This window comes from Copadichromis virginalis, linkage group LG10 (assembly GCF_057382275.1).
Source record: "Copadichromis virginalis isolate Kocher_CV1m ecotype Utaka linkage group LG10, C_Virginalis_male_GT1.1, whole genome shotgun sequence".
NCBI classification, from domain to species: domain Eukaryota; kingdom Metazoa; phylum Chordata; class Actinopteri; order Cichliformes; family Cichlidae; genus Copadichromis; species Copadichromis virginalis.
Window position 1 is genome coordinate 14,945,292 of NC_140627.1, and position 59,838 is coordinate 15,005,129.

General features: G+C 38.7%; 1 protein-coding gene across 1 annotated transcript; it reads left to right on the top strand.

Moving 5' to 3' along the window:
• Window positions 1–2,045: 2,045 nt before the first annotated feature.
• Window positions 2,046–26,644, top strand: LOC146700062 (GDNF family receptor alpha-4-like). The gene is made up of 8 exons (XM_085470097.1): window positions 2,046–2,520; window positions 12,342–12,608; window positions 12,693–12,785; window positions 12,895–13,264; window positions 16,219–16,328; window positions 16,840–16,974; window positions 20,644–20,780; window positions 24,120–26,644. The coding sequence occupies exons 1-8, from the start codon at window positions 2,466–2,468 to the stop codon at window positions 24,318–24,320; spliced, it is 1,368 nt and encodes a 455-aa protein (XP_085326223.1). The 5' UTR covers window positions 2,046–2,465; the 3' UTR covers window positions 24,321–26,644.
• Window positions 26,645–59,838: the final 33,194 nt, after the last annotated feature.

The window sequence follows — 59,838 nt, forward strand, 5'->3', positions numbered from 1 at the left end:
CATACCGTGAGGTTCATCTATCAAGGACCTTAAAGATGCGTAATCCCTACAATTATTAACGGCATATTACCTGTTATGAAACAACTCTGGCACAGCCTGTACTCATTTTCAGTGTTACGTGTGACTCTATTAACATAGGTTTCGCATTCTAGTTTTGCCCTGATCTGCATATTTACACTAAACGGTTAAATCACTGCACCAGCCTGCAGATAATTCTTCACGTACTACGCAGAGTCAGCTAGGATGATATTCGATGCTTGTTCATTTCTGCACCTGCACTGCTGGTACCACAACTACCCTCTGAAAGCCACCTTTAGGTGTGTGTGAGTCACCATTGTGACAATGCTGCAAATAGATATTTAATCTATCTAGTAGACTTAAGCACATATGTACACCAGAGGGCGGCAGAAGACTTGGCCTCAGTTTTATGTGTCTATCTATCTATCTATCTATCTATCTATCTATCTATCTATCTTAATGGCTTTTCTGCTTGTCTGACTATTTATAAAAGCCATTGACTTTCTTTCAAACCACAGATCATCGAATAATATACTTGTTGACTTTGTTTTATTGATTTTTTGACATTATTATGTAAAACCATAACATCACTAACACTCAACATATATTTTTAACTGTATTTGAGCATTTGGATCTGCGAGCTGCACGTTTCTTGGCTCATGCGCAGTGTTGACCACAGGGAGGTGCTGCTGTCATGCCATGTACAGCAGTCAGTGTCTAGCCATCTCTAAGAAATCCTACCACAGACCAGCTTCTGAAGGTGAAAGGGCTAACAGCGTATTAAATGAACCCCCTTGGTACTGCTGTGAGAAAATATTTGCCTATTCAAAATTTAAAAGCACCCTGGAAAAATGTTTAGTTTTTTCTCAAAATCTTGCGTTGCCCTCTGATATTTACAGTTCCTTATGAAATGCCCTGTGTGGTTGGTCTTGTTTGTCTGCATGTGCATTTTAACGCCAGTCACTGTCCACTTGTATTTCTTGCTGCCACTTGAGAATACATTTCAACAGGATGTGTAAATTAATCCATTAATCCCTCTGCTTTTAATTACAGTGAGGACAGCAGGTCAATTGCACGCACTTTGCAATTTCAAATTGCTTTTGTTCGCCTTTATTGAGAGGCAGCTGTGGGTGTATTTAATCATGTTTTTTGAGTGGAGCATTTTTTAAAAAACATATAGGCTTGTGAACTCCACGAAACCACAAACAAACACCTTAAAGTAAAAAGAAGAAGAAGAAAGCAATTTATTAAAAAAGTGGATGCTATACTTGAAAGCTTTTCAACGATGCTACAAATCTTTGTAAAATACTGAAAGTGAGAGAAGTTGAGGAAATAATGAAAGACGGAATCGTGCAATAACAAACACAAGGGAGTGAAATCACCTTAGCGTTACAGGTGAGCAGTCTTATTTTAGTATTTCTGAATTCATTCCTCTGTGGATAACCACATTCCCCCCACAGATCAGCCACAGCACTGGAACAAATTAAGATCTCACAGTTCCACTCCTGCTATAAACTGATATGAATGGGAAAAGCCTGAACTGCAGACCAGTCTCGATGGAAAGGATGAGAGCTGTTTAATTTAAGGCAGCTGTGGAGGAAACAAAAAACCCAAAACGATTTATAACCGTGGACATATAGTCCAAACGGAAACAAAGGTTCGTCTTCCTCAGATTTCCTCTGAATGCAGCCTGGCATGGCACAAAAGCCTATTATAAGCGTCAAGGTCGAAAGCATTCATGTTCATTCACTGGAGCTATGCTTTGAACACAACCGACCATCAAAAACTAAACACAACACGTGAAGAGTTGAGTAGATTCACAGTAATGGTGCTAACTTTTTCCCCCCCGTGTAACCTCAATAACAGATGCACGTTGTCCATAAAGTTGATGCCCATATTTTCCTTCTGGGACCCAGCTGTTCTCCCACTGGAAACATTTTCACGTCCCTTTGGCCACAATCGCTCGTTGCATTGGGCCAATCACATTGCGCCTTTAACAAGAGTTGCACCGTGCAGTCTCAGTCTGCTCTCAACTCTGGCTGGACAACTGTGGAGCTGCCAGGGAAGCAGAAGCGCAAACGCCACACAGCTCGCGCTCGGGAGGTTACGGTACGGTGTGTGACTGATGGGAGCTTTGTCGCGATCAGCTGCAGAGAAACTTTCTTCTCTCTCTCTTTCTTCTTTTGTGGATAAATGATTTTGGAATTGGCGTCCGACAGAGATCAATATAACCGGGATCCGAAAAATAAATGGAACAACAAAAATCGCGAGAACTTGAATCGCTCCTGTTCAGTTTTTGCCAACTTTGTATAGGCTGCTAGACCATCCGATCAGCCTCAGTCAGTCAGTCCGTGAGGGCGCAGCGGCAGGGGAGGCTGGATGTGGCAGGAGACGGGTCACTGAGCTGCAGTGAGCCGGGTGCGAGTTTCCTAATCCCTAACTATCCAATGTCACCGGGCAGGATGATAATCGTTGGACTTCTGCTCAATGTTTTCTCTCATGGTAAGCATCACCTTTCTGATTTTGAAGTGAGATTTTAATCACCCGTTTAGACTGCCATATCGCGGTGTATAATGCAAAGCTGGGATCTTTTGGAAGAGATATTTTCTGACAGTACCGGCAACTTTAATAAGAAAGTGCATGTGTGTGCGGGTACGTGCGTGCGTGTTTTTCATGCAAATGTATGAACGAATAGCAGCATATTAGAGAGTATGAAGCCCCAAGCCGAGATACACACGAAGACACCCGAGCTAAATTTGTTTTGCTGATGTTCTGTTATTATTTTTGTATATTGCCTACATCTGTGTGACCCGAGCGGTAGCTGGCTTGATATTGAAATTCATAAAGGGAGAAAGACTTTTTGTCCACGCATGAGAAGGAGAATAAACGTTGGCTGGACGCAGGTTCATAAATAGTCTTGCATTGTATTCCAGGTTTAAGAGAAACTTTTGGGACAGCCTTCAGAATAAAACTACACAGGTCCACGAAATAATACAAAATCTAGCAGAAGTTCAGATATTACATGTGGATGATGTGTTCAGGTCTGAGACAATAGACCTTTCTTCCTTTATTTCATAAAATGTGCAATGGAAGTGAATTTGCTGTAGGATTAAATCTGACATTCACAACTTAATAGAAGTAACAAAAGAGAGCATTTAGTGTCACAGCACGAGCAGTCATTGTCTTTTGTGAAGATCAACTCAAGAGAGACCTCTCAGCAATATCTGACATTTCAGCAGGCTCCGTGAATTTGCAGTGTGAACACACATTAAGCTTCTGCCAAGTGCCTTTATATTGTCTAAAGTCAATAATGTGGTCGGACATCTCAGTGGAGCGTAAAGCTTGTTGGTCTGTGGTTGCTGGTTTAGAGATATATCCATTTTGATCTTTCTTTTGAAAAATGTGACATGTACATCAGAGCTTGTGGCTCTTTACATGTCATGTATCTTGATCTATTGTTCTTGATCTAATGTAACACAGACCGCAGGACACACAGCCACCGCCCACCCTCTGCTTTTCACTGCACAAATGCATGCAAATAGTGTAATTGTTGGATTATGCTCCAAGTACAGGAGGTTCATCCTTCTCGGCATCCGGGAATGTTCAGATAACATCAGGTGAGGCTGCCAATTAGAGATTTGTATCATTAGATGATGAATGCTTTCTCGTGAATGTCAGAGCCTTCAGACACGCAGAACATCATAGTGTTTCAAGCCCACCTGCCACGCACTTAGGTGGAATCACACCAAGAAAAGCAGCTATTTTCAAGTGCTAATTAATCGAGATACGAATCATTACACATGCAAATTAGTCTGCACTGGTGTTCACTTCTGACATTATACCTGATTGCAAGAGAAATTATTGGATTTTAATTTTGTTAATCAACGTCATTAAAAAAAAAAGTGTAATCGGTGCAGAATCTGGTCTCGGTGTTAATGTCGTTTTGGTCAAATCTGTTGTGGAGCTACTTTGTTTCAAAACGGCTGTTTGGCCAGACTTGCTGTTTAAATAGTCTGGCCCCTACGAACTGTATTCCATTTCATGCAATGTTATTTTTACCTTGGAATATATCCGACTTTGTGCAACTCGGTGGCCTCAACAATGGCAGCGCCAACAAGATGATGACAGTGGCCTTCTCAAAAGGTTTGTCACCAAGACTGAAGAGGAGAAAAACATCTATAGGTATAGATTAAGAATTTTCACGCCTTTGAACAAAAGTCCCGACTTTTAAAAGCTAACTTTAAAATCTATCATCTGTTGGGTCAAAGATATGATCTGATTCTCATTCTCTGGGTTATTTTTTGTATATGTTGTTGAATCCACGGTTCTTTCCTCAAATGAATAGTGCAATGGAAAGAAAGCCCACAAATAATGCATGCAATCACTTTGAATGTGGAAACACTGCATGTTTGCCAGCTATATAAACTGAAAGCTGGCTATTGTTGAGTGACATTTAACCCGACTTTGACCCTTTGCTGCCAGGCCCCTGAGGATTATCGCTAAAGTCCCAGTAGAGGCTGCAACTGCTGATTGAGCACTGCTATTTTGGTAGTTCATTTAGTGGATGTGATTGAGCCATAACACGGTTGTCACAAATTTATTAGGGCTTATTTTCAGGCTGTGTAAAGTTACCCACTTCTTAGGTGGACTAGTCTCCCTGGAGTTTCTATTTGGCTATTTGACTTCACCTCATGCACGCAGGTTTATCCAATTCTCAGCCTCTTTATCCTTCTCTCCGTGCCATAGGCATTTCTTTGTCTTCCCCTCTGAATGCTCAGGCATTGTCTTGATGTTCCCTGTGCCTGTAATTCTGTTTTGTTTAGGACGACAGCACACAAAAATTAAACTGGCAAGAAGCCCATTGAATATTCCTTAGATAAAAAATATGAAATTCCTCTGAATATGCATCTATTTGACATTTTGCATTAAAGGAGTCATTTTAATTAAAAGGATCACATCAAGGATAGCAATTAAATGTAGGTCTGAATGACACCTGGTTTCTCACTGTCAAGCTAAAAGCATAAAAAAGCCCCACTTTCTTAAACGTTAAATTGTGTCACTTATGTATGACTGGCTGTAATAGTCAATTTGTTCACGTGTGCACTGCATCTTGATTGCCGCTCGCACACACTTGATGGCACAAACAAAAAATCCACAGCCCGATGGAAACTGTCAGTGCTCGTGTGTGTGTCTGGCCAAGAAATGTCTTGGCACGTTGGAATTTAGAATTACATCAGGCAGCAGAAGGCAGAAGCCTGAAATATTCACACAGATCCAGACACCCTAGCTGGCTGATGCAGCACCTGATGCGTTTTACCTGGTGTACAGCGGAGGGATGCTGCCTGCGTGATGTGGCTGCACAATCCGCTGGCACGGCTCATTAAGTGAGACATTATCCATGTACTAGATGCACTGGGTAGCTGTTGATATCGAACATGAAATGATTATTCTTGTCCTCACCAGCAGAACTGTCGCCTCTGGATTCAGACAGCTTTACCTGCTGCTCAACAACTCACTGTCGAGCAGCTAATACTGCTTTGCTTACTCCTGACTCACTTACAGTGGGGCAAAAAAGTATTTAGTCAGCCACCGATTGTGCAAGTCCCCCCACCTAAAATGATGACAGAGGTCAGTAATTTGCACCAGAGGTACACTTCAACTGTGAGAGACAGAATGTGAAAAAAAAACCATGAATTCACATGGTAGGATTTGTAAAGAATTTATTCGTAAATCAGGGTGGAAAATAAGTATTTGGTCAATAACAAAAATACAACTCAATACTTTGTAACATAACCTTTGTTGGCAATAACAGAGGTCAAACGTTTACTATAGGTCTTTACCAGGTTTGCACACACAGTAGCTGGTATTTTGGCCCATTCCTCCATGCAGATCTTCTCGAGAGCAGTGATGTTTTGGGGCTGTCGCCGAGCAACACGGACTTTCAACTCCCGCCACAGATTTTCTATGGGGTTGAGGTCTGGAGACTGGCTAGGCCACTCCAGGACTTTCAAATGCTTCTTACGGAGCCACTCCTTTGTTGCCCGGGCGGTGTGTTTTGGATCATTGTCATGTTGGAAGACCCAGCCTCGTTTCATCTTCAAAGTTCTCACTGATGGAAGGAGGTTTTGGCTCAAAATCTCACGATACATGGCCCCATTCATTCTGTCCTTAACACGGATCAGTCGTCCTGTCCCCTTGGCAGAAAAACAGCCCCATAGCATGATGTTTCCACCCCCATGCTTCACAGTAGGTATGGTGTTCTTGGGATGCAACTCAATATTCTTCTTCCTCCAAACACGACGAGTTGAGTTTATACCAAAAAGTTCTACTTTGGTTTCATCTGACCACATGACATTCTCCCAATCCTCTGCTGTATCATCCATGTGCTCTCTGGCAAACTTCAGACGGGCCTGGACATGCACTGGCTTCAGCAGCGGAACACGTCTGGCACTGCGGGATTTGATTCCCTGCCGTTGTAGTGTGTTACTGATGGTGACCTTTGTTACTTTGGTCCCAGCTCTCTGCAGGTCATTCACCAGGTCCCCCCGTGTGGTTCTGGGATCTTTGCTCACCGTTCTCATGATCATTTTGACCCCACGGGATGAGATCTTGCGTGGAGCCCCAGATCGAGGGAGATTATCAGTGGTCTTGTATGTCTTCCATTTTCTGATGATTGCTCCCACAGTTGATTTTTTCACACCAAGCTGCTTGCCTATTGTAGATTCACTCTTCCCAGTCTGGTGCAGGTCTACAATACTTTTCCTGGTGTCCTTCGAAAGCTCTTTGGTCTTGGCCATGGCGGAGTTTGGAGTCTGACTGTTTGAGGCTGTGGACAGGTGTCTTTTATACAGATGATGAGTTCAAACAGGTGCCATTCATACAGGTAACGAGTGGGGGACAGAAAAGCTTCTTACAGAAGACGTTACAGGTCTGTGAGAGCCAGAGATTTTCCTTGTTTGAGGTGACCAAATACTTATTTTCCACCCTGATTTACGAATAAATTCTTTACAAATCCTACCATGTGAATTCATGGATTTTTTTTTCACATTCTGTCTCTCACAGTTGAAGTGTACCTCTGGTGCAAATTACTGACCTCTGTCATCATTTTAAGTGGGGGAACTTGCACAATCGGTGGCTGACTAAATACTTTTTTGCCCCACTGTACTGAGGGCCCCCCAGGCCTGGAGTCTTTCTTTGGGTTGGTACATCAAAAGTGGTTAAGCAAGTGGCTCCGTATGGAAGTTTTCAGCACTAGTGTTGTTATGTTGCACAAACTGAGGCAAAATGAAAGGTGAGGTGTTTGCCCATACATGCGAGGTAATTTAAACAAGGTGTGTTTTTTATTTAAGGAGGTGTGAAGAGTTGTTCCACAAACAGCTTTTTGAAAAGAAGTTGGCAAATGATCAGATTTTTTGAAGACTGCACTTTTTTTTTTTTTTTAAAGTCAATGTAACATGTTACTAAACCAATCAGTGTTGTCCTCATGTGGCCACAGCTGTGAGAGCTGCTGGAAAAAAGATGGGGCTTGTACACTTTAGGTGTGGAAAAATTTGATGACTTGATAGGTTGTAGAGAATAAATAAATGCAGCAGGTAGAACTGCATGAAGTGACTGAAGGGGAAGAAGCTACAATGCAGAACAGAGAGGCCACAAAAGCATGTAAGCACAATGACGAGGGAGAAAAAGATAACGCAGTGTACTGTGGTTGCTTGGCTAATGTATGGTTGTTGTTGTGTTTCCTTGATAAATAATAACTTTGTTTTCAGCTTCTTTTGAAATGTTTTTCTTTGAGCACTAATAAGTCCCAAATACCCAGCGACATCTAAAGGAAATGCATATGCTTTGAAATAGCATGTTAAATAAGAGTCATCTCAGCACGAGTTCACATACTAAATAAGTCAGCTTTCCATTACAGACAAAGAAAACCAACTTTTGCCATTTCTTTAAGAGGAACTGCTCGACCGAGGCTGCCCAGGGCAGTAGCGAAACTTTGCTCGTAACAAAGAGAATATGTGCAAACTGTTAAGCATATGTTTAATGTTAAAAGAAGGCTTAATGTTAGAGGAGGCTGAGCCGATTGTTTGAATTTGCATAATTCTCAGTGGAAACGATTGTGTCAATAAGGAGCCACTGAAGCCTTAATCAGCACTGATCAACCATCTGTGTCCTTCCTGAGGAAGCAGCTCTGACCACACTGCACAGGGAACAGTGTTCAAATTACACATCATGATTTGAGCATAATGTTCTGCGGGGTATCCGCTCCCATTTATTAGTCCCATGTTTTGTTTTGTTTTTAGCATGGCGTCTTGTGGTCAGTTGATGAGTTAATTTCATAGAAATACAATATCCCAGCATGGTTGTGGGTCAGCCCTAGCATGCCAACACTGTCGTCCTTTTAATGTGCCGCTAATGAACAAAACAGGGCTATAGAGATATTGAACATTAGCCTCATCGTTGTCATTGCAGCTATAAAACCACGGTTGAATATGTGGTTTAACTGCTACTAATAATTACCTAAACACAAGCTGACATCTTCAAGCTGCTATTTTTTTGTTTGTTTAAAGTCCAATCCTAATCTATATTTATTTAATGTACTCACTAGAAGGTCAAGAAGAGCAGTAAGTGTTTGTGTTTTTATGGTGGAATAAGTGCATTTTAATTATAGCTCTACTTTCCCTGACACAAAACTGTAGCTGCTGATTGTCAACAATTCTAGTTACAACAAGTAAAATCTTTTACGTGCACGCAGAAATGCATGAACAGGTCAGACAGGAATCCCACTGGTGTGCTTGTGAATGAGTGCACGTAGTAACACTTTGTGGCAGCCGTGAGCGTGTTTCTCCTTTTTCTCCATCTTGTTGCTGTGCTTCCATTTGCTCCTTGAGTCTGTGACTTCCTTCCAAGAAGTCCCTTCTGTCACAATCTCTGAGCAGATTTCACATCAGAGTCGCACTCTCCCGCCACGGTCTCCTCTCAAGTCAAATTACTGCCCAACAATCTGGACGCTCTACAGCCCATCCCATGTGTTTGAAAGGACGGAAGAGAAAATTGCCAACCCAGTTGGTCCCTCTGTGAATGTCGGTATGTGGTGTATGGTTTGACGTTTATGGCTTCAACCTTCATCAGCTCACAAATTCTATTAATCAGCCCAGTGAGAAATCAATAGAGTGCATTATGGCTCCCATATCGCAGTAATTAATCTCCCGCTTACTTTTCTTTCTATTTTTCTTTTTTCCTGAAAAACATAAACCCCGTGCTTACACCAACAATTCCCTTAATGCAGAAGTTTACTGTAGCAATTTGTCGTCCCAAAAAAACCCCCCATAATGTGAGCCTAGTGCTTCTTTATCAGCATAGCGTTAAATAATGCTAAAAATGAACTTCTGACCTGCACGCTGGACGAGGCATAAAAGAGCTGGTCTGGACTCCATAGAGGTTTTTGTTATCTCTGATGTATATGTGTGTTGGTATGCGCATGTGTGAGCTTACACCATGAAAGGTTCTCACAAAGTAAAACTGCTGATAGTCTGTCTTTATCGAATGTAAGCCTGAAGGAGCAAACACTGAGAAAGAATAATGAATAAACTGGAGATTATACAAAGCCTGCTAAAATTGCAGCTAAAAGTGCTGGGATGTAATACTTTGGTAGGATTATCGAGACGTCACGATACACAGATAGACAGGTAATCATCACCTTTGCTGTAACCGTGAATATGACTGATTGGCCTGTGTGTTACTATCCACCACCCCCACCTCACCCTATGGAGTCCCAGCAGTCGCTTTGGAAGTTTTCCTGCTGTGGCGATGAAGCATAGCTTCTGTTTATGATATGTCTCATGCCAAAGTGAGACGTGGACCTCATGTGGCGCCTGAGATTGCAAAACATGCAGCAGCAGAATTGGATTGCAGCCGCGCTTTGGGCCGCCAGTCAGCAGGAGCTTAATCGTAGTGTGTGACCAATCTAACACAATGCCGCGTGTGTTTGCATACGAGCTTATGTGATGTAAATGTTAATGTACTGAATCACAAGTATACGTGTGTATGAAATGGGTACAGATATTTGTTAGCAGGCATGCATTAAGTTTTAAACATGATGATTTACTCTATGTGCAACCCAGTTTTATATATCTGCCAGCCTATTCATTACATGCACTTACAAAGTGACAGGATATAGAAAATTAATGAGCTAAAGTGGGAAAAGTGAGTGCATATTGCCTATCCAAGCTATTTTCCTTATAAGTCTCGAATGACTGTATATCAAGTGTAATTTGTGGGGACAATAATGTGTCACATTTGAGAAAATTAATTTCCTGAAATGCTCCTTCAGATACATTTTTTTGAAGACTGCTTTTTCTTTTCTTTTTTTTAAACAAATGTTTTTACTCTCTCTCGCCTCACTCGGCCTGCCTCTGGCCTTCCTGCATTGTGTTTTTTTTTTTACTGAGCAGCAATCAGCATTATGAAATGATTTGTAGTTTATCACTCGCAGTCATTCGAGGCAGAACATTGCCAATCAAAATATGCTTCATGCCTAATCACAATGGAGCCACGTGTTTTTTGTTCTGACATGTAGAGGAAATGTGGTTGGTGATATTCAGCATGTTTCTACAAATACATATACAGCTGATGCAAATCTTTAGCGTCCTTAAGTAGCATGTTTTGCAGGAGCAGCTGTATGAATGCGCACATAAGCTGGGGGAATATCCTGATAGTGGATGTTTCAATTCACTCAGTGTCTGAGTGTGATATCCAGATTGAGTCTCAGTGTGAAGGTAAAACTGGAAGTGACGTGCTGCATAGTGCTGAATAAATTGGTTTTGTCTCTGGCATTACATGTGGAGACGGTGTCTGGCATCAGTAAAAGCTTGTTCCAAATGGAAGGAACTCTGCTGCAAAAGGATTTGCCCTAAGCTGTTTAAGTGTCTTATAATAATAACAACAGCAGCGCAAGACATTCACAAGTACACATATCTGAACATAGCCTAATAAATACCAGTGTGACACATGTAAGAGGATGATAGTCAGGTTTGTATAATCTTTTATGTAATTTAAACTTATACATTTTTACACTGCTTTCACTGCCTCTCATAAACTTTTTTTTAATGATATTTCTATGCATGCTTGTTTATAGAAAGCTACTTTCACTTTTTGGCCAATTACTGTCACATAGGAGGGGCCAATTCCGGAAATACTCTCTTGGTGGTGGTTCAAGTATTTGCAGAGCAAAAACGCATCCAAGACTTGAGGGCTGGCTGTTGAATGGCATCCCTTCTGATCCAGGAAACTAGCAGATTTTTTTTTCTCACCACATGCCCGGTTGTCTTTTAGAGTTTCTTCCTAGTGTCTGAATGCAATGCAGTTAGGAAGCTGACTCCCAAACCCTCAAAGAAGCACTTGAACAGAAAAGTGTGGACAGATTTCTAAACGGACAATAACATTGATTTGACCCCCAAAATAAAAGAGACAAAACTTTAACTGTGTGAACATCCGGCGAAATCAGAAACCAAGGTGGGGAATCAATCTTGAAATTACGCTTCGGAAAGTTGTCAGCAGTAGTAATGTTGCGTTTAATGGGATACATCATGGGTGTATGAAGAGGTAGTTAATAGGATGAATCATCAAAAACATCAGTAGGATCCTCCACTAAGTAGTTTAATCAAACAGTATGGCAATGTTAATTTAGAGAGCAAAATCCTTTTGGTGTTGTTGGGAATGTAGAAGCTGAGGAAATATATGACTAACAGAAGTGGTTACTAAAGATTTGGCTAAGTTCTCATCTTTGCTCACTTAAAGCAAAGATGCTTAACTCTTAAGAGAGATGAAGCTAACTCATAGTATATGAGCTCCATCGTATTACAATTTGAGGTGAAGCATACTAAACAGCTTAAGAGGACATGCTGTAACTCCCACTGGTGCAAATATTGTGCTGAACAATAAACTGATAAAAAAGTCAAAGATTTACTTTTAAGTTGTGTGGGGAAAAAAAGAAACCAGAAGAAGAAAATTCAACTACGATGCCCACTGGGAAGACGAGGAAATAATTTGAAAATGATTATAGCCATAACATACTCCTGTAGTGTTGGTAAATTATTCTCCTTAGTCTCTTTGATTAGATCTGAGGTTTTGCTCTATTGCTCTTGTGTAGTTTCAATTTTATCTTCCTTTTTGGATATTATCATAACCTGCTGAGTGCCTATGGAGTGCACTCACCTGGCTCTGCTGCCTTAATTAAAGCCTATTTAGTACTGGATGGTGGGACAATAAACCCAGTAATGTTGGCAACATGCAGCTTTCACCACTTACGACATTAACCTTTCTTGCAGGTAGCGTGACAGTATCTGCATCCGTAGACTGTTTGGTGGCCGAGCAGGGATGCATCCAGGAGCAGTCCTGCATGGCCATCTATCGATTGCTGGAGTACTGCGCGGCCGAGGAAGCTGTGGCGCCCCTCAGGGCAGACGCGCGGTTGGAGTGCCTGGAGGCCCAGAACTCCTTGCAGCGCTATCGCCCCCTCCAAGTTTGCAAGTGTCAGCGTGGCTCTCGTAGGGAAGAGCACTGCCTCAAGGTCTACTGGACTGTGAGATTCGCAGGTGGGTTTGATGCTTGCATTTAATGTCTGTATGTGCTGAATTCTCAGCTGGGTCATAGATGTGGTCTTTGTTCTGCCTTTTTAGCATATGATGAGTATGAAGTGTCTCCATATGAAGAACTGAAGTTAAACCTGGTGAGAAACATCGAGATGTCGCGTATGGCCTCCATCATGTCAGGTAGAGATGAACGTTTTTGTGATTTTGCTCCCAAAATTAGATTTAGATGCCATTTTTGATTTTCCTGGGTATACATTGCTCTGTTTTCCTCCCAAATCCCTCCCCCCAGCTTCCTCTAATACTATGGATGGTCAAAACCAGTGCTTGAAGGCGGCACAGGACTGTGGCCTGTACGAGAAATGTGGCTCTCTGCGGTCAGAATATGTTGTAGCCTGCACCAAGCGAGCAACAGTCTCTGACAACAGCTGTAACCGCCAGAAATGCCACAAAGCCCTGCGGCGCTTCCTGGAGCGCGTGCCAGAGGAGTACAGCTTCGCTTTGCTCTTCTGTCCCTGCTCTGACACACTGTGTGGGGAGCGCCGGAGGAAAACCATCGTCCCGTCATGCTCTTATGAGGAGAATGTGAGAGGGGAGGAGAGGGCGGGCAAGCCCAACTGCCTCAGCCTTCAGAACTACTGCTCCAAAGATGAGCTGTGTAGGTAAGATGGCTGTTTGAGTAGACTGATGCAGAACATTAAGGGCTCGTCGTATGGACACAGAACAGAAAAAGCATTGAAAAATGAGTCAGAAATATTTGCAAAGTTAACCACAAAGTAATGATTCGACACAGTCCTCAAACATGGATACATCAAACACACGGTGCTGTCTTTTTAAACACTAGTGGCACCAGTGAGCTGCATTCTGATGAGCATCTCCCATTTTGTTAGTATCAACAGAACTGCTGCAAATAAAATTTCCCCTTCACTGATGAATGAGTTAATTAAATAATCTCTCCCCTAAAGCACAAACATGCAGTCCTTCAAGGGTGATATGTATGAGATACACCCCCCGGATTACTAGTGAGGGGAATAAATGTAACTAAATGTAAAGTGAATGGAAGCTGTAAATGCTTTTTTGATTGACAAAATTCATCCACCAGGTCTGCTTTTCCCAGATGTGATTTAGCATGTCATTCAGATGATACAATCCAAGATGTCCTGAACATACCAGACCCACTGCACGACCCTTGCTTTTGGACTTAAAGTGGAATTAAAAGCTAATGTTGTCCATGTCCACTTGTGCCACTAAATAAGCTCTGACCTGTTGGTGCATGGACACAAGATATTTTGAAGTGTCCCGTGGTGCCTTTGAGTCCTGTTCTGGCCTGTGGTAAGACTTGATGCGGTGCATCTTTAGATCCCAATTTCGATGCTTGTTTGAATTTGAATGTGGGAGGTTTGGAGGCTGTGCTGTTGATTTCAGCTCTTTGTATTATTCTGGGATTTTCCTGAGCAGTTTTTGTGGTTTTTGGGGAATATTGTCATGCTGCCAACAGAGAGTGGTATTGGCATGGGGGTGCTTGGTCTGCAACGGTGCTCAGGCAGGTGGTAGATATGAATGTTACATCCATATTAATGCCAGGACCTGTGGGTTTTCAGCACATTGTTGCATTGTAACTCAAAGATTAAAGTCTCGGAATATAAATATTTTACGCCTTGAATGTACCGTATCCTTTCTTGTCTGCTCGTAGGGAAATATAAGCAGGTGACAGGTCCTGTGGGGCCATAACCACTGAGGAAGCTTTTTACAGATACAGAAGTGGGAGCAAAAGATTGGACCAGTTTACTTCCAGTGACTCAGAATTCAAAGCTACATCGCTGCTCATCAGGATGATTTGTGAGGGCAGTTTTTGTTCAAGCGCTGTCTACTTATTGTTCTTAAATGGATATAACAACACTCACCAGACGCATTGTTAGGTCCACTTGTTCACCTGCTTGTAAACACGAGGATGTAATCAGCCATTCACACGGAAGCAGCTCAGAGAAAAAATGTTGCATGCTCTGATGAGTCTCAGTGCTGCAAAATTCACATGACATTAACAGAATAAAAGCATGATTCTATCATGACTTATATCAACAGTTCAAACTGATTCAGTTCTCAAACTGGTTTCTTGAACATGACATCACTGTATTTATATGACCCATCCGTGGTGGAACAGAAGAGTCAAATCATGGATGCGCAGCTGACAAATCTGCAGCAACTGTGTGACGCTTTCATGCCAATATGGACCAAAATCTCTGAGGAAAGCTTCCAGCACCTTGTTGAATCTGTGCCATGAAAGATTAAGGCAGCAGTGAAGACGAAAAGGGGGGTACTACCGAATACTAGCAAGGTGTACCTAACAAAGTGTCCATAGAGTAAACTACTTGAGACTTAGTAGACGGTGACGCAACACTAACACTTTCAATATACAGCATTATGAGGAACAAAGAGATATGAGGTTCTCAGGGGCATAATTTTCAGGGGGGTTAGGGGGGGTAATGACCCCCCCAATAATCAGACCCAACCAATATAACCCCCCCAATAAAATTATGAATTATCTTGCATAAATAGGCTGTTGATTTCCTTTACTCATTTCAGTTATTACCAGCAAAATAGCTGCATGTTTAATCATATGGGAATTTACCCAGATTTATTTATTTATTTAGACCGAGATCTTGACCCCCCCAATGTTCAGCACAAAGTTACGCCGACGGAGGTTCTCCTGTTTCATTCCTGCTGACATGTGTTACTATACTGCAGAGTGTGGAAACGGCACCAAAACACACCTCACATCATTTAATGTACAGTGTTATAGATCTGCTGTTGATTATTGATAAAAGCTTTGAATGATGCAGCTGCAAATGACTGTATCTGTGCACATTTAATACATTAACTTCATTAGCCTGGCGATACTTTTTATATGAATGAATGAAAGCTGTAAAAGAACAACTGCAAGGCCAAACAGCACAAAGTGCATAAGAGAGAGTCGTGGGAATTTTGAACTCAAGAAGTTGTCATCAGCAAAAGTTTTAAATTGAACTCCAGCTTTAAATCAGTGAGTCAATAGACTCACTCAGATTTTTATACAAAAGTAATGAAGCACAACAATGCTTCATTACTTTTAATTGCGGTAGCATCAAGCAGTCTCTTTGTCTAGCGTGCTAACCTATGCAGCATTCTAGAAACAAGCAGCGGGTTATGTTTCAGTAATGCACACGGCATATGGGCTGCACCTCCATTGTGGAAAGGGTTGATTGCAAACCTAAAAGACATCATCTACCTGCAAAATGTATGGTTTGCACACCTTTCAAATTATCTGTCAGCACTGACAATAACAGTGTGTGCATTTTTGCAGAAAAGAAGGTGGCGTCAGAGTGCTAGAAAGCTACATTTTTTTGAAGCTTTACTAAAGTACCAGGCAGTTTTCATGTATCCCTTTCTCTAGTGGGTTGAGCTCCTATACTATGTCGTTGTTTGTGTTGCTTTTGTTGTTTCCATTCAGCACAACCCTGAATCCCGAAATGAAATTGTCAAAACACTTTTAAAATGCACACTCTGTTTCTCTGTGCTGACACATGAAAAACTGTTTTCTCTTCTTGTGTGTGTGTATGTGTGCGCGTTTGTGTTTCAGATCCCGCTTTGCTGATTTCCAGCATAACTGCCAGCCCTCCCCTCTCTCTGCCTCTGGCTGTATGCGAGAACGCAGAACCATGTGCCTGAAGGCTTATGCTGGACTCATAGGTGAGACGGAGGAAAACAAATTAAAGAGGTGGAAGAGGCTGAAAGAGTGTATAGCTCAGAAAAAAAACCCAGACAGAATCTGACAAACAGAACTTCCTCCAATAGGTGTTTAGCAGCGATATTCGGTATGTGTAATTTTCATTATGCAAAATAAATCTACAGGGGTTCACAAATGGTCCTTAGCTGCTACTCTTTATAGCATCACTTATAACAGCGGCAGCAGATTCAAAAACAGTGTTTCCAGCAGTTCACCAAAATAATGTGGGAAATATTATTTTCACTCATTCCTCACACTCAAAATGTAATTTTGTGTACCTGAAATTATCAATATCTAGAGCTGGGAACCTGGTGACACCATACCTGCAGGGCATCTAATACCGTTAGTAGTCTGTGTCTTACCTTTCATAGAGGTGTGTGCTGAAAATAAAATTCTTGGTCTGAAGGAAATATGATTTTAAAAGTTTATAAAGTTGTGCCTGCAGTATAACTTTGGTCTTCTTTCTATAACCAGGAACCATCATGACTCCCAACTACGTGAGCAACAGCAGTACAGAGGTGTCCCAGTGGTGCACATGCGAAGGCAGTGGGAATGAATGGCAGGGCTGTCAGCGCATCCTGCAGATGTTCACCAACAATATTTGTCTGCGTGAGTACGATGTAATAAGGCTGGGAAGGGAAGGCAGCACAGCACAGTTTTACAGCTTTTTATCCAAAGGAAAAAAATTGATACCAGAAATGTTCTAACAAAAGCAGTACTCACAACAGTTTGTGAGAACCAAACAGTTCAAGACAAATAAAATTTAAGATCTGGGATTTTCCTCTAGTACACAAAATCTCCGTCTCTGTGTCTCTGTCTTTCTCTGCCCACTCCTCCTACATGATCAGGAGTTAAGCGTCCAAACGTGGCGCACAGGAACCTCTTAGGCACCTTAAGGTTCTTATCTATCTCAGAAATTATGATGTCATCATGTTATCTAGCAACCAGCTAGAAATGGGCTAAAATGACTTGTGTTTAGTATTTATGCATTTATAAAAATTTATAAAAGCATTACATCATTTTTACTTTATGACAGCAATAACTAATTCAAATCCACAAAACTTAAATTATTATATATTATGACACCATGCTAAAAACCACCTAGCAACTGCCCAAAATGACCTGTATTTAACATTTATGCACCTATAACACCTTATGTAAGCTTCATGTCATTTTAACTTTAACATCTCATTTATATCCACAAAAATTCAGTTATGTAATATATATTGTGACACCATGAGGTTGCAAGACAACCGCCTAGCAACAGGGTATTGCTGTCTATGCTAAGAAAATATTGTTTTTAGCATTTATACACCTATAACACCTTATGCAAGCATTATGTCATTTTAACTTCACAGCAGTGACATTTCATTTATATCCACAAAACATCAGTTATGTATTATATATTGTAACACCATGAGGTTGCCTGGTAACCAGCTAGCAAAGGTCTAAAAGGACCTGTTTTTAGCATTTATGCACCTATAACACCTTATGCAAGCATCCTGTCATTTTAATTTCACAATAACATTTGTATATATCTGTAAAAACTGAATTATACATTTATGTATTATAGTGTCATGATGTTGCCTAGCAACCACCTTGCAATGGGCTACAATGACCCATATTTTGTTTGTATTTATGCAACTACAACTCCTTATGGAAGCATCGTGTCATTATCATTTCACAGCCATCAGGAATAGGCTAAACAAAGCTGTGGCATGAGTATGTCCTGGTCATTCTGAGAAAATAAAAGTGTGCATGAACATTCAGAGAGTCAGGTGTGTTTCAAAGTTTCAGTTTCAGGAAGTTTAAACTTAACTAAGGAGACTGTAAAAACACAACTTGAAGAAACAGTGTACCTTTTTGATCATTTACTGTACGCTTATTGACATTCACATTTGAGGATTTGGTAATATATGTTGATTTTATTTTTAATAGTATTTTTTTCTACATTTTGTGTTATTTGAAGGAGTTCTTGTAAATTTAAATGGAAGCACAAGTAGCTGATGCATCTTACAAATCAAAATTTAAACACACTGCTCATCTTTACGCTAAGTATCTTGTATCTGACAAATCACCCTGTGTCAGCATAATGACCGAGGAAATGTTACTTTTTAGAGTATTATTTAAACGAATGTAGGCATGCTGATCTAAGTGAGCATTTTAAATGTGCATGAACACAGAATTCAAATTAGGTGGGTCATAATTGATGATTGAAATGGCAAACCATTGAACCATAATGTTTTCTTATAAATAAATCAGTGGCAAGAGACATCATCCCTGGTGTGTGGCTGGCTGCCAAATGTGAATCTGATTTCCAAGCTTTGTGGAGTCAATAAATCCTTTCACTAAATCTGATAAATATAATGTGGCTTCTTGTTGAACTGTTGCCAAATCAGAATGGCTGGAAGGGTAGTATCTCATTTTGCTGCTGTGTAAGTATAAAGAAAACTGTAAAAAGTAAAAAAAAATTAAAAAAATTGCAGTACAATACAGTAGAAACAATTTTTACTGATGTACTGTACTCTAATAAGAGAGCAAGAATAATTGTTAGAGGCCAGACACGTTCTCTTAAGTAAAATATGATCAAACATTAAGTGCTGTCCAGCCAAGAATCAGTCAATACATGTCTAGTATACACAGCAGTCATTGGTCACCTGCATCCAATTATTTGGGCTTAAGATAAAAGTAGCTGAGTGAACACGCAAAAGAAAGAAACCAAATGCAGCATATACCAAATATTGCAATGACTAGTTTCAAGGATGTGCATTTTATATATCCCACCCTGTAGCCAATGTCTGACAGGTTGAAGCTAGAATATCCCACAGCAAAAAATATTCATGTTTATATAAATATAAATTTAAAACATTACACCGGTAATATTTTTAGTGCAAAAAGCAGCATAAGAAATGACTTAAAAGTGTTTAAGCAATAACTGGAGTCATGTGAAAAAGAAAGTTTTCTTAGCACTCTATGTATTACTGTGAAAAACGAACTACACTATCATTTTCTCCATAGGAATTAACAGGATAAGTAGCACCTGGGTGTTGCTAATCTTGATTAATTCCTCATCAGCACATGTGAGCACCTCTAAAAAAGGTTTTGGTGGTTTGCATTCAGGTGTGTGTTTATCTTCCCAGGAGTGGACATCCAATAAATTCACCCGAAGGTCAGACTGTGCAGCGCTCACAGAAACTGCACAAAATCAAAGAGCTACATCTTTTACTCTACGGGGCTCATACTAAATGTTAAAGTTCATGACAGCACTATTAGAAAGCCTGAACGAGTGTGGCTTGTTTGGAGGGGTTACCAGCAGGAAGCCGCTTTTTTAAAAAGAGAGACTGACAAAGTCATACAGAAAACAATTACTTTAAGTTACTACTGCTACAGTTATCCCTACAACCTGGATCACAGGATACCATGCAGTCCTGTGAAAACCTTCTTTCACATGAATATACTTACATATACGTACAAGTATTTGTACAACCACTAATGACTTCACCACAAATACAAACAGTTGCAATATTAATTTGAATATTTTAGTATTTTATTTACTGTCCTTCAACTATCAGTGTGTGAATGGGTGGATGACTGGATATGTAAAGCGCTATACAAATACAGGCCATTTACCATTTATCAGAACTGCTTGGTAACATGTGGCATGGACCCAGCTAATTTCTGGAATAATTGTTCACACCAAAGCAGATATTTTCTTGTCTTTGGCAGCCAGGAGGTTCTCTGTGGGATTTAGCTAAAATAACATTTGGAATGTGTAGAAGAGATGTGAAATTAGATTATTTTCATCCCATTTTATATGTAGGGAGCCAACAGAAATATTGTACAAGGTTTTGACTTAAAGGTGGCATTAAATGAAAAGTCAGGAAATTTCAGTTATCAGAACTCATGCCAAGGGATATGTGGGTATATGTACCAATTTCACAGCAATCCATCCGATGGCTGATGGAAGAGGCTGAAGCACGCAGAGAAAGTTCAAGTAGCCACAGGTAGAACTTTACACGTAGAGGTCTCAGAGTAGCAGGTTTGAAAACAGAACCTTCATGATTTGAGGTGAATGTGCTAAACGGTGCACTACCGTGCCACAAAAACAAAAAGCAAAAAAGAGAGGCTCATATCTCATGCACAGTTTTGCACAGTGTTTTCAGAGCTAATGGCTCTAACTATGCTTAGAAAAGTCACAGAAATTTTTTTGGGTGATGCTTCAGGGATGAATAATGATGTGAAGCTAAAGAAGATTTCCCCTGCTGCTTTTGTTTTTAGGCAGTGCCATCAGCTCCATGGGAATCTCCGCACCTCCTCCTGTGGAAAACTCTCCCATGCCAACTTCTCAGCCCTCCCCACACGTCTACCAGGAGAAGGTCCACGTCAGTATTAACACTCTTCCTGAATTCGACAGTGTAAGTTGTCTGTGCTCTCTGCGCCATATGCTGGTGGTACCAGTTCAGCTAAAGAGGCAGTCGCCTGTGTATCAGGTGATAACACCTAAGTGGGACTATCGCAGTGTGCCGGGCTCCGGAGCTCCTTGTATAAACTCAGATTACTTCCCTCCCTCTCTCTCCTATCCACACCTCTCATTGTGGCCTAGGATTAGCCGTAGGTGTTTGCAGCAGCAGACTCAGCCCTTACTTTTAATATTCATGTATGCACACCCATCTGCTTCATAGTCTCCATTCTCTCACTAGTTTAATCCTTCTAATTCCTCATTTTCTTTTCCTCCTATCCCAAGCCACCCACCCTCGTAGCACAGAAACTCCGCCGCTAGTAGATTTAGAAGACATCGAGATGCACAGTTCATTTCTGGAGTTTCACTGAAAAAGGTCAGATTATGAATTCTCGTGGATACACCAAAGTGAAACTCTGCAGCATCACTCCACATCTCCTTTGATGCTTTTATCGATGCACTGATTTGAGAAAACCTGAATGAAAAAATGGATAGATGACTGTGCTACAAGTTTCCTTCCGTACTTTTAATGCAGTGAAATGCCAAGACCAAAAGTAAAACCCAAACTAAAGTAAGGATCCGAGGTGAGGACTCAGTCTCTTTCCATTCAGTGTGCCCTCACAACCCTCTGTGGCTGTGTTTGAATGGAGGCTTCGCTGTAACTCAGGGCTTTCTCAAAGGAAAAATATATAGCACAGAAAGTCATACAGCAGTGAGAGATTGTTGAATGTGAACTCTTGAAGGAGAAGTTGTGTAAAATGTTATCTGGGTTATTAATATTAAGCTCTGCTTCTTTCTTATTTGTACAGATAGCTTTAAACAATCCACAGAGAGCAACATTTTGTGAATAACCTAATATTTTACTGAAAAAAGATCACACCCAGGTCATCAGTAGATGTTGCTCTATGGTCAAAAAGTGAAAACCACTGCTTCTGTACGCTGCTTCACATCAAAAGCATAGACCAGAGAAAGCCCAGCATACATTTATGTACTAATACTGAGCTAATGTGGGAGTTTTCTGCCTGCTGACTTGTCCTGACTGTGTAAATTTTCATTTTCACGTTTTATATTCTTATCCATCACATAGTTCCATGGTGTGACATCTCATTTGTCCCAAATTTTCCTGCGGCATAAGGCAACGACCCCAAACATACAGCCAGACTTTTAAAGAACTATCTTCAATGAAATGATGAAACAAAAGCCTGGGCAGAGCTGATATAGCTCCCCGGGGACCTGAAATACAAATACAGTCAAAAACAGATTACATGAGGAAACAGAAGACATTGGAAAAGCCTAAATAGCAAGATCCCTCATCCCAAGTGTTGGGCAAAATGTGCACATTTACCTCAGAGAAGTGCTGCTTTTGACTTTTTAAATCTTTTGCACGACAAATTGGAGATTACTGGTGGGACTCCTAAATGTGATTTTATAGAATTTCATTAATATTAATAATGGACCAGGCTTACTAGAAGTCTTGGGTTCTTATGATCCTCATTTTTACATTTAAATTGTAATTTTTGGAGTGTTACTAATCTGTCAAGGACAGCTGGGTTATGTGCTTCATCGTAGTTTAACTGCCTATTTGTACTTTAGGTCATAGAATTTGAGTAGAAAGCCTTACAGGTTGTAGCGCACCTTATATACATGCTATATGCTATGTATCAGCAATGATCATCTTTACAGATTCGACTCTGTGTGTAGACTCCCTCGCTGTGGGGAGGGGCTGAAAGGCAAAAGAGGGCAAAGGTCAGTTCTTTTGCATACCCCAAATATCTTTTCCTCCTCTGGTTTAACTCCAACATCGACAATCAGGCTAAGCAGTCACACGAAGGTGTTTGTTAACTCAGTGAGGCAATCTGCAGTTTCCTAATTTAGCAATGAGAGGCAGTGTTAACAGCATGTGACCAATCAGCCAATGACAAACATGGAAAGATTTACTTGCACAAACCTTTGAAAAATATGGATGAAAACAGAATTTGGTTTTTGTATAAAAACAGCGGTTCAACCAGTAATTATATTCAGCCTACACCTGCCAATCTTTATATATGCTGACAGCCCTGTCTTGCTATAGTGGAAAAGGCAGGACTTACCTTGGACAGTGCGAACACAGAGAGACAGTGAACCATACACTTGCACATTTTACGTCATGTGAAGGACAAATATATTACAACTGCAATTTTCCCAACTTCCTATTAGCAAAAGTAGAAGTTAAAGTTTACTTTTATGGTCTGATGGTCTTGGTGTGTTCCATTTTTCTATTGCAGCAAACTGAAAACTGTCAACAGTTGTACTCTAACTATTATTAGGTTTCAGTAAGGATCCACAGATCAGCACCACACATCTCCTTTTTTCTTTTGATACTGACTGGAGCAGACAAGAGAGTGGTAGCTTAAAGAGTAGATAAAAATCATTTATTCACAATAAAAAATGGATCATCCCAAAAACATTAACGATAAAAAAGATAAAACATTCAAATTTACTTCAAGCTCATGGATGTAATAGCAAAAATATGGAAATACAGGACATAAAAATATAAAATCTTACCAAATCAAATGGTGAGCAGAATAAAGCTGTCAGGCAATTCAGTAGATATAAAAACTCCAAATCATAAAACAGTATTTGCAACCACAGAAGAAGAAAAGTTTCCCCGGCTACAGCAAAGGAAGTTGTTTTGGAAGCTAGTGCAGCACTTGTTAGTCCTTTGGCATGGGTCTCCACTCTGGGGGAGGTGATTGCTCTGAGGTGATTGCTACAATGATCAAGTCGCTTACTGCAGATTTTTTTGTTGCTTCTTCCATTTTTGACCTCGTTCTACCTCTTAAGCACTCACTATGCTCAGGGCGACAGTGGCTCACCAGTGGCCGTTCCCTCACCGTGGCTTCCTAGTTGCTAATTTTCATTCCTGTCTGTGGTTCTCTCTTCTCAGCTCCTCCTATAACTGTGTATCTGTTGCCCTGCCCGTTTCACTTCTCTGACATCCTATAGGTCCCGTCCTGGGGGTTGACCTTTTTTTAAAATTTAAAATAGTGTACAAATACCATTGAGAACTGACAACAAAAACACACATCTATATATACACATATAGATAGATAGTTTCAAGTTGCACAAACAAAATGTACTTTCTGTCTTTTGTTAACCTAAAAGTCATGTCTTAGCTTCCAGGTTTTTTGCCTTTAGGATATTTTTACATGTGCTTTAGATTCTGGGTTAATGTAGACTTTCTCTTCCTGACCTCTCCTCCATGCTCCAGCACACATGTTAATTGAAAGAATCGCTCTTCCTGTGCTTCCCGCAGATGGAGGACAGCGAAGAAGAGGAGCAGGAGGAAGAGGCGAGCGAAGAATTCAACGTCATTCCGCCGTATTCCGACAAGGACTCTGACACAGAATCGGGTGCTAGAGGGAGCCAGCGGGGAGCAGCTAACCAAGCAGTGCCCGTGTATCCATTACTGCTGCTGCCTGCGCTCATCATAGACTGGAAGTGTTGGAGCTACTGAAGCCTCCATCTCATTCTCCACTTACATTTTACACTCGCTACTGCTGTCAAATCCATCTCAGCACTCAGAATGGACCTCAGAGGACTGTCATCAAGAAGAAATGTAAATACTCATAACACTTTTTCTTTCCTTTTTTCTAGTTTTGTATCCCAGCATTTTTTTCTATCTGTTTTTTCCTCTTGAGCCTCCTCAGATGTTAAAAGATATCTGTAGCCCCGCTGTATCCATGTTGTCTGTGCTCAAGTTGTCTCAAATGAAAGGAAGGCAACAGCACGAGCAGATACATGAGAGCATGGGTGAATTGAGAGGTTTTCTCTGGGCAAATGCTCCATCTAGAGCTTGCTTCACACTGAAACCCCTCTTTTACCAAGAAGCACATTGCCCAAGGCCACATTCACTTTACTTGCTCCCAAAAACCATAACCAGTCTACTCCACTGCAACCAGGCATGAGCATGGCTTTTGATTTCTTTTTCATGACCCATGTCGCATCCGTTTCTCTGCTGCCCCTTCGGCTCTTCCTCTCCCTCCTTCGTACTGTGGTAGAGTAAGATAATCCACTTCACAACGAGCTAATAGGGAGCCGCACCACACTTAATCTGCTTTGTACCACTAAAAACGAAACACTTTTGGCAATGGCTTCATTTAAAAAAGTGATGAAATGTAAAACCAACGCGTTGTCGCATCGCATACAGTTCTTTGCGTTTGGCGCACCGAGTCACTCTGCTCCCTTTCTTTTGTTAACACGCCACTTAGTATTATTCCTACCGCAGTGAGTGGCTGCGAATTCAACCACAGGCAAAAGTAATGAGATCAAATTCTTTTGTAGAAATGACGAGGAGAGAAAAGCAACATAAGCAATTACAGCACAATTCAAATTGCTCAGCATGCAGGGGAAGTCTAGAGTAGGGCTCAGGGGAGGAAAAAGCCAATTTACTGCTGTCATACCCTCTCACTTCTTTTATCCTTAGGAGATGTGTTTTTAGTGCGCCTTCACCATCATGCACTGTAGATGCTGCGAGAGCGAGATGCAGCGATAGAGACGGACACAGGAGGCTGTAAAGCCTGCTGGCTGCTCTGATCATTGAGCAGCACATTGAGCCATTCTCTCTGCCTGAAATATCTTTTGCTGATGTTAATGATTTTTCCTCTTATGGCTCATTTTCTTGTGAAATTATGCAGCTGCAGGGGTGTAGGTAAAGAGAAGGATAGTGAAGCTTTTTAAGAGGGGTAAACTTCTCTGATTTGATGATGGGTTTCCAAGAAGTAGCTCTGCAAAGAAAATCGCTCCATGGTTTCTCACTAGTCATAAACCGCTATAGCACCAATTCATTGTAATTATGAATTCGTGTTTTTAAGAAAATAATATGTATTGGAGTAATTGCATTGATGGGTGACTCGAGACTGCGTCACCAACATCTGCTGGAGTTGTTTATTAATATGAAGACTGAACTTTGGATATGTCTCGACAGTGTGAAGGCGTAAAGGAGACGCTGGAAGCATATAAGCTCTGTTTCCCTGAGTGCCAGTCTATCCTATTTCAAAGTTTGGGGAAGTTAAAGTTGGACTTTGAATGGATGTTGTAAGGCTAGTGCACCTGCAGTGACTATTACTGACTGTAGGGCGAAATGACATCATGCAAGTTTTTTGACCACGTACTTGTTGAGAGCAAAGTTTTGAAGTATGACTTCATGCTTAGCTGGTGTCAAGAGAACATAACCGGACAGAAGAAGTGAAGTAATAGTCTGATTTGACAACCAGCAGGGATTCACATTTATGAAGCAGACCGTGGAGGAGGCGTGCCGCTAATGACAGAGAAACATCACCCATCACAGCGTTTACGCTGCAGAATCAGCCGCAGCGAGCTCTTAAGCATCCAATGACAAGTGTCAGTAATTGCATCCCGTGCACTCTGGCCTTAACGACTTAATGTGAGTTTACATGTGTATCCGCAGGTTTGTTTATATTTGTAAACTATGTAAAGTAAACGTTTACATCAGCTTACTTTCCATGCATAAAACTGAGATATTAAAGAAACTGTAACTATTCCCCAGACAGTTTGTATGTTATATCATGGATGTGGTGAGGCTATGTACAGTACTGTTTCAATGCTTGTAAAAACATACCAGACATGCTGAATAATGCTGACCTTAGTGTGTATTAACTGTGTAATTTTGTGACATAGCATAAAGTGTTCCAGTTTGTTAAAAAAAATCAAAATAAAAGTCATGTTGGAAATTGAAAAAAGTGCTTTTGAATGACCGAGGAACGACCGCTGTGGAAGGGCTTTTTGGTCATTTATAATGTAAGCGAACATTAAATCAATTAGTTGGAAAAAATAAAAATAAAAAAGAGTGTTAAAGTATCCAGTTATTATGAGAAAGCTCTAAGGTTTTACTTATTGTGAAACCATCAAAAAATAATCTGGTCGTTAACAAGTCTTCAAATTAGGGAACTACAACCTCATAAGAACTACAAAATCATGTTATTATTTATTTAACAAAACCTAAGCCAAAATGCATTGTGTGAAAATGAAGTATTCCCTTGCTGCTTCCACAGGAATTAAGAGGCTAAGTAGCAGCCAGGTGATGCTAATAAAATGCACTTGACTGATCATCAGCTAGTGTGAGCACCTCTATAAAAGCAAGTTTTGGCAGTTTTCGGGAGCATTAACGTGTGTGGTAACACAACGCCAATAAGGAAAGAAGCAATTGTTGCCGCCCATTAATCTTGTATGGGTTATGAGGATATTTCCCAATCATTTAAAGTTCATTATTGTACAGTGAGAAAATTCACCCTAAGGTCAGATTGTGCAATCCTCACAGAAACTGGAAAGAAACCAAGGGTTGCAGCTCATATCCTAACAGGGCCTCAGTTAGCATGTTAAATGCTAAAGTTCATGACAGTACAATTAGAGAAAGACTGAACAACTGCAGTTTGTTTGGAAGTGTTGAAAGCCTCTTCACCCTAGAAAGAAGAAAAAGCTTAGGTTTGCAAAGTTGCAACTAACCGCAAGACCTCTAGAATAATGACTCTTTGGACATGCACGACCAAAGTGGAGATGTGTGGCCATAATACAGTGCTACATTTGATAAAAACACAAACACAACAAATAAGCACAAACGCCTCATACCAACTGTCAAGCATGGTGGTAGAGGGTTAATGATTTGGGTTTGTTTTGCAACCACAGGACCTGGACACATCGGAGTCATTAAGTTGACCACAAAGTGCTTTGTATATCAAAGTAGGTTGTCTGTCTTACAGCTAAAGGATTTGCCAAAACATTGTGAGGAAACAAGACGATGATCCCAAGCACAGCAGCAAATCTACAACAGAATGGCTAAAAATGAAAAAATATTGTTAAATGAATAATGACAGGATGTAATATGCCATGTTTTTTTCATCTCAGGCTATATTTACTTTATTTTTAAACCTGCTAAGGATATGTAAAGCTTTTTATTTGATGACTGTATAAATACTATTTGTAGCTTAATTAGCTCTAATTGAAAGTCAAATGTTCAGGCTAATAAGTCACTTTAATTTCCCCCCAGCTTATATATTGACTCTGGACAAATTGAGCCAGGACTCTCATTTTTACATTTCACTCCTGACTGACAGAGGTGATTACAGGGTCTGGGGGTGTCTACATACAAAATGAAGCCGCTGTGACATGAACAAGCTACAGTGAAATGATTTTTAGGCAGCAATGGAAACTTTAATTACAAAAAAGTGCAGCACAAGGGCTCTGGGCCTTTGTTGTTTATGTCCAAACTCAGCCAAGTGTCCCCAAAGTTAAGTTATACTTTATTAATCCCCCTGAGGTAAAAATATCTTCTACGTTTTGTTATTTATGACCAGTGGGAGCTCTCAAGTTCTGAGTGGTTTCTCACATTTTAACCCATTTACTAGAAACCATCACGGGTAAACATTTCATACACAGCGCTGCTGTTGTTATTTTTAGAGCCTCGGGCATTATTGTAGGGAAGTGGCTGTGAGACAGCTGCAGCCAGGAGTGCAGCATAGTACAAATACAATTAGGTTTCTTTTTTTATTTTATTAATTCATTTTAGGCGATCTATGATTTGAAAAAAGAAAAAGAAATCTGAGAAAAGCAGCTGAGCGTCCTCGATTATAATATTTATCCTGCTATTGTATTGTTTTTTTTTCTTTTAAGCTGTACTACTCTACACTTGGGGATAGTTTATCAATAAATCAATATCCTTTAGTATGCATGCATACGTCAAACACAGCAGTCTAGAAGACCAGATACATGTTCTGTTGTCTAGTTTAAAAGTTCTTTTTGAACACTGCTGTCTGCAGAAGAAACGCCACGGAGAGTTCAAAACTCACTGCTGAAATAAATTAATCTTTTATAATGTAATAACAAATATTACATTGAGGTTTTCAAGGACTGTCAACATTCTAAACCACACCACTTCTTACCTTTTACAGCTACCGGTCATGCTGCTGTTAACACCAAAAGATTATTTGGTCAAATTTTTATTCCAGTACCACAATGCTGAAGTAGCCAAAGGGAATTAAGCTGTTTAAACATTATTTATGACTGAGTGTTTGCTACTGTGCTTCATGGAATGAGCCTGTTAATGGCCTGTCAATGTCTGCCCTCGTGTTCACTATAGATTACAGACGTCAATCATTTGATTTTTAGTTATGCCATCAGTGTGACGCTAGCGTAGTTGTTTCTGACTTTTCCCCCAACTATCGCAGCCCTCAACTGAAAGTGTGAAGCTAACAACGTTTTGCTAAAGCTTTTCTAGTAAATCCTGCCTCCATATAGTCTCTTAAGAATGGAAAATGGAAGCCAGTGGCTACAAGGAAAACAAAAGTATATCATGATATGGAGAAAACATATGTTTTCAGACTGTCTGCGAAAAACACGAGGCATTTAAGGGTAGAAAGAGCAGCAATCTGTGAGGAAAGAGCAGGAACGATGGGAATTTAACGCCGCATGCAGTGCAGCTCCATTTGGATTCAAACTCAGGACCCTCTCACTGTGTGGTGACAGTAATCACAGCTGAGCCACTGTTCTGCCCCGGGAGGCTGTCGAACTGCTTAATATCCCAGCGCTGTGCTTATAATATATAAAAGATAAGCAGTTATGTTAATGTGGTTATTAATTAGGTAAATCAGTGCATGCATTTGAAGGTAATCCTATGCCCACATACAACACTTATCTTCCTATATTAAGTAACATGTATTAATAATAATCTATAACTCAGGCATGAACCCAAAATCTTACAGCAGTAAGCAAAAATTGTCCTTTTTTATTAATATGATAATATGTCCAGCAAAGAAATATAAAAAGTCTACTGAGATTATCCCATTAGCTTCTCTCTCATATCCACTATTGTGTGATGTTGTTGCATTTTTTTTTCCAAGACTCATTCTGCACACAAACACACAGTCAGATACCTGTCAGCACTGTAAACAAGAATTACCCGAAAAGCTGGCAGATCAGAGGTGCGCAAAGGTGACACATTGCCTGTGATTCCACCACCCCAGTGATGCAGCCTGCAAGTTCACTACTGTACATCACCCTGTGAACAGTAATGAAGAAAGAAAAAATCGTTAGATTCTTTACTTTAAGGCCTGCAGTCAGAAATGTGGTTTGATTAATGTTGTTCCTCTCGAATGTTTCAGCTTCACTGCACAGAATTATTCATGTGTAGAGTTTGACATTAGAAGACTGATTTTGAATTCTTCCACTGAAATGGAAAGTTCCCCTGAGTCCTTAATTCTGAGTGTAAGGCAAAAAAGTGCAGTGTGGAAGGTTGCATTGCACATTGTGAGTGATTTTTCACTGATGCGAGATCTTCAACCCAACAATTAACCCTTTGAAATGAAATATATGTTTGCATAGTTACAGATAAAGGATATTCAATAACTTTAAGAGAACTATAGGAAAAAATATCAGACACACTTATTCAAAACAGAGCATTTTATATGTCATCTGAAATCAAACAGAAAAGCATCAGTACCAGAAAGTAACAAAAACAACCTGCAAGGGACACTGAGATTTACCGAAATGTTCTAAACTATCTGATTATCCAGTGAATTATTAAATGTAACATTATTAGATAATTGCACTGATGCTCTGATACATCACTGTTTCTCAAGTTTTGTCTGCCAAGACAAAAAAAAAGTTCACACTCCAAGCATGTGCGAATGGATCCAAGTTGAATTGAAGTCAGTGCAATAGCATCACCAAAGTGCTGTTTATTTTCCCTTTAAAAAAAATCACTACTACCCCTTGTAGGCTACGTCCACACTAATTCGTTTTCTCTCGGTTTTGGTTTCCCGACCGCACTGAGACGGTGTTTTCGCTCATGGAAAACACAGCGTTTTCAAAACGCTCTAGAAAACGCATACGTTTGAAAACAATGCCTTCGTATTGCAGTGTGGACATCAAAAAACGCAGACTTTCTAAAATGATGTTAGTCATTGGTCACATGATGCAGTCATGTGACCAATTAAACAAAGATAGCGGAGGGCATTATACAGCAGTTGTTTTGTTTGCGCTCAATGTTGACAGCCCTAATAAAGATTAATATCAGTCTATACATGCTTCAGATAGCTTTTCTTCATATTCTTTAATTCTCACTCGCTTTTGCAACTTTGTACTTTTGTGTTACTCACAGCAACAACTCCGCCTCATTGTTAGTCCATTTTAAAAAATCGGTGCTTTTCCTCAACATCTTTGCTGCAACGTTTCAAAGAGCTGGAAAGTAAATAAGTGGCATCTTCTTGCGTTTCACGCATGCGCAGTACTGGAACGTAACGTTTTCGGCTGTTTCAGTGTGGAGCGTTTTCAGGCAAAAACGCCGTTTTCAGATCTATCCGGGCTAGTGTGTCTCCCTGTCACACTTTGAGAACCACCAGCTTCATGTTTCTGCATTTTGCTGTTTTACTACTCCACATGTGTTTAGTCCTAACAACACATATTTAGTTTTCTGCAGTAGTTGCCACACTACTATGGACGGCCACCATGCAAAATATAAATGAAAGAGACTTTTTAATGGTGAATAACAAGCAAAGCTTTTAAAAATATTAGACTTACATCTAGTCTTTTATTTTGGGTAAAAGCTAAAAAAATAACTTAAATTAAGCTAGATGTTTTCAGGGGAAATCTCTCAAGTGGAACTAAATATTTTATTCAAAGACTGGTTCTTACTGCTTTAATTTTTTAAAATTATGTTTATATTGCTTTTCTCAATTACTACTTGATTTTTAATGTAAAACCTCACTCTGAAGAGCAAGTCTTCACAATTATTTGATACCCCAAACTGTAGTTAAATACCATGCTTGAGCAGATCTAATTAGTTACTTTTTATCAGTGCCTGTGTGGAAGAAACATTATGCAGTTATCATATGGGCACTACAGAGATTTGGTGCAAAAACCTATTTTGACCTTGTAGATTTTTGCCTACAGGGTAAAATACTACAAGGTAAAATTGTAACTTCCCAGACGGGAACTGTGCGAAGCTGATATGATTCATCATATCAGCGCTCACTTCCTTTGGGCATGTTAGGATTTTAATACAATTAAGATTTCATACTCTTCTAACTTCCCTTTTACTTCAAATATTAACCATGAAACAGTGCTGTGAACAAACACTGAAAGGGCAGCTCTTTATTGTAGAAATGCTAAGGTGGTGCATTTTCTCATGAGTCTGTTTTCTTCCACTTGATGGGACATTAATGAATGAAAACAGATGGAAATTTTGAAAGTAGCGACTTGTGTATAGTAGATGGCATTCTGCTCACATCATGGACACTGCAGATGTCACTGAGGCACTGGAAGTCTGCTTACAACAGGGGCGTTGTTTATACAGTACACCATTTTTTAAGTTCCAAAATTTTACATAATAAAAAAAATCAAAAAGTCTTGAAATCAGGTGAGTACAATGTAAGATGAACAGCATGTCACACTACACCATGTCATTATTTACAAGAAGTAAGGCAAAATGCAGAAACAGTATGTGAAAAACTAAGTATACCTATATTGCTGCCATAGGAATTAAAGTTAAATAGCAGCCAGGTCCTGCTAATCAAATGCACTTAATTATATACATCATCAGCAAGTGCGAGCACCTCTATAAGAGCAGACATTTTGGCGTTTTGTTGGTCTGGAGCATTCGGCTAAGTGTTAACGCAATGCCAAGGAGGGAAGATATCAGCAGCAGCAGCATCATCATCTTAGAGAAGCAATTGCTGCTGCCCATCAATCTGGGAAGGGTTACAAGGCCATTTCCAAACAATTTGAACTCCATCATTCTACAGTGAGCAAGATTATTCGGGAACATTCAAGACACTCCCCAGGAGCAGCTGTCCCAGCAAATTCACCCCAAGGTCAGAGCATGAAACTGCAAAAAACCCAAGAGCTACATCTCAGACTCTACATGCCTCCGTTAGCTAACTAAATGTTGAAGTGCATGACAGTGCAATTAGAAGAAGACTGAACAAGTGTGTCTTAGAAGGGTTGCCAGCAGAAAGCCTATTCTCTCTAAGCATGGCAGTTTGCAATATTACATCTGAAAAAGCCCCATAAGAACAGACTAAAGTGGAGGTGTTTGTGCAGATACCTCTATGCTCCTTTTCTTCCTTTGTCTTAAATCAACAGCAACACAGTTTTAACCTCACCAGTCTGGTACATAATCTTATTCTTAATTATCTCCAAGTTTGATTTGGTAAAGATTTTGCAAAGGATGCCCTTCCCATTTTCCAGCCTTGGGGTTGGTACTACAAATACATTTGGTTGTGGGTTAGATGATTTTATTATTGTGTCCTGATACATAAAAAGAGCCCGTGCCTTCTTCTGAACATTTTAAATAAAAAAAAACTAATGTTTTTATCGTTTATGGTGCTATTTTCTCTTTGTCATGTATGAAGTCTCCTGGTTTCATCTGTTTTGTCAGTTTACAGCTGCCACAGTCCAGTTGCCGTGTTCTATTATTGTTGGAGAAGATAAAATAAAATCACAGGTGTTAAAACAAACTCAGCAATAACCCAAATCCATTTTAGCTGCTGCAGCTTGGAATCCCATTGTTCAGGATGGCTCAATGCCGTGGCTTTATCAGACACTTGAACATAAGAGCACGGCGGTTGAAGTTATTACTGTGTTATTCCACGGTTGAGAAGTCAAAGTGAAAACTAATCTGTCAGACTTGTTGCTTTGGGGCCTCCAGATGTAGCCATCTGCCTGTCTTTGTTTACAAATGCAGATAAAGGCAATAAAAAAGTTAAGTCATTTCAGAGCCATGATGTGGTTTTGAGATTTCATTTCTTCACATGCAGTCACTGTTTTGCTCTCCACAATTACTCTTTGTTCGCAAGCAGAAAATGCCTGCTCAAACGTGATTGGTCATTGGCTTCCAGTACAAAAATACTTGCTCCTTTCCTACTGACTCTACGTATTTTTGTGCATAAATCTGACACCTTTGCATGTCCTTTGCTCCCAGCATCTGGATGTAAATGCTATTTTATCCAAAATATGTAGTACGTGTTCTGAAAAAAAAAAGACTCTAAATGCTGATGCAGTTCATTATCACTGGCTGTTAAAGCAATGATTAGAAGGAGCCTCTCATTTTTCACTGATATAAAGGAGAGAAAGCCCATTTAAAAAATTCACATTATGAAACAGGTTTTTTAACCCAAAGCTTGTGTAACCCAACAGAATGTTAATTTTGAACATGGTCATTAAAAAAAAAAAAAAAAGAATAGCTATTGGTGCATTACACAATTAAGCAGCCATATCCAGAAGGATCACATATCTGCAAATTTTAATCACCATAAAACAAAACTTTACTGATGAGTACATGTCTGATAAGGAAAAGGTAAAACAAACAAAAACAACCCCCATAATTTCAGCTCTGTTTTTTCTGCAGCCATGCTCACATTTTGGATTTTTGTTTTTAGCTACGGGTGAACTGTGCTTTAAAAATTGTGGTTCTCCTTTGGTGTAGGAGATGGACATTTTTTGTTGTGATGTGGTGCAAATGGCCTCAGAAACAAGGAGTTTCTGGAGTGATGTTTGCCAAGGGGATACACTGGGATGCATATAATGATAGTGCTCTTAGGGCAGCAGCTGAATGTCATTTTGTTTTTAGTTTCTTTTTCTCTCTTGCCACTTTAGGTTATTTAAAGGAATAGCTTCACAGTTCGTGAAATACTTGCTTTCAGAAGAAAAACGTGACATCAGTACATCTGTGTGCTAAATATGGAGCTATCGACAAAGAGACTGCAGGTGACTGGAGTCTGCTGGTTTGCAACAAGATTTCTTATTCCTAAATTCCTTTCTCTTCACTTAGCTTAAACTTCACTGATTGGGAAGGTTTTTGCTTCGCTGAATTTGAACGGTTTACAGGGGAGTAAACAATAAGCCTTCCCTGCATGTTTTTGTGCTGTTGCTCATCATGATTTTCCCTTCAAAACAGGTTCAGAGTTGTTATTATGGTAATTTTCCAAACCAGAGCAACTCACCTGACATTCTGCCTCCTACCAGTTTACAGAGCTGGTTCACCTGCTGACTCCAGGGTGCCGCACGCAGAGAGCAACACAGATGCTGATACTCGTGCAGAGCTCTTCACGCAGTCGCACTCTTTTTTGTGCAAATTAGGAAAAAAAAGTAATGTGAGGAAATCACAGCGTTCTTTTCTCTTGCCAAAGACTAGATGATGTACAGTCTGACTGATGTTGTTTTCGGGATTTTTAAAAAAATTTTTCAAATGCCCCGTGATGTTGGATATTACCGATAATTAGATCGGGAAAAAAACTCCACTCGCCTTCGGTGGCCTTATTACTTTATGCAAAAATAACAACAGACACCACACTTGAACAAATAGTACTTCTGGAGCAGCTTTCTTTCATGCAAATATTGAATGATAATAGGCAATAATTTTCTTCCATGTGATGAAGGCCTGATTGTAATGTGCTTTGGCATTTTGCAAAGAAAATAGGCCTACTCAAAGTTTATGGTGATTGAATGTGATAAAGAGGGAAGGTCTCCCTGATTTGTCAGAGAAGCTTATGTGAGATGATTACTCATCACCTACTGACAAACACTTGAGATTCAGTCAACTGTTTCCAATTGCGAGCAATTTGTGTGCCCTCCAGCCACAAACTAGCAACATTACGTTAATAGTAAATCAACATATGGTCAAGGCGACCTGCTGAAGTTCAAACCGAGCGTCAGAATGCGGAAGAAAAGAAAGGAAATTTAGGTGACGTTCAATGTGAGAAGATAGACTGGGATTTTCCCACAAAACCATCTCTGGAGAATGGTGTGAAAAGGTGAAAATATCGAGTGAGCAGCTTTTCTCGGGATGAGAATGTCACTCCTGTCAGCTAACAACAGGAAACTGAGACAATTCACACAAGACAATAGAAGACTGGAAAATGTTTACCAGTCTGATGAGTCTCTATTTCTTGCTTTAACACTAACATGGTAGGGTACGAATTTGATGTAAACAACATGAAAGCATGCCACCACTCCCATTGAATACAGTACAACAGTAATAACTGTAACAATTAAAAGAAGAAGAAATAAGAGGGAAAAACAGGATAGATTTTCCAAAAAATTTGATGAGTCTGTCAAAAGGAAATGCAGTCTAAATTAACCATCCAAAAAAAATCGAGCATTTAGCTAAAATGACAAGTGGGCCCTATACTGTGAAGCAATGTGAATCTCCTCAGGATATTTTTTAGTGTCTGGTTTCATTTACCTTAACACAGGCAGTCAGGATAAACGATCACATGAAAGTGATTATCAACTCCATGAATTAAACCAGGGTTTATCAATCTAGCTACAAGTGTGTTCACATGAAAAGTGGCCATTAGCAGCATATAACCAAACCTTAACATGCATAAATCAACTGGCAGCAGTGCATTGATTCTGCAATAGAAGCTTAGAGTATACTATTAGAAAAACATGCAGCCGTTACACACATAATACATGGTGAAACCAATACAGCTGCTGCAGACAAATCAGCATCATGAGTGACAGCAAAAGCACTGTACAGTTGTATAATATTAAAAGCGGTTTATCATTGTGTGTACTTCTGTCGGTTAGACTTGAAAAGACCTGCTATATTAATAAAGTTTAGCATTAATGCTCTGTCATTAAGATATTAGAGAATCAGGTGGATGGAGAATCAAACTGACATAAATGTACTGAAGCAAACGAAAGTCGCAATTGAAGACAATAATTTGAGTTTCCAGTCAATAGCAGGGAAATATAGAGAGTGAATAAATGACACGTTCAGAGTAATTTCATGTATTTATTGTACATTAAAGCAGTTTCAATTGATCTGCAAGTCAACAATAAATGCTCTTGACCTTTACTATCTGCAGTAAAATCTATATTGGAAAAAAAGGCAGAAAGAATAGACTGATTCCAACCCTTTGCAGCATATTCTCTTCATTTTCTTTTGGTAATGGCAGTTTTATTTATATAGCACATTTCATGACACGTAAACTCAATGTGTTTAACATAAAAGATAAAAACAAAAAAACCTAAGTTGGTATACCTTAAGGAAATAAACACAACAAAACAAACTTTACAAAGAAATAAAATACAAGTTAACACACACACACATGCACACACACACACACAGAGTTATTAACTGTAAGCCTGTGAGAATAAAAAGGTTTGGAGTTTGTTTTTGAATCTAGACACAATTCTAATTGACTTCAGGCGAGCAGGCAGCTTCTTCCAAAGAACAGGACCACAATAGCTGAAAGCACCTTCAGCACACATACATGTAATTGTCAGAACATTTAAAAGATCACCACCTGATGACCTGAGAGGTCTAATTGAGTTATAGACATGACACACATATACTGAGAACTTTATAAGCTAATAGAACCATTTTAAAGCTAATTCTCTATTGAACTGGGAGCCAGTGAAGTGAAATACTGGGGAAATATGATCAAATTTCCTTGTGGAAATTTAAGGCTGTTGTATTCTGAACTAACTGAAGTCATCCTGCTGATGACTGCTGACAAATACATCCTTAAAATAGTCTAACCTGTGTGTAATAGACCAATTTCTCAGAGTCAATTTGAGATAAGATTTTTCTGACTTTTGATATTTTTTTTAAAGTGACTGAAAGCATTTCTGGTGGCCTTATTAAAACGATTATCAAGGCAAGGTTTGCAACTTGCTCATTGTGATAAATATGAACAATTTTCCTGCCTTTGAACTTTTAAATCAACAACAAATATTTAAAAAAAAAAAAGAGATTGTTTGTAAGAATTTAAAATGATTTCTTGTGATACAGACGTTATTTAATCTGTCTGGTGAAAGAATAGAGTCCAGCGATGATAGAATTTAGGACAGAGCCTAGACGCTGTTGGTGATGAAGATGGAGACAACGGCTTTGATGGGTCCTGAGTGACCAGAGTGAAGTGGAGACGGAGAGGAGGTGGGAGACAGACTGAAAGAGCAGCACTGAGATTTAAAGCACACAGGTTGGAGGCTGACTGGCTCACTGAAGGCGGGCAAGAGAATCATTGGACTAGAGTAATGATGTCAGTATTAACTTTGACAGCGTGGGAAACTGGAAGTCATGTAAAAAAGGACTAACAGGAAACAGGCAGATGAGTGATTACAGATCTTCCTTATCAAACTTATGCATAAACTTCATTTCTGTTTTCTCTGTATTTAGTTCTAAAAGGTTTCCAGACATCCAGCATTTAATTTCATCAGTGTGGTTTATTATTATATAACCAGCGATTAGATCATGAGAGGAAAATGATAAATACAACGGAGTTGTGCAAGAATGATAGATTTCTTACTCCACAGGGATTGTTTGCAGGTATAACGGTTTCACCTCTACTGGGAAGGCTTTCCACGAGTTTTAGGAGTGTGTTTATGGGAATTTTTTTACCATTCCTCCAGAAGCTCCTTTGTGATGTCATACACTGATGTTGGAGGCTCGCAGTTTCTGCTCTAACTCATCCCAAAGGTGTTCTGGCAGGTTAAGATCGAGACTGTGCAGGTCAGTCAAGTTCTTCCACACCAAACTTGCTCATCCATGTCTTTATGGATCTTGCTTTGTGCACTGCCGTGCTGTCATGTTGGTACAGGAAGCGGCATCCTCAAGCTGCTCCCATAAAGTTGGTAGCATGAAATTGTCCAAAATGTCTTGATGTGTTGAAGCAGAGTTCCTTTCACTAGAACTAAGGAGCCAAGTCCATCTCTTGACTAACAACCTCACACCATAATCCCCGCTCCAACAAACTTTGCACTTGGCACAGTGCGGTCAAACAAGTACCACTCTCATCAGTCAGACTGCCAGATAGAGAAGCATGATTCATCACTCCAGAGAACACGTCTCCACTGCTCAAGAGTCCAGTGGTGACCTACTATACAATGACTGCAACAGATGCTTTGCATTGAACTTGGTGATGTATGGCTTGGATGCAGCTGCTTGGCCATGAAAACGCACTCCATGAAGCTCTCTTCACACTGTTCTTAAGCTAATCTGAAGGCCACATGAAGTTTGGACATTCGTAGCAACTGACTCTGCAGAAAGTCGATGACCTCTGCACACTGAGCACCTCAGCATCCACTGACTTACCACTTTATGGCTGAGTGGCTGTCATTCCCAATCGCTTCCACTTTGTTATAATACCACTAACAGCTGACTGGTGGAATATTCACTAGAGAGGAAATTTCACGCCTGGACTTGTTGCACAGGTGGCATCCTATCATGGTAACAAGCTGGAATTCACTGACCTCGTGAGAGACACACATTCTTTCACAAACGTTTGTAGAAGCAGTCTGCATGCCTAGGTGCTTATTTTTATACACCTGTGGCCATGGAAGTGATTGGAGCACCTGAATTCAATCATTTCGATGGGTGAGTGAATACTTTCGGCAATATACTAAACAACGGTGATCTCCCCACCCCTCCTGTTTGGATGGGTGCAATATTCAAACCTATAATTAGTGGGCGGTGTTTCAGTCACCTCTGTGCTACCACTGTTATCAAGCTTGATTTCAGCTTGAAGCAAAAAAGTCCAGTTTATTACGAATAATGATGCCATTAAAAATAAGTCTTATTTGGTATTGAACTAACATTGGAGCAAGTTATAGTGGCATTAGTGGATCGAGACCAGATGATTTTAGTGTATACAGAGGTGTGGATCTTTGAGGTTTGCTTACTGGCTCGTCGCTGGTGTCTGGTCTGTTGTTAGTCATTACCTACATATGAGAAAACTACTTGGGATTTGCAGAATGTCATAGGATTAAGGCTTTGTAGCTCCTCGGGTTCTCCTGAGATTTTTTTTATTGTTCAAAATTCTGACATGCATTTGAAAATGTGCTTAAAATATATACACACACATGTATAAATAAATCATCAAGAGAGAAAAACACAACTTTATGTTTTTTTTAAACTGTGGGTTTTGAAGAGAAGCTCTTGTACTTGTGGACGGTCCAGATAGTTTCACCTCAGATGAACAGAGAGAAAATGCCTGCGGTTACAGTTCTACCAATCTAATGTTTTAGCTCAGCACAGTACTTTCCATTAGGCTATCCTCTCTGCCAATAAAATGTGTTCATCTGTTCTGTTCTTTTCATTTTCCACACTGCTCCCAAGACCGACTATGTTGTTACAGGGACCTTTATCTTATTACTGCAGTGAAAAAAGCTGTGGTGGATTGAGCCTGTTATGACAGTCACATAGTGTCCAAATTATTTAATTATGGCCCTTCTTGTTTGATTATTTGGGGCTGATGAGCTCAGCTGGGTGTTGTTTAAGATTGACGTGTCACGTCTCTGTTTTTAGCACGTATAGTGCTACACAGTTGTCTTTTACAACAATGGGTTTATGTGCTATTCATTATGTCACTGGGACACAAATACTGAATGTTAACTTGGTCTCATAGCTGGTGACGTCCTCCCACTGAGAGACACGATGACCTATTTAAGGGTTCAGACTTGTATTAGGTTACAGTTATGATTAAAGATTAAAGGCTTAAGGTCAGAAATAAAATGATATTTTGAGAATGAATGTTCATCATTAATTATTAATTATCATCAGTTAATATTCATCAATCTTTGAGATCTGCGGAAATATATGAAAGTCTCTCAAGACAGTAACAGAAGGGGTGCATTTCACAGTCAACCTGCTATGAAGATACTTTTTTTTTTTTTTTTTTTTTTTTTTTTTTTTACAAAAAAAATAACTTTACATAAAAGCCAGCTACAATTTGGGAGAGAAGATCAATGCTGCGATCGTGTGCTAGAGCCATAAGCTTAACTGCACTTATGACAAAGGCTAGAAACTGGATAGCTCGGTGCAAACTCAACAGCAACTGGATACTGTCACCTCACTTATTGATATGTTTTGCCTTATTTTTTAATCTCCCATAAATCACAGTGCAAAATCAGCAATTTGTGGTTTTGCACGGCTTTGTGTGCATGATATTTTTCTTGTTTAGCCAAAAAAAATAAAAACAGAAGAAAAAGAAACACTCTCTAATAAACCCTCCACTGAAGCAAGAAAGGGTTTGTTTTTACACGGATTTTCAGTGATGTTTTCCAAAAGTAACGCTGGGAAAACAACCTTTCATGCAAGAGTGCATCAGAAAATGTTCCGCACATTTTCTATCAGATCATTTCTTAACATCCTAATTGAAAGTGCTGCCTGTAGAGCTGTCATTTATGGCCGAGACCCTTGCACTGATTTTTATGTGACAAACACTATTTGCTGCTGTTTGGAAAATGAAATCCAGCAAACAATATTCAAATGCTGACAAAGAATCTCTCATTGGCGCTGCTGTATGGGTAGATGCTAAAAAATGTGACAGATTACACATTTTCTTCCACACAGACAGTTGTAACCATCATTTTAGTGACTTGGCATATAAACATTGCCCTGCAGTGATACACATCTGCTGCCAAGTATCCACTATGACAATGCTGCGGCTTCAGGTCTGCCAGGCAGACATATACTGCTGCAGAAGACAAAAATATCATGAGAAATGAATCTTCCTGATGACTTGGAAATGCAGATTTTGTTCTGTGAACATCATCTTCACCTACCATAGAAGGATTATGTGATAATGCCTATGAACTGGACTTTGTGATAATGGCACGCTTCTAAGAGAAGGACTGGTATGATTTTATTGGCCATATAGTCTCTATCTGCAATAACACAGGTCATTGAATTTGTGGTGCACTGGATAGTTTTCAGTGATGTCAGCATGAAGATGGCTGCTGCATGCAGAAGGTTTGGCAAATGATCTGTGATGTTTTGATAGCTCTATATTAAAATATATACAACTAATTTTAACAGTTGTTGACATTATCTTCCCAGTAACCTGTTTTGTTTTCATCTCTTCCTCATTTCCTCACAGATTAGTCTCCGATAGAGCTTTGGTTAAAACCTTGCATTGATGACACTTGGCTACCTCCGTCTGTATTTGTTTCATAACCACATCTTTTTCCCTCTTGTCCATGTTGCACCTGCCCTACAATATCCCATCACGTCTGAGCTCCGACTCTGCCTGCTGGCTGTGTCTTCTCAGTTTCATTTGCTTCACGCTGAAACAGTTCTGTAGCTCTGGCTGTTAAATCTTTACACTCTCAAGTTTAGTTTCATTTTGCATTTTACATTTTCACATTAACCTTTCGGTTCTGTTATTTTGTATAGATTTATTCCCCCCTGCCAATACAAAGCCACAATAGGAAGGCTTTAACTAGCTGTACATTTGTTTTTTAGTGGCTGTGGTTCCCTAAACTGGGGGATTATAAGGCTTATAATGCCTGACATTAATTATTTAAATCTATGTTGGGCTCCTAAATTAAAAAAAACTAGGTAAACAAGCAGAAGACTTACATTTAATGATATACTAACAGCCACTGCTAATTGTCTATTGTGCTGCTTAAACAAACTCTATACAGGTCAAAAAAAAAAATCCTGCTATTAAAACACAAGATTTGGTTGGAAAAAACCGTGACAGAGTCCTTTAATGTGAATCTGGTCGTGTGTGGAAAAGAAATCTGAGCTCAACACATCTATCAAATCTGACATTTCAGGTGACATTTCACACACAACAACCTTGATTTGATAAGGGATGATGCATCGTTATATTCTTTTGTGTCCTTGTCAGGCCGCTGTAATTAAGGACACACAAACACATTCATGTACTACTGCACATAACGGAGTATGTTTTTGGAGACTTTGTCTTGCGACCATAACCCCTGACTTGTCTAAGTCTGACCTTAAACCTTAAAACCCTTGTAGTAAAATTTACACACATTCTGTCCATTGATTATTTTGTGTGAACATAAAGTAGATTTGAGTCAACATTTAAGCTGCCTGCAATACTCACAATATAAATGTTATATTATATTTGCCTGTTGTTAGGTGATGTGCTGATACCATTAAACATGATGCATAATTCAAGTTTTGTGTGTATAATTGAAATGTTATTTTTCAAAAATACAGATGTTATAAAGTGTTATAAGTTGAAAAAATATGCCACAGTTGGGCTATTTTAGCCTGGAGGTTACGTTTGCAGACACACACAGACAGAGATTTTTAGCAATTTGAAAGTTTACATATTAGGTATGACTGGTAATTTGTATTTGGCAAATTACAGAACTATCACAATGAAATTGGTATTTAATTAACAAATTTTGATACAGGGAAACTATATGGTTATTACATATGAACTGCCCCTCGTTTCTTTATATTTGACTTCCAAGGAGCCAGAGTTGTGTAATTTTTTAAAGCATTTTGGAGTACAAATTCTCCAGGGTTGCTGAAGGCCTTTTTAAAAAAAAACTTATTTTTATCTTTAGTCGGGCACTTGCTTGCTTACTAGCTGTCTGTTGCATAAACACATAATTTGTTCTGATTTATTTAGTAGAATGGATGAAAAATGTCAAAGATAACACAGACCAGCAATGCCCTGACACAGGACCTCAGAGATGCATCTGGCTCTTCGGTTGATGTTTCACTGAAGAAACATCAGGAATGGTCTCAGTGGAAGGCTGGCTGACAAGAAAGCAAACTTAAGGATGGGAAACAGGGAGAAAAGGCCGAGGTATGTGAAGTTACATAAGAACTGGACTCAAAGTCAGTGGTCAAACAGAGTAACAAATCCAGATTTGACTGGTTATAACAAAATCTTTGTTTCCTTATGTGGAACTTAGCCTTTAATTTAGACATTAGCTTTAGGGCTCACTCCAAATATTGCTGCAACTTGGTTTTGTGGAATGCAGCATTCTTGGAACAAACACCAACTGACTGCTGTAGCAGGGTCCATGCTCACAGGTGATGTTAATCAGGGGCATGATTGTCAGCACCTGTGGTACCAGAAGCTGACGATTTGGCAAGTTTTTCATGGGTGTAACCCACAGATCCAACTCTGCTGCTTAACCCTCAGGGTCTGTTAAAAATCACCACCCTTTCAGCTTGTTAGTGGCCACAAGTGGCCACCTACAGATTAGGTCTGTAATTTTTTATTATTTTTGTTTTTTTGCCATTTTTTTTGCATAAAGCTTTTAAGTAACTTCAGTTCTTTCCATAAATATAAAATAATTATTACTTTTTTATTTTTTAACCCTTTAAACACCAGTTTGTTTGTCCACTGCACCAGCTGGACGACAACCTCAAATCTCGCAATTTTATATAATTGCATTGCTACTGAAATTTCTTGTATTATTAATAGTAGAGTCTGGGGCATGTAATTGATTCACATCAACATTGATTATAATGCATTGTTATTTTAGTGCAGAGAGAGCAAAAACATAAAAAACCCCTTTCAGACTGTTCGTGGCCAAAAGTGGCCACCCCTTGTTTACATTTACAAAATGCTATAAAATTATTATATATTAAGAAAAATGTCCAGTTTTTTTTTACATGATTTTTTAGATTAGCATCAGGGCTGTTCATCAAAATCAAAATTTCATTAAAATTCTGAAATTTAACCCTTTAAATACCAGTTAGAGCACATAATCATAACAACTCATAAATAGAGAAAATCATAAAATCCCAGTTTTTTTTCTAAATAATACATGCCATCTGATTTATTTGCTAACCATAATGAAGGTTAGATGCATAGCAATAATTAACACCATCAATGACATTTATGCAACATTGTTTTTTTCTGCAGTGGCAGACAAACATAAAAAACCCCTTTCAGACTGTTCGTGGCCAAAAGTGGCCACCCCTTGTTTACATTTACAAAATGCTATAAATGTCCAGTTTTTTTTACATGATTTTTTAGATTAGCATCAGGGTTGTTCATGAAAATCAAAATTTCAATCAAATTCATAATTTTAACCCTTTAAATACCAGTTAAATCACATAATTGTAATGATTTACATAGGGATAAAAGCATAGAATCCCCATTTTTTTTCTAAATAATACATGCAAACTGATTTATTTTCTAACCATGATGGAGGTTAGATGCATAGCAATAATTAAAAGTATCAATGAGTTTTATGCATCTTTGTTTTTTTGTGCAGTGAGAGAAAAACAAAAAAAAAAAATCCCTCTCAGCTTGTTCGTGGCCAAAAATGGCCACCCCCTGTTTACATTTACAAAATGCTATAAAATTCATATATATTAAAACATTTTTCTACTTTCATTGACTTGATTTTTTAAATTAGCACCGCTTCTAGTCATAAAAACCAAAATATAATTCAAATTCTGATATTATACCCTTTGAATACCAGTCAGGTTATGTATTATTATAGTAAAAATAGTAATAAAGTTCACATCTTTTAGCATATAAATGGTGAAACCTAATATGTTTTTTTATCATCATTGCAGGTCAGTAACAGTAACTGTCACAATGCTTTATTTTTACTTTATTTATTTATTTATTCTTTCTTTTTTTTGGGGGGGGGGGGTAGATGAATGGCCAGTGACGCAATGTCACACATGGTGTGTTAGTGGCCAGTGACGCAATTTAACACATGTTGCTCCATTTAAGGTGAAATCAATAACAGTGTAGGATTTATTGCCAAGAAATAATAATGAACCAAACACAAATCTCCTTACTTTATGTGCTAAGTTAGTAAAGAAATGAGGGGTGGGCTCAATAGTTTGACACAGTGCTGTAATTAAAGTATGGCAGTATGAATGCTGACCCATGGATGCTTATCTGGAAACGGAGTTACTGAGCATGATCACACTTCTTGAAAACACAGACTTTCACAAAACAAATATTCTCAGACTTAACATTTTCACAAATTCAGCCTGTATCACTGCACTCCACAGGGGGAACATAGTGTAAACCAAGACAAGAATGAAGACTAACTACATTTGGCACTTTAGAGTTGTTAAAGAATATATATAAGGTAGAATAAAGATACTTGACCTCCAATAAGAAAGCACAGATACAAGATTGAAACAAGTTAATCATGGATTATTAAAGGCAATCTAAGCTTTGCATGTTGACCTGTTGCTTTGACCATGTGGAAATGTTTGTATGAAGATAGATAAGAGTATAGAAAAGCCCAGGAAACAACACACAGGCAGAGAGAGAAAGGCAGCGAGGGGTAGATGAGCCTCTGCCAAAACACAGCTGCTGGCTGAATAAGTAAAACCACCTAGGAGGAACAGAATGATGAGAGGAAGCAAGACAGAGGAGCAATTCCCACAGACCCTTTCATAAACACAAAGATGAAAAAAAAAATAGGTGTATGGAAAAGGTGCGAGAGCTGCAACAAAAACCTTCCCTTATTTTCCTCACAGTACTCCATCACAGACAGATATATATCAAGATTGAGAAGCACAGACCTTTTATAATGGACTCTGTTTGAAGAGAAAGTAAAAAGGACCAAGAGAGACTATAATGCCTTAGTTTATTTTGTGACAAATATGGGATAGCAATATTGCAGATCATGTTTGCAAGGACACAGAGTGTCTGCTATCGGAGGGAGTTTTGCTTAATGGGGTGGTGCAGGAGATATTTCTGTGAGAGAGAGAGAGCACATAGTGAGAGACACAAGGCAACAGATGGAGGAAAGAGGCGCAGTGTGGCCGACAGCAGTACAAGTACTCCAAAGAGAGAAGACAGTGGGGGGTGAAGCCCTGCGTCCGCTTGATAACCAGGAGAACTTTTAGAAGCAATGTTGTGCTTAAAAATGAGACAAAGTATTGATTGGTAGCAGCCTATTAAACTTACAATGGTGATTGTGGATGTGGGCTTCAGCAAAAAATAATTATAATGATTATTTAATGTACTAACCACTAGCATTCATTAATTTTTTATTTATTTATTTTTTTTGTATTTAGTACCAAGAAAATGAATGTCATTATACCAAACTGGCTATCCCATTCCATAACAATGTAAAAGCATAATGTGCTTGCTGGAGGCCAGGAGAGATAGAAAAAGTGGGGGAGGAGGAGGGAAATGAAGATGAAGTGTCTGATGTATGGCTCGAGAACAAGAGTGGCATTAATGATAAAACACTGCCAATGAATAAGTCGGCCAGTGGACAGCACAGGCCTGTCAGCGTAAGCATAAAAGGTGATGAGTGAGAGCTTTGCACTGTTAAACCTTCATGCTCCAAGATGCACGGTGCTGAAGGCACAAGAGGAAGACGATGAATATATAACGCAGCCATAATTAAGTGCAGGAATGAAAGTGACAGTGCACACTCTGTTTAGCAACACATGAAAAATATTGCACGATTAAACAAACTATATTCTACTTTAACCAATCAAAGCTGTACTAACAATCCCACTCAATAAAACACAGGGTATTTAATCTGTTTTTTGTTTTACCGTGGATGCAAAATAACTGCTATCTTAGAATATCTGCAAGAGAAAATGAAATAAGGATTTGAGTTTACTGATGAGTAATGTACTGAAAAACACTTATGCAAAGCTCTGTTGCTCCAGAGGGAGCTGATAATTTGAAACAAGCTGGAAATTAAAAAGAAATCTATTGATGAGGATTTAGAGTGAAGAGCGCATACTAAAACCCTGTAGCCTGCTCATGATCACTGCTTGAGCCTAGTTGTTTACGTCTACACATCATTTCTATATGAAGAGGGTTTTTTTTACATTTAATGGCTTTAAGAACTTTAAAGGTACAGTCAGTCATTTTGTGAGGTCATTAATAGAAAAAATGTTGCTAATGTTGTTAATTACTGTGTAATTATATCTTCCAACAAATGCGTTCTCATAAAAATTCCATTTAAAAGTGACAGGAGTGGGCACCAGTTTGATGGACATCGCTGCATTTTATGTATGCGGCTAGACGTTGGCCACATATAACATACAGCAGAAGCAGAAGAGAATAGAACTTGAAAGGTTTTTTGTGCTGTGAAGGCAAATTTTAATTCATGTTTGTACCTTCAGACTCAACATATGAGGAATCATACCCAGGGGCGATTCTAGGATCAGAGCTTTGGGGGTCAGGAGAGCTGCCCAGCCAGGCAAGATAAACTTTACTTGTCACAATGAGACTTCTTCCCTGTCTCTGTCAGTCCCTGCATCCCTAAATGCCTCCAGTTGTCCCGAGTTCTCTCTGACTGTTTCCTTGGTGCATTTAAACCCCTGTTCCTCCCTGTCCTTGTCGACTGTTGTCTTCGTCATCAGTCATCATAATTTTACCATCTCTGTGCAAGTCTGCAAATTTCTTTATTAGATCGTAAGATTCTTAAATTCATCAAGTCTCTCTGTGCATGGGTCCTCGTCTCAAAACATGAGATCACTGTTTTGTACATTTTAACACAATTTAATAAGCATATGCTTCAGCCCAATACCTTTTGATTAGCCTTGTCTCGGTTTCTTACTTTGTGGTAGATCTTTATTCTGTTTTCACTGAGATATTTGAATGCTAATCAATAAATCAATATTCAATTCTAAAAAAAAATTCTAATCCCCACATTTGTGAAAGAAAAGCAAAACACTTTTTTGAGAAGTTTGTAACAAAACCATCAAATCTGTATAATATAATACAGATACATAAAAAATACACTCCAAAAATTTCAATGGGAGCAACAGGACGGTCAAATGTCGCTGATTTTACTACAGAGCAGGACGGATTGTAGGGTAGCAAACATCGTCGGAAAACAAGTTTTCAGCAGATTACCTGGTGTAATGTTTTTCAGCTAAAAAGAAACATGGTCTGACTCCTACCTAACTATATAAACAACTAGAAAGTGCATTTTCTGAAGAAACTGCAGTGTGAATGCTTGAATCTGAATGTATGCACTGAAATGAATTAATTGCTGAATTTTGAGTTAAAAATATTGAATGAAATTAAAAAAAAAAAACAAAAAAAAAAACCCAAATTTAACCTGAAAACAAAGGTGCTGAACTGCTAAAAGCTGAAGGTTACACAGAAGCAGAAGTTGGAAAAAAGCTGAAAATGTTTTAAATGTAAATTAGAAAACCCTAAGAAATGAGAAAAGAACATTTAGAGTCAGAAAACATCTGAATGAATATTAAAAGGTCATATTCTTTGAATCACTGAATGACTCAAATGTGATCCCTCCACTTTGATCCACACAGTTTAAAAAGTTTAAATGCCTGAGCTTTGAAAGATACGGTGTTGGAAAGAGAACAATAATGGCGACAATTTGAGGGTAAAATGATGGCTGTAACACTGTGGACACAGCAGCAGTTGAAAGAGAAGTGTTTAAGATGAATCTTGGTACAGTGGCAGAGAGAGCTCGTTAAGCAGGCAGGTGTGAGCCTGGTTGCTATAGTGACCGCACCCAATGGCTCCATACACACGCACACAGACATGCACCTCACTTTTGCTGCTTAAAATGAACAGAAAAGTCAGGCCGAAACAAATCGCTCCCAAATGAAAAGTAAAAGTCGTATTGACAAAATTCTTTCACCGTGAGCGACAGCAATGTCTAGTCTACCTAATTCTCAGTTTTCATGCCTGTGGAGCTTATTATATGGACGTGGTGACAGTGGAAAGACACCATGCTCTTCTGATTTTCAAACGAACCTTCTGAGCCATTTTAACATTAGAGTCTATGGAAGAGTTGGAAGGAGGAGGCTGTGCATTGGTGACATTTATGAAAGAACCGTAACACCTAGGACAATAGTAAACACATTGGATGAAAGAGGACAGCCATGGCTACGTTTTGAGGGTAAAATGATGGCTGTAGAGCAAACGCTGTGGACACAGCAGCAGTTTTAAAAAAGATTTTAAGATTAATTTTTTTGCTCCTCTCACTCTAGCAGTTGAGCTGTCTCACTCTAGCCCCAACATTCCGTCCCATACACACCCATTATAAACTCTGAAACGGCTGAAAAAACATCATGAAACTTAAACTGGAACTGAAGAAAAAGTATAATAGATATTGAAAAGATAAATACAAGTTGAATAGTTGAATGTCTTGTCTTCGTTTTAAAGTTTGAATGGTGGCTCTATGTCAATGTATGTGGAAGTAGTAAGAGTTTAAAAATGAGTAAGTTGAATGAGAATTTGAAGGGTCTCCCCATTGAAATACATTATAAATTTTTGTTGAATAAAGTTGAATAAAATTAAAAATATAAATGTTAAAAATGAGAAAAATAGAAGCAATGTTGTCCAAAAGAATAGGAATCTAACGATGTTTGAATGGTTTTTCTAAGTTGAACGGTTTTGAAGGAGTAGGCTTTCAAAAAACGTACGGAAAAATAATAAAATACTAGAAAGTGCATTTTCTGAAGAAACTGCAGTGTGAATGCTTGAATCTGAATGTATGCACTGAAATGAATTAATTGCTGAATTTTGAGTTAAAAATATTGAATGAGATTAAAAAAAAACAAAAAAAACCCGAATTTAACCTGAAAACAAAGGTGCTGAACTGCTAAAAGCTGAAGGTTACACAGAAGAAGGAGTTGGAAAAAAAACTGAAAATGTTTTAAATGTAAATTAGAAAACCCTAAGAAATGAGAAAAGAACATTTAGAGTCAGAAAACATCTGAATGAATATTAAAAGGTCATATTCTTTGAATCACTGAATGACTAAAATGTGATCCCTCCACTTTGATCCACACAGTTTAAAAATTTTAAATGCCTGAGCTTTGAAAGACACGGTGTTGGAAAGAGAACAATAATGGCGACAATTTGAGGGTAAAATGATGGCTGTAACACTGTGGACACAGCAGCAGTTGAAAGAGAAGTGCTTAAGATGAATCTTGGCACAGTGGCAGGCAGAGCTCGTTAAGCAGGCAGGTGTGAGCCTGGTTGCTATAGTGACTGCACCCAATGGCTCCATACACACGGACACAGACATGCACCTCACTTTTGCTGCTTAAAATGAACAGAAAAGTCAGGCCGAAACAAATCGTTCCCATATGAAAAGTACAAGTAGTATTGACGAAATTCTTTCACCGTGAGCGACAGCAATGTCTAGTCTACTGAATTCTCAGTTTTCATGCCTGTGGAGTTTATTATATGGACGTGGTGACAGTGGAAAGACACCATGCTCTTCTGATTTTCAAAAGAACCTTCTGAGCCATTTTAACATTAGAGTCTATGGAAGAGTTGGAGGGAGGAGGCTGTGCATTGGTGACATTTATGAAAGAACCATAACACCTAGGACAATAGTAAACACATTGGATGAAAGAGGACAGCGATGGCTACGTTTTGAGGGTAAAATGGTGGCTGTAGAGCAAACGCTGTGGACACAGCAGCAGTTTTAAAAAATATTTTAAGATTAATTTTTTTGCTCCTCTCACTCTAGCAGTTGAGCTCTCTCACTCTAGCCCCAACATTCCGTCCCATACACACCCATTATAAACTCTGAAACGGGTGAAAAAACATCATGAAACTTAAACTGGAACTGAAGAAAAAGTATAATAGATATTGAAAAGATAAATACAAGTTGAATAGTTGAATGTCTTGTCTTCGTTTTAAAGTTTGAATGGTGGCTCTATGTGAACGTATGTTGAAGTAGTAAGAGTTTAAAAATGAGTAAGTTGAATGAGAATTTGAAGGGTCTCCCCATTGAAATACATGGGAAATTTTTGTTGAATAAAGTTGAATAAAATTAAAAATATAAATGTTAAAAATGAGAAAAATACAAGCAATCATGTCCAAAATAATAGGAATCTAATGGTGTTTGAATGGTTTTTCTAAGTTGAACGGTTTTGAAGGAGTAGGCTTTCAAAAAACGTACGGAATAGATAAAATATAATAATAAAGATTAGAAGAACAATACTGTGAATGCTTTTCAAGCATTCACACTAATAACTAGAAAGTGCATTTTCTGAAGAAACTGCAGTGTGAATGCTTGAATCTGAATGTATGCACTGAAATGAATTAATTACTGAATTTAAGTTAAAAATCTTGAATGAGATAAAAAAAAAAAACCCGAATTTAACCTGAAAACAACAGTGCTGAACTGCTAAAAGCTGAAGGTTACACAGAAGAAGAAGTTGGAAAAAAGCTGAAAATGTTTTAATTGTAAATTAGAAAAACCTAAGAAATGAGAAAAGAACATTTAGAGTCAGAAAACATCTGAAAGAATATTAAAAGGTCATATTCTTTGAATCACTGAATGACTAAAATGTGATCCCTCCACTTGGATCCACACAGTTTAAAAAGTTTACATCTCTGAGCTTTGAAAGACAAGATGTTGGAAAGAGAACAACGATGGTGACGTTTTGAGGGTAAAATGATGGCTGTAACACTGTGGACACAGCAGCAGTTGAAAGAGAAGTGTTTCAGATGAATCTTGGCAGAGTGAGAGAGAGAGCTCGTTAAGCAGGCAGGTGTGAGCCTGGTTGCTATAGTGACCGCACCCAATGGCTCCATACACACGTACACAGACATGCACCTCACTTTTGCTGCTTAAAATGAACAGAAAAGTCAGGCCGAAACAAATCGTTCCCATATGAAAAGTACAAGTCGTATTGACGAAATTCTTTCACCGTGAGCGACAGCAATGTCTAGTCTACTGAATTCTCAGTTTTCATGCCTGTGGAGTTTATTATATGGACGTGGTGACAGTGGAAAGACACCATGCTCTTCTGATTTTCAAAAGAACCTTCTGAGCCATTTTAACATTAGAGTCTATGGAAGAGTTGGAGGGAGGAGGCTGTGCATTGGTGACATTTATGAAAGAACCATAACACCTAGGACAATAGTAAACACATTGGATGAAAGAGGACAGCGATGGCTACGTTTTGAGGGTAAAATGGTGGCTGTAGAGCAAACGCTGTGGACACAGCAGCAGTTTTAAAAAATATTTTAAGATTAATTTTTTTGCTCCTCTCACTCTAGCAGTTGAGCTCTCTCACTCTAGCCCCAACATTCCGTCCCATACACACCCATTATAAACTCTGAAACGGGTGAAAAAACATCATGAAACTTAAACTGGAACTGAAGAAAAAGTATAATAGATATTGAAAAGATAAATACAAGTTGAATAGTTGAATGTCTTGTCTTCGTTTTAAAGTTTGAATGGTGGCTCTATGTCAATGTATGTGGAAGTAGTAAGAGTTTAAAAATGAGTAAGTTGAATGAGAATTTGAAGGGTCTCCCCATTGAAATACATGGGAAATTTTTGTTGAATAAAGTTGAATAAAATTAAAAATATAAATGTTAAAAATGAGAAAAATAGAAGCAGTCATGTCCAAAATAATAGGAATCTAACGATGTTTGAATGGTTTTTCTAAGTTGAACGGTTTTGAAGGAGTAGGCTTTCAAAAAACGTACGGAATAAGAAAATATAACTAGAAAGTGCATTTTCTGAAGAAACTGCAGTGTGAATGCTTGAATCTGAATGTATGCACTGAAATGAATTAATTGCTGAATTTTGAGTTAAAAATATTGAATGAGATTAAAAAAAACCAAAAAAAACCCGAATTTAACCTGAAAACAAAGGTGCTGAACTGCTAAAAGCTGAAGGTTACACAGAAGAAGGAGTTGGAAAAAAACTGAAAATGTTTTAAATGTAAATTAGAAAACCCTAAGAAATGAGAAAAGAACATTTAGAGTCAGAAAACATCTGAATGAATATTAAAAGGTCATATTCTTTGAATTACTGAATGACTCAAATGTGATCCCTCCACTTTGATCCACACAGTTTAAAAAGTTTAAATGCCTGAGCTTTGAAAGATACGGTGTTGGAAAGAGAACAATAATGGCGACAATTTGAGGGTAAAATGATGGCTGTAACACTGTGGACACAGCAGCAGTTGAAAGAGAAGTGTTTAATATGAATCTTGGTACAGTGGCAGGCAGAGCTCGTTAAGCAGGCAGGTGTGAGCCTGGTTGCTATAGTGACCGCACCCAAAGGCTCCATACACACGTACACAGACATGCGCCTCACTTTTGCTGCTTAAAATGAACAGAAAAGTCAGGCCGAAACAAATCGTTCCCAAATGAAAAGTAAAAGTCGCATTGAAAAAATTCTTTCACCGTGAGCGACAGCAGCTTCTAGTCTACTGAATTCTCAGTTTTCATGCCTGTGGAGTTTATTATATGGACGTGGTGACAGTGGAAAGACACCATGCTCTTCTGATTTTCAAACGAACCTTCTGAGCCATTTTAACATTAGAGTCTATGGAAGAGTTGGAGGGAGGAGGCTGTGCATTGGTGACATTTATGAAAGAACCATAACACCTAGTACAATAGTAAACACATTGGATGAAAGAGGACAGCGATGGCTACGTTTTGAGGGAAAAATCATACCTGTAGAGCAAACGCTGCGGACAAAGCAGCAGTTTTAAAAAATATTTTAAGATTAATTTTTTTGCTCCTCTCACTCTAGCAGTTGAGCTGCCTCACTCTAGCCCCAACATTCCGTCCCATACACACCCATTATAAACTCTGAAACGGGTGAAAAAACATCATGAAACTTAAACTGGAACTGAAGAAAAAGTATAATAGATATTGAAAAGATAAATACAAGTTGAATAGTTGAATGTCTTGTCTTCGTTTTAAAGTTTGAATGGTGGCTCTATGTCAACGTATGTTGAAGTAGTAAGAGTTTAAAAATGAGTAAGTTGAATGAGGATTTGAAGGGTCTCCCCATTGAAATACATTATAAATTTTTGTTGAATAAAGTTGAATAAAATTAAAAATATAAATGTTAAAAATGAGAAAAATAGAAGCAGTCTTGTCCAAAAGAAGAGGAATCTGAAGGGGTTTGAATGGTTTTTCTAAGTTGAACGGTTTTGAAGGAGTTAGATGCCAAAAAACGTACGGAATATGGAATAATAGATAATAAGAAAGATTAGAAGAACAATACTGTGAATGCTTTTCAAGCATTCACACTAACTAGAAAGTGCATTTTCTGAAGAAACTGCAGTGTGAATGCTTGAATCTGAATGTATGCACTGAAATGAATTAATTACTGAATTTAAGTTAAAAATCTTGAATGAGATAAAAAACAACAACCCGAATTTAACCTGAAAACAAAAGTGCTGAACTGCTAAAAGCTGAAGGTTACACAGAAGAAGAAGTTGGAAAAAAACTGAAAATGTTTTAAATGTAAATTAGAAAACCCTAAGAAATGAGAAAAGAACATTTAGAGTCAGAAAACATCTGAATGAATATTAAAAGGTCATATTCTTTGAATCACTGAATGACTAAAATGTGATCCCTCCACTTGGACCCACACAGTTTAAAAAGTTTACATCTCTGAGCTTTGAAAGACAAGATGTTGGAAAAAGAACAACGATGGCGACGTTTTGAGGGTAAAATGATGGCTTTAACACTGTGGACACAGCAGCAGTTGAAAGAGAAGTGTTTAAGATGAATCTTGGCAGAGAGAGAGAGAGAGCTCGTTAAGCAGGCAGGTGTGAGCCTGGTTGCTATAGTGACCGCACTCAAGGGCTCCATACACACGTACACAGACATGCGCCTCACTTTTGCTGCTTAAAATGAACAGAAAAGTCAGGCCGAAACAAATCATTCCCAAATGAAAAGTAAAAGTCGTATTGACAAAATTCTTTCACCGTGAGTGACAGCAATGTCTAGTCTACTGAATTCTCAGTTTTCATGCCTGTGGAGTTTATTATATGGACGTGGTGACAGTGGAAAGACACCATGCTCTTCTGATTTTCAAACGAACCTTCTGAGCCATTTTAACATTAGAGTCTATGGAAGAGTTGGAAGGAGGAGGCTGTGCATTGGTGACATTTATGAAAGAACCGTAACACCTAGGACAATAGTAAACACATTGGATGAAAGAGGACAGCCATGGCTACGTTTTGAGGGTAAAATCATACCTGTAGAGCAAACGCTGAGGACACAGCAGCAGTTTTAAAAAAGATTTTAAGATTAATTTTTTTGCTCCTCTCACTCTAGCAGTTGAGCTGCCTCACTCTAGCCCCAACATTCCGTCCCATACACACCCATTATAAACTCTGAAACGGGTGAAAAAACATCATGAAACTTAAACTGGAACTGAAGAAAAAGTATAATAGATATTGAAAAGATAAATACAAGTTGAATAGTTGAATGTCTTGTCTTCGTTTTAAAGTTTGAATGGTGGCTCTATGTGAACGTATGTTGAAGTAGTAAGAGTTTCAAAATGAGTAAGTTGAATGAGAATTTGAAGGGTCTCCCCATTGAAATACATGGGAAATTTTTGTTGAATAAAGTTGAATAAAATTAAAAATATAAATGTTAAAAATGAGAAAAATAGAAGCAATGTTGTCCAAAATAATAGGAATCTAACGATGTTTGAATGGTTTTTCTAAGTTGAACGGTTTTGAAGGAGTAGGCTTTCAAAAAACGTACGGAATACAGAATAAAATATAACTAGAAAGTGCATTTTCTGAAGAAACTGCAGTGTGAATGCTTGAATCTGAATGTATGCATTGAAATGAAATAATTACTGAATTTAAGTTAAAAATTTTGAATGAGATTAAAAAAAAACCCCGAATTTAACCTGAAAACAAAGGTGCTGAACTGCTAAAAGCTGAAGGTTACACAGAAGAAGAAGTTGGAAAAAAGCTGAAAATGTTTTAATTGTAAATTAGAAAAACCTAAGAAATGAGAAAAGAACATTTAGAGTCAGAAAACATCTGAAAGAATATTAAAAGGTCATATTCTTTGAATCACTGAATGACTAAAATGTGATCCCTCCACTTGGACCCACACAGTTTAAAAAGTTTACATCTCTGAGCTTTGAAAGACAAGATGTTGGAAAAAGAACAACGATGGCGACGTTTTGAGGGTAAAATGATGGCTTTAACACTGTGGACACAGCAGCAGTTGAAAGAGAAGTGCTTAAGATGAATTTTGGCAGAGTGGCAGAGAGAGCTCGTTAAGCAGGCAGGTGTGAGCCTGGTTGCTATAGTGACCGCACCCAATGGCTCCATACACACGTACACAGACATGCGCCTCACTTTTGCTGCTTAAAATGAACAGAAAAGTCAGGCCGAAACAAATCGTTCCCAAATGAAAAGTAAAAGTCGTATTGACAAAATTCTTTCACCGTGAGCGACAGCAATGTCTAGTCTACCAAATTCTCAGTTTTCATGTCTGTGGAGTTTATTATATGGACGTGGTGACAGTGGAAAGACACCATGCTCTTCTGATTTTCAAACGAACCTTCTGAGCCATTTTAACATTAGAGTCTATGGAAGAGTTGGAGGGAGGAGGCTGTGCATTGGTGACATTTATGAAAGAACCATAACACCTAGTACAATAGTAAACACATTGGATGAAAGAGGACAGCCATGGCTACGTTTTGAGGGTAAAATCATACCTGTAGAGCAAACGCTGCGGACACAGCAGCAGTTTTAAAAAAGATTTTAAGATTATTTTTTTTGCTCCTCTCACTCTAGCAGTTGAGCTGCCTCACTCTAGCCCCAACATTCCGTCCCATACACACCCATTATAAACTCTGAAACGGGTGAAAAAACATCATGAAACTTAAACTGGAACTGAAGAAAAAGTATAATAGATATTGAAAAGATAAATACAAGTTGAATAGTTGAATGTCTTGTCTTCGTTTTAAAGTTTGAATGGTGGCTCTATGTCAATGTATGTGGAAGTAGTAAGAGTTTAAAAATGAGTAAGTTGAATGAGGATTTGAAGGGTCTCCCCATTGAAATACATGGGAAATTTTGGGAAATTTTTGTTGAATAAAGTTGAATAAAATTAAAAATATAAATGTTAAAAATGAGAAAAATAGAAGCAGTCATGTCCAAAAGAAGAGGAATCTAATGGTGTTTGAATGGTTTTTCTAAGTTGAACGGTTTTGAAGGAGTAGGAGTACAAAAAACGTACGGAATACAGAATAAAATAGAATAAAGATTAGAAGAACAATACTGTGAATGCTTTTCAAGCATTCACACTAATAATAAAGATTAGAAGAACAATACTGTGAATGCTTTTCAAGCATTCACACTAATAATAAAGATTAGAAGAACAATACTGTGAATGCTTTTCAAGCATTCACACTAATAACTAGAAAGTGCATTTTCTGAAGAAACTGCAGTGTGAATGCTTGAATCTGAATGTATGCATTGAAATGAAATAATTACTGAATTTAAGTTAAAAATTTTGAATGAGATTAAAAAAAAACCCCGAATTTAACCTGAAAACAAAAGTGCTGAACTGCTAAAAGCTGAAGGTTACACAGAAGAAGAAGTTGGAAAAAAGCTGAAAATGTTTTAATTGTAAATTAGAAAAACCTAAGAAATGAGAAAAGAACATTTAGAGTCAGAAAACATCTGAAAGAATATTAAAAGGTCATATTCTTTGAATCACTGAATGACTAAAATGTGATCCCTCCACTTGGATCCACACAGTTTAAAAAGTTTAAATGCCTGAGCTTTGAAAGACAAGATGTTGGAAAGAGAACAACGATGGCGACGTTTTGAGGGTAAAATGATGGCTTTAACACTGTGGATACAGCAGCAGTTGAAAGAGAAGTGTTTAAGATTAATCTTGGCAGAGTGGCAGGCAGAGCTCGTTAAGCAGGCAGGTGTGAGCCTGGTTGCTATAGTGACCGCACCCAATGGCTCCATACACACGTACACAGACATGCGCCTCACTTTTGCTGCTTAAAATGAACAGAAAAGTCAGGCCGAAACAAATCGCTCCCAAATGAAAAGTAAAAGTCGTATTGACAAAATTCTTTCACCGTGAGCGACAGCAGCTTCTAGTCTACTGAATTCTCAGTTTTCATGCCTGTGGAGTTTATTATATGGACGTGGTGACAGTGGAAAGACACCATGCTCTTCTGATTTTCAAACGAACCTTCTGAGCCATTTTAACATTAGAGTCTATGGAAGAGTTGGAGGGAGGAGGCTGTGCATTGGTGACATTTATGAAAGAACCATAACACCTAGTACAATAGTAAACACATTGGATGAAAGAGGACAGCCATGGCTACGTTTTGAGGGTAAAATCATACCTGTAGAGCAAACGCTGCGGACACAGCAGCAGTTTTAAAAAATATTTTAAGATTAATTTTTTTGCTCCTCTCACTCTAGCAGTTGAGCTGCCTCACTCTAGCCCCAACATTCCGTCCCATACACACCCATTATAAACTCTGAAATGGGTGAAAAAACATCATGAAACTTAAACTGGAACTGAAGAAAAAGTATAATAGATATTGAAAAGATAAATACAAGTTGAATAGTTGAATGTCTTGTCTTCGTTTTAAAGTTTGAATGGTGGCTCTATGTCAACGTATGTTGAAGTAGTAAGAGTTTAAAAATGAGTAAGTTGAATGAGAATTTGAAGGGTCTCCCCATTGAAATACATGGGAAATTTTTGTTGAATAAAGTTGAATAAAATTAAAAATATAAATGTTAAAAATGAGAAAAATAGAAGCAATGTTGTCCAAAATAATAGGAATCTAACGATGTTTGAATGGTTTTTCTAAGTTGAACGGTTTTGAAGGAGTAGGCTTTCAAAAAACGTACGGAATACAGAATAAAATATAACTAGAAAGTGCATTTTCTGAAGAAACTGCAGTGTGAATGCTTGAATCTGAATGTATGCACTGAAATGAATTAATTGCTGAATTTTGAGTTAAAAATATTGAATGAGATTAAAAAAACCCCCAAAAAAACCCGAATTTAACCTGAAAACAAAGGTGCTGAACTGCTAAAAGCTGAACGTTACACAGAAGAAGAAGTTGGAAAAAAGCTGAAAATGTTTTAATTGTAAATTAGAAAACCCTAAGAATTTAGAAGAGAACATTTAGAGTCAGAAAACATCTGAATGAATATTAAAAGTTCATATTCTTTGAATCACTGAATGACTAAAATGTGATCCCTCTGCTTGGATCCACACAGTTTAAAAAATTTAAAAGTCTGAGCTTTGAAAGACACGGTGTTGGAAAGAGAACAATAATGGCGACAATTTGAGGGTAATATGATGGCTGTAACACTGTGGACACAGCAGCAGTTGAAAGAGAAGTGCTTAAGATGAATCTTGGCAGAGTGGCAGGCAGAGCTCGTTAAGCAGGCAGGTGTGAGCCTGGTTGCTATAGTGACTGCACCCAATGGCTCCATACACACGTACACAGACATGCGCCTCACTTTTGCTGCTTAAAATGAACAGAAAAGTCAGGCCGAAACAAATCGCTCCCAAATG

What these genes read in the sequence shown, in the direction of transcription:
- LOC146700062 (XM_085470097.1), top strand. Translation starts at nt 2,466, where the DNA reads ATGTCACCGGGCAGGATGATAATCGTTGGACTTCTGCTCAATGTTTTC. An exon ending in CTGGACTGTGAGATTCGCAG is followed by an intron (nt 12,609 to 12,692) that starts GTGGGTTTGATG and finishes CTGCCTTTTTAG; the next exon opens with CATATGATGAGTATGAAGTG. An exon ending in GGCTTATGCTGGACTCATAG is followed by an intron (nt 16,329 to 16,839) that starts GTGAGACGGAGG and finishes TTCTATAACCAG; the next exon opens with GAACCATCATGACTCCCAAC.